The following is a 72,089-nucleotide window of genomic DNA, read 5'->3' on the forward strand; positions in this document are numbered from 1 at the left end:
ACTAGAGTTCTCCTCGTCACTAGATGTTGCATATTTAGTGGAGGCTCTAGATTTTACCTTCTTTTTGCCGTCCTTTGCCATGAGGCACTTGTGGCCGACGTTGGGAAAGAGGAGACCCTTGTTGACGGCGATGTTTGCGGCGTCCTCATCGGAGGAGGAGTCGGTGGAGCTCTCGTCGGAGTCCCACTCCCGGCAAACATGGGCATCGCCGCCCTTCTTCTTGTAGTACATCTTCTTCTCCTTCTTCTTCCCTCTCTTGTCGTCACCCCTGTCACTGTCACTAGAAATAGGACATTTTGCTATAATGTGACCGGGCTTACCACACTTGTAGCAAACCTTCTTGGAACGGGGCTTGTAGTCTCTCCCCTTCCTTTGCTTGAGGATTTGGCGAAAGCTTTTGATGATTAAAGCCATCTCCTCATTGTCGAGCTTGGAGGCGTCGATGGGGAGCCTACTTGACGTAGACTCTTCTTTCTTCTCTTCCGTCGCTTTGAATGCGATGGCTTGCACCTCGGGTGTGGAGGTGGCGCCTCGGTCGATGATTTGTTTGGAGCCTTTGATCATTAGCTTAAAGCTCACAAACTTCCCTATCACTTCCTCGGGAGACATTAGTTTATATCTAGGATCACCACGAATTAATTGAACTTGAGTAGGGTTAAGAAAAACGAGTGATCTAAGAATAACCTTGACCATTTCATGGTCATCTCATTTGGTGCTCCCGAGGTTGCGCACTTGGTTCACCAAGGTTTTGAGCCGGTTGTACATGGCTTGTGGCTCCTCTCCTTGGTTGAGCATAAATCGACCGAGCTCCCCCTCGATCGTCTCGCGCTTGGTGATCTTGGTCAACTCATCTCCTTCGTGCGCGGTCTTGAGTATGTCCCAAATCTCTTTGGCACTCTTCAATCCTTGCACCTTATTATACTCCTCTCGACTTAGAGAGGCGAGGAGTATAGTAGTGGCTTGGGAGTTGAAGTGCCGGATTTGGGCTACCTCGTCCGAGTCATAACCTTCATCCCCCACAGATGGTTCCTGTGCTCCAAATTCAACAATGTCCCAAATGCTAGCGTGGAGTGAGGATAGATGGTGCCTCATTTTATCACTCCACATACAATAATCTTCACCGTCAAAAACCGGTGGTTTGCCTAGTGGGACGGAAAGTAAAGGAGTGCGTTTGGAAATGCGAGGATAGCGTAAGGGGAGCTTACTAAACTTCTTGCGCTCATGGCGCTTAGAAGTGACGGACAGCGTGTCAGAGCTGGAGGTGGAAGGCGACGAAGAATTGGTCTCGTAGTAGACCACTTTCTTCATTTTATTCTTCTTGTCGCCACTTCGGTGCGACTTGACGCGGGGAGGTGATTCCTCCCTCTTCTTGGTGCCGAACTCTCCCGATGGAGCCTTCCTGTGGCTTGTGGCGGGCTTCTCGCCGGTCACCATCTCCTTCTTGGCGTGAGCTCCCGACATAACTTCGAGCGGTTAGGCTCTAATGAAGTACCGGGCTTTGATACCAATTGAAAGTCGCCTAGAGGGGGGGGGGTGAATAGGCAAATCTAAAATTTATAAAGTTTAAGCACAACTACAAGACGGGGTTAGTGTTAGAAATATAATCAAGTCCAAAAGAGAGGGCAAAAACAAATCACAAGCAAATGAAAGCGGGTGACACGGTGATTTGTTTTACCGAGGTTCGGTTCTTGCAAACCTACTCCCCGTTGAGGTGGTCACAAAGACTGGGTCTCTTTCAACCCTTTCCCTCTCTCAAACGGTCACTTAGATCGAGTGAGCTTCTCTTCTCAATCAATTGGGACACTTAGTCCCCACAAGGACCACCACACAATTGCTGTCTCTTGCTATGATTACAAAGATCTTAGGAACAAGAAATGGGGAAGAAGAAAAGCGATCCAAGCGCAAGAGCTCAAAAGAACACGACAAAACTCTCTCTTCTAGTCTCTATTGCCTTGAGTGGAATTAGGACTTGGAGAGATTTTGATTCACTCTAATTGTGTCTTGTATTGAATGCACTAGCTCTTGTATTGAATGTGTTGGCTGAAAACTTGGATGCCTTGAAGTGTGGTGGTTGGGGGGTATTTATAGCCCCAACCACCAAAGTGGCCGTTGGGGAAGGCTGCTGTCGAAGGGCGCACCGGACAGTCCGGTGTGCCACCAGACACTGTCCAGTGCGCTAGCCACGTCACCCAACCGTTAGGATTCGACTGTTGGAGCCCTGACATGTGGGGCCACCGGACAGTCTGGTGGTGCACCGGACAGTCACTGTTCACTGTCTGGTGCGCCATCTGCGCCTGCTCTGACTTCTGCGCGCGCAGTCCGCGCACTGTAGCTCACTGTTCACCTTTTGCAGACTACCGTTAGCGCTATAGCCGTTACTCCGCTTGGCACACCGGACAGTCCGGTGCTACACCGAACAGTCCGGTGAATTATAGCAGAGAGCTATTTCCAGAAACCCGAAGCTGAGCAGTTCGAGTGGATTCACCCTGGTGCACCGGACACTGTCCGGTGCGCCAGACCAGGGCAGCCTTCGGTTTTCATTGCTCCTTTTATTTGAACCCTTTCTTATAACTTTGTATTGGTTTGTTGTGAACCTTTGGCACCTGTGGAACATATATTCTAGAGCAAACTAGTTAGTTCAATAATTTGTGTTGGGCAATTCAACCACCAAAATCAATTAGGAAAAGGTTTTAGCCTATTTCCCTTTCAAACTCGCAAGGCATGGACTAGTAGATCCTAGAGGAATATCTTCACAAGTCCAGAAAGAACAAGGAAGAACAAGGGTAGAGTAAGCACTCAGCATCCCGGTTGCGCTAATCACTTGGATTATCAAATCATCAAAGGTTAGCCAAAGTTGTGTTACATCATAGAAATAGGATGGTATTTATACTAGCTACAACTATCCTTAGATAGGTATAAACACAAAAAAGTATTTAATGTGCAAATGTGAAGGGGCCTCTTCGGGAAATCACCAGAGCTGATTTTCGTGTGGCTGTTTGAATTCTGCGCAATCTTCGGTATTTTGATAATAACTTCTCCTAGGAGTCTCCAAATGGCATGGGGCTGGATGCGTTGGAAAGCTGACTTGATAAACGTTCTCACCATGTATAGCATGCCTAATGAAACTTCGTAGAATGATACAATTTAATACTGAAACTTGGTCATCAAGAAGACCGTTGACCTTCTGACCAGTTAGAACTAAATAGGTCGGCCGCCTTTCTAGGAGATCCGATTAAGTCGGCCTTCAAAGCATTGGAAACTAGACTCTAAGAGCTTTCCAGAAAGTACTTATGGACCTCCATAGCCTTTGGGAATCAAAATATATGATTGTTCCTTCTGGACGATTCTGTCGCGCTGGACTGACTCGAACATAGCTCTTCTCTTTTGTTCGCCCTTGATATGTTATGTCCTTCCTCTTTGGTGAACCTAACCAATATCAACTTACACGACTTAGGTAGCATTGAAAGTCGCCTAGAGGGGGGTGAATAGGCAAAACTTGGAATTTATAAACTTAAACACACTCTAAGGCCAGGTTTAGTGTTAGAATTAAACTCAATTCCGAAAGATTGTTTCTCTTGCTAAGAGTTGCTCAAAGGGTGTGGATGACGTATGGGAGCCAATTCAAATCAATACTAGCAAGGAAACGTTAGAGAGAGGAAAGAGGGCAAACAAATCAAGTGAGAATCAGAGAGAGTAGACACGGTGATTTGTTTTACCGAGGTTTGGTTCCAAAGAACCTTGTCCCCGTTGAGGAGGCCACAAAGGTCGGGTCTATTTCAACCCTTTCCCTCTCTCTCAAACGGTCACTTAGATCGAGTGAGCCTCCCCTTAATCACACGGGTCACTAAGACCCCGCAAGGACCACCACACACTTGGTGTCTCTTGCTTAGCTTTACAAACCACTTGAGAAATGGAATGAGAAAAGATGAAGGCAATCCAAGCGACAAGAGCAACAAAAAGAACACAAGTGATCCTCTCACAGGCCCTTAAGCACTAGAGTTGATTTCGGGAATTTGGAGTGGATTGATTGCTTTGATTGTGTCTTTGATTGTTGGACTTTGCTCTTGGAATGAATGAATATTTCAGAAGGCTTGGATGGCTTTGAATGAGGTGATTGGGGGTATTTATAGCCCCCAACCACTTCCTAGTCGTTGTTGGCGATGGACGCACCGGACAGTCCGGTGGCGCACCAGACAGTCATTGTTCACTGTCCGGTGTGCACCACATCAGCGCATCCTTTAGGGTTTGGAGCAGTTGACCGTTGGAGCGCCTTGTCGTCTTGCTGCACCGGACAGTCCGGTGGCACACCGGACAGTCTGGTGATCTCTGACTTTTGCGCTCTGACTTCTGTCGCGACACTGTTCAGCACTGTAGCATTTTGCAGACAACCGTTGGCGCACAGGGAGCCATTGCTCTGCGGCTCACCGGACAGTCCGGTGAATTATAGCGGAGGGCGCCACTGAATTTCCGAGAGTGGCTGGTTTGAGTCTGTAGGGCCTGGTGCACCGGATAGTGCCCGATGCGCCAAAAAATCAGCACACTCAAGTCCTTTGCTCTATTTTTGATTGTGTCCCTAACTGTATTTTTTTCTTAATTTGTGTTGAACCTTATGCACCTGTAATAGATTATTTCTAGACAAACTAGTTAGTCCACGTGGTTTGTGTTGGATATCAACCACTAAAATCGATTATAGGAAATGGTTAAGTCCATCTCCCTTTCAATCTCCCCCTTTTTGGTGATTGATGCCAACACTAACCAGAGCAAATATGAAGTGTAGAAATGTAACTAGTTTGCAATTGAGATAATTGTACATAGGTTACTTGGAATTAAACCAATGAAAGGCTTTATGCATATGAATGGATTGCTTTTCTCTTATTCAACATTTTGGACCACATTTGCACCACTTATTTGTTTTTGCAAATCTTTTGGAAAAATCCTTTCAAAATATTTTGCAAATAGTCAAAGGTATAGGAATATGATTGCAAGAAGCATTTTTAAGATTTGAAATTCCTCCCCCTATTTCAAATGCTTTTCCTTTGACAAAATAAAAGCTCCCCCTGAATGAATTCTCCCCTTAGCTTTCAAGAGGGTTTTGAAATAGATACCAATTTGAAAAACAATTTTGAAGTACCAAATGAGATACCAATTGAAATTTCACTTGTATATACCAATTGAAAGTTAGATACCATTTGAAAATTCATTTTGAGGCTAACTCAAATACCAATTGAAATAAGCATTTGTGAAAATTTTAAAATTTTGAAATGGTGGTGCGGTCCTTTTGCTTTGGGCTTAATACAGTCTCCCCTTTGGCATTAATCGCCAAAAATGGAGAACGTGAGAGCCCTTTATACTTTCTCCTAATACTTTCTCCCCATTGGTAAGGGAAATATGAGTGAAGGGTCATACCAATTGAGAGATACATGAGTAACGGCAAAGGGTAAGTGATACCACCAGAGTTGGAGTGGAAGCCTTGTCTTTGCCGAATACTCCATTTCCCTTTCAATTTAAAACTAATCATAGAGATATACTCGAAAACACATTAGTCTTAGCCTTGGCACAAGAAGAATAAGAAATATGTATTTGCACCAAATAAAGAGACATGATCAAAGGTATGTACATGAGCGATGCGTGCAATGTTTCAATCAAAGTTTCGAGAATCAAGTATATTTAGCTCATTCCTAAGTTTGCTAAAGGTTTTCTCATCTAGTGGCTTGGTAACGATATCGGCTAATTGGTTGTGGGTGCTTACATAAGCTATTTTGATATCCCCCTTTTGTTGGTGATCTCTTAGAAAGTGATACTGGATGTTTATGTGCTTAGTGCGGTTGTGTTCAATGGGATTATCCGCCATGTAGATTGCACTCTCATTATCGCATAGGAGAGGGACTTTGATCAACTTGTAGCCATAGTCCCTAAGGGTTTGCCTCATCCAAAGTAATTGCGCACAACAATGTCATACAGCAATGTACTCGGCTTCGGTGGTGGAAAGAGCTACGGAGTTTTGTTTCTTTGAAGCCCATGACACCAAGGATCTTCCTAGAAACTGACAAGTCCCTGAAGTGCTCTTTCGATCAATTTTACATCCGGCATAATCGACATCAGAATACCCAATTAAATCAAAGGTAGATCCCTTGGGGTACCAAAGCCCAAACTTAGGAGTGTAAACTAAATATCGCATGATTCTTTTTACGGCCCTAAGGTGAGCTTCCTTAGGATTTGCCTGGAACCTTCTACACATGCATACAGATAGCATAATATCCGGTCGAGATGCACATAAGTAGAGTAAAGAACCTATCATCGACTGGTATACCTTTTGATCCATGGACTTACCTCTCGTGTCGAGGTCGAGATGCCCATTGGTTCCCATGGGTGTCTTGATGGGTTTGCCATTCTTCATTCCAATTTCTTAAGTATGTGTTGAATGTACTTAGTTTGGCTGATGAAGGTGCCCTCTTGGAGTTGCTTGATTTGAAATCCAAGAAAATACTTCAACTCCCCCATCATAGACATCTCAAATTTTTGTATCATAATCCTACTAAACTCTTCACAAGATGACTTGTTAGTAGACCCAAATATAATATCATCAACATAAATTTGGCATATAAACAAGTCTTTTGCAATAGTTTTAGTGAAGAGAGTAGGATCGGCCTTTCCGACTTTGAAGCCATTAGTGATAATAAAGTCTCGCAGGCATTCATACCATGCTCTATGGGCTTGCTTGAGCCCATAAAGCGCCTTTGAGAGCTTATATACATGGTTAGGTACTCACTATCTTTAAAGCCGGGAGGTTGCTCAACATAGACCTCTTCCTTGACAGGGCCATTGAGGAAGGCACTCTTCACGTCCATTTGATAAAGCTTGAAGCCGTGGTATGTAGCATAGGCAAGTAATATACGAATTGACTCAAGCCTAGCTACGGGTGCATAAGTTTCATCAAAGTCCAAACCTTCGACTTGTGAATATCCCTTTGCCACAAGTTGGGCTTCGTTCCTTGTCACCACAGCATGCTCATCTTGCTTGTTGCAGAATACCTACTTGGTACCTACAACATTTTGGTTAGGACGTGGAACTAAATGCCATACCTCATTCCTCGTGAAGTAGTTGAGCTCCTCTTGCATAGACACCACCCAATCTGGATCTCTTAATGCATCCTCTATCCTGTATGACTCAATAGAAGACACAAAAGAGTAATGTTCACAAAAATGTGCAACTCGAGATCTAGTGGTTACTCCCTTGTGAATATCACCAAGAATTGAGTTGACGGGGTGATCTCTTTGAATTGTGTGGTGAACTCTTGGGTGTGGCGGTCTTTGATCCCTAATTTCTTGATCATCTTCCTTGTCTTCATTATCTTCATCTCCCCCTTGATCAATGTCCTCTTCTTGGGGTGGCTCATCTTCTTGATCTTCATCTTCATCAATTTGAGTCTGATCCTCATCTTGGGTGGGTGGAGATGCTTGCATGGAAGATGATGGTTGATCTTGTGCTTGTGTGGGCTCCTCGGATTCTTTTGGACACACGACACCGATGGACATGTTCCTTAGCGTGATGCTTGGAGCATCTTCATCACCTAATTCATCAAGATCAACTTGCTCCACTTGGGAGCCATTAGTCTCATCAAACACAATGTCACAAGAAACTTCAACTAATCCAGTGTATTTGTTGAAGACTCTATATGACCTTGTGTTTGAGTCATAACCTAATAAAAAGCCTTCTACTGCTTTAGGAGAAAATTTAGAACTTCTACCTGTTTTAATAAGAATAAAGCATTTGCTCCCAAAGACTCTAAAATATGAAACATTGGGCTTTTTACCATTGAGGAGCTCATACGATGTCTTCTTGAGGATTCGGTGAAGATATATCCGGTTGATGGAGTAGAAGGTGGTGTTAATCGCCTCCACCCAGAACCGGTCCGGTGTCTTGTATTCATCAAGCATGGTTCTTGCCATGTCCAATAGAGTTCTATTCTTCCTCTCCACTACACCATTTTGTTGAGGTGTGTAGGGCGAAGAGAATTCATGCTTGATGCCCTCCTCCTCAAGAAATCCTTCAATTTGAGAGTTCTTGAACTCCGTCCCATTATCGCTTCTAATCTTTTTTATTCTCAATCCGAACTCATTTTGAGCCTGTCTCAAGAATCCCTTTAAGTTCTCTTGGGTTTGAGATATTTCCTGCAAAAAGAATACACAAGTGAAGCGAGAATAATCGTCCACAATTACTAGACAGTACTTACTCCCGCCGATGCTTATGTAAGCGATCAAGTCGAATAGGTCCATGTGGAGCAGGTCAAGTGGCATGTCCGTCGTCATGATGTTCTTGTGTGGATGATGGACTCCAACTTGCTTTCCTGCTTGACATGCGCTACAAATCCTGTCTTTCTCAAAATGAATATATGTTACTCCTAAAATGTGCTCTCCCTTTGGAAGCTTGTGAAGATTCTTCATTCCAACATGGGCAAGTTGGCGATGCTAGAGCCAACCCATATTAGTCTTAGCAATTAAGCAAGTGTCTAGTTCAGCTTTGTTATCATTAAAATCAACTAAATATAGCTGACCATCTAACACTCCCATAAATGCTATTGAATCATCACTTCTTCTCAAGACAGTAACACCTATATCAGTAAATAGATAGTTGTAGCCCATCTTGCATAATTTAGAAATAGAAAGCAAATTGTAATCTAGAGAATCTACTAGAAAAACATTAGAAATAGAATGGTCAGGAATATAGCTATTTTACCCAAAACTTTGACCAAACCTTGATTTCCATCCCCGAATGTGATAGCTCTTTGGGGATCTTCGTTTTTTCATATGAGGAGAACATCCTTTTCTCCCATGTCATGTGGTTTGTGCACCTGCTATCGATTATCCAACTTGATCCACCGGATGCATAAACCTACAAAACAAGTTTAAGCCTTGTTCTTAGGTACCCAAATGGTCTTGGGTCCTTTGACATTAGAAACAAGTATCTTGGGTACCCAAACACAAGTCTTTGGACTCTTGTGTTTGCCCCCAACATATTTGGCAACTACTTTGCCTGATTTGTTAGTTAGCACATAGGAAGCATCAAAAGTCTTAAATGAAATATCATGCTCATTTGATGCATTAGGAATTTTCTTTTTAGGCATTTTAACATGAGTGGAATGCCTAGAATTAGAAGCCTCATGTTTATACATAAATGCATGGTGAGAAACAGAATGAGGTTTCCTAGCATGAATTTTCCTAATCTTATGCTCAGGATAGTTTGCAGGATATAAAATGTAACCCTCTCTATCCTGAACCATGGGAGCCTTGCCCTTTACAAAATTAGACAATTTCTTAGGGGCATTAAGCTTGACATTGCTTTGGTTCCCTTGTTGGAACCCAATGCCATCTTTAATGCATGTGCATCTCCCATTATAGAGCATGCTTCTAGCAAATTTAAACTTTCATTTTCATTTTCATGCTCGGCAATTTTAGCACTTAATGTAGCTATGTGATCATTTTGTTGTTTAATCATGGCAAGGTGATCATCAATAGCTTCTACATTAACATCTCTACATCTAGTACAAATGGAAACATGCTCGATGGTAGATGTAGATGGTTTGCAAACATTCAATTCATCAATCTTAGAAATTAACATGGCATTTTCATCTCTAAGACATGAAATTGAATCGTTGCAAACGCTAAGCTCTCTAGTTAAGTTTTCACATTTTTCTACTTCTAGTGCATAAGCATTTTTCAACTTAACAAATTTTTTGTTCTCCTTATTGAGCAAGTCTTCTTGGCATTCCAAGAGATCATCCTTCTCGTTAATGGTCTCTATTAGTTCATTAAATTTTTTCTTTTGGTCCATGTTAAGGTTGGCAAAGAGAGAAATTAAATCATCTTTATTATCATTAGAACTACCCTCATCACTAGATGTAGTATATTTGGGGGTACTTCTAGAATGTACCTTCTTCTTTTTGCCATCCTTTGCCATGAGACATTTGTGGCCGACGTTGGGAAAGAGAAGTCACTTGTTGACAGTGATGTTGGCGGCGTACTCGTCGGAGGACGAGTCGGTGGAGCTCTCGTTGGAGTCTCATTCCTGCCCCATGTGCGCCTCGCCGCCCTCTTCTTGTAGTATCTCTTCTTCTCCTTCTTCTTCCCCTTCTTGTCTTCGTCCCTGTCACTTTCACTAGAATATGGACATTTAGGGATAAAGTGACCGGACTTACCACACCGGTAGCACACCCTTTTGGAGTGGGGCTTGTAGTCCTTCCCCATCCTTTGCTTGAGGATTTGGCGAAAGCTCTTGATGATGAGCGTCATCTCCTTGTTGTCGAGCTTGGAGGCATCGATTGGAAGCCTACTTGTTGTAGACTCCTCCTTCTTTTCTTCTGTTGCTTTGAATGCAACGGGTTGCACCTCGGGTGTAGAGGTGGCGCCTTGCTCCAAGTTGATAATATGTTTGGAGTCTTTGATCATAAGTTCAAAGCTCACAAACTTGCCAATCACATCCTCGGGAGACATCTATTTATATCTAGGGTCTCCATGGATTAGTAGCAATTGAGTGGGATTACGAAAAACAAGTGATCTAAGAATAACCTTGACCATCTCATGGTCATCCCACTTGGTGCTCCCAAGGTTGCGCACTTGGTTCACCATTGTCTTGAGCCGGTTGTACATGGCTTGCGACTCTTCTCCTTTGTTGAGGACAAATCGACCGAGTTCTCCCTCGATCGTCTCGCGCTTGGTGATCTTGGTCACTTCGTCCCCTTTGTGCGCGGTTTTGAGGACGTCCCAAATTTCTTTGGCATTCTTCAATCCTTGCACCTTATTATACTCCTCTCGACACAAGGAAGCGAGGTGTATAGAAGTTTCTTGGGAGTTGAAGTGCTTAATTTGGGCAGCCTCGTCCGAGTCGTAGTCCTCGTCTCCCACTTGAGGTGCCTACGCTCCAAACTCAACAATATCCCAAATACTTTCGTGGAGTGAGGTTAGGTGATGCCTCATTTTATCACTCCACATGCAATAATCTTCACCATCAAAATATGGTGGTTTGCCTAGGGGTACGGAAAGTAATGGAGCGCGCTTTGAAATATGGGTATAATGTAGGGGCATGTTACTATACTTCTTGCGCTCATGGCGCTTAGAAGTAGTGGACGACTCGATGCCGGACGTGGAGGGTGATGAAGAGTCGGTCTCGTAGTAGACCACCTTCTTCATTTTCTTCAACTTCTTGTCACCCTCCAATGTGACTTGATGGAGGAACAGGATTCTTCTTCTTGAGAGAGTCTTCCCTGATCCTGTGGGCTTGTCGCCGGTCACGATCTCCCTCTTGGCGTGATCTCCAGACATCACTTCGAGCTGGTTAGACTCTTAATGAAGCACTGGCTCTGATACCAATTGAAAGTCGCCTAGAGGGGGGGGAGAATAAGCGAAACCTGAAATTTATAAACTTAAACACACTCTAAGGCCGGGTTTAGTGTTAGAATTAAACTCAAGTCCGAAAGATCGTTTCTCTTGCTAAGAGTTGCTCAAAGGGTGCGAATGACGTATTGGAGCCAACTCAAATCAATACTAGCAAGGAAACATTAGAGAGAGGAAAGAGGGCAAACAAATCAAGCGAGAATCAGAGCAAGTAGACACGGTGATTTGTTTTACCGAGGTTCGGTTCCAAAGAACCTAGTCCTCGTTGAGGAGGCCACAAAGGCCGGGTCTATTTCAACCCTTTCCGTCTCTCTCAAATGGTCACTTAGACCGAGTGACCCTTCCCTTAATCACATGGGTCACTAAGACCCCGCAAGGACCACCACACATTTGGTGTCTCTTGCTTAGCTTTACAAACCACTTGAGAAATGGAATGAGAAAGGAAGAAGGCAATCCAAGCGACAAGAGCAACAAAAAGAACACAAGTGATCCTCTCACAGGCCCTTGAGCACTAGAGTTGATTTTGAGAACTTGGAGTGGATTGGTTGCTCTAATTATGTCTTTGAGTGCTGGACTTTGATCTTGCAATGAATGAATATTTTAGAAGGCTTGGATGGCTTTGAATGAGGTGGTTGGGGGTATTTATAGCCCCCAACCACTTCCTAGCCGTTGCTGGCGATGGACGCACCGGACAGTCACTGTTCACTGTCCGGTGCGCGCCACGTGAGCACGTCAGTTAGGGTTTGGAGTAGTTGACTGTTGGAGCGCCTTGTCGTCTTGCTGCATCGGATAGTCCGGTGATCTCTGACTTCTATGCTCTAACTTTTGTCGCGGCACTGTTCAGCACTGTAGCATTTTGCAGACGACTGTTGGCGCGCAGGGAGACGTTGCTTCACTGGCTCACCGGACAGTCCGGTGGCACATCGGATAATCCGGTGAATTATAGCAGAGGGCGCCACTGAATTCTCGAGAGTGGTTGTTTTGAGTCTGTACGGGCCTGGTGCACCGGACAGTGTCCGGTGCGCCAAAAAATCAGCTCACTCAAGTCCTTTGCTCCATTTTTGATTGTCCCTAACTCGATTTTTTTCTTGGTTTGTGTGGAACCTTATGCACATGTAATAGATGATTTCTTGACAAACTAGTTAGTCCAAATGGTTTGTGTTGGATATCAACCACCAAAATTGATTATAGGAAATGGTTATGTCCATCTCCCTTTCAAGCATAAAGTTCTCATTATTGTTTAATTGAAATTCATAAAATAGCGTGTCCACCTCTTGTTGTATCTTTTTCGCTTGGCTTCGAGTGATAGGTCTAGTAGGAATGGTTAGCAAGGTTGACGATGCTGGTATGGTCACATCATCCTCCCCCCTTGAAAAAGAGTCATCCTCGACTCTTCCAATCCAAAGAAAGGAGAGAGGTCGGCCACATTAAAACTGGAACTCATACCATAAGTATCTGGCAGATCAATTTCATAAGCATTGTCGTTGATCTTGCGAAGCACTTTGAATGGACCATCAGCTCGTGGTTGTAATTTGCTTTTACGTTGTTCAGGAAATCTTTCTTTGCGTAGATGTACCCAAACCATGTCTCCTGGTTCGAACAAAATCTTTCTTCGACCCTTGTTGGCACACTTTTCATATTTCTTGGTCATCTTCTCAATGTTTGCTCGAGCTTTTTCATGAAGCTTTTTGATTAGCTCGTCTCGCTTGCTAGCGTCAAAGTTTATCCATTCCTACACAGGCAATGACAAAAGATCTATGGGAGCAGTGGGTTTGAAGCCATATACAATTTCAAATGGACAAAATTTAGTTGTCGAGTGTACGGTTGAAAGGAAAATGGGCCCTTGAGCCATTTCTATATTGTTTTGGTGATTAGATGCTCAACAAATGTTTTTTAAACTAACATAAGAAATGAGAACAGTTATATGAAGCAAAGTGAGCTTGGAAGAGGACATAATGCAAATCAATATGGACCAAGCAAAAAGATAAGCTCTGGACACTTAGTAAATTGTTTTGTGTACTAATCATATTTATCTAAGTGCCAGAGACTTTATGAAGTCAAGTCTAAAGGTGCAAAAGATAACAAAGAAAGAAAAAAAAGCATGCTGGACTAAAGAGCACCGGACGGTCCGGCGCCACTCATCGGACAGTTCGGCCAACTTCCTGCTCTCGGGAATTCTAGCATACGTCGGCTATAATTCACCGTACCGTCCGTGCAAGGCACCAGATAGTCCGGTGTGCCAGCCGCCAACGGCTAGCTGCCACGTTGGTCGAGGGCCAACAGTCAACAGGAGCACCGGACAGTCCGGTGCCCCCCACTGGTTGGTCCGGTGCCCCCACCAGAACAGGAAACCAGCCAATCACGTGATTCTTTGCCCGTGCACTGTTCACTGTCTAGTGTGCACCGAACAGTCCTGTGCATCTGTGGATAGAAGGCAACTAGGTTTTTCCAAATGGAGCTCCAACGACTCCTAGGTCCCTTGGGGCTATAAAAGGGGCCCCTAGGAGCATGGAGCTCTACACCAAGCACCCATTAAACATTCTACAATGTCGAGACTTCACAAGCACACAATTGTTTCATTGTGATAGAGATTTGAGTACTTCTTTGAGCCGTGACTCCACTATGTTGTTTTGTGTGCTCTTTTCTTGACTTGTGTGCATGTTGTTGCTGCAACTCTAGTTCTTGCGTGTATTTTTACTCCCTCTTACTCTTGTGTTCATTTGAGATCATTTGTGTAAGGCGTGAGAGACTCCAAATTGTGGAGATTCCTCACAATGGGATATTGTTGAGTTAAAGAGAGAACTGTGGTATTCAAGTTGATTTTTGGATCACTTGAAAGGGGTTGAGTGCAACCCTCATCCATTAGGACAGTACAACGTGGAGTAAGCAAGTATATTATACTTGACCGAACCACGGGATAAAAATTGTCGTGTCTTTTGTCTCTATATTATCGTGATTCCTCTCTCTCTCACTTCACTTATATAATTGCTACAAGTTTAATACTCACTATGTGAAAGCAATTAAGTAAAGAAGTCTTCTCCTTGCTCTCCCTTCGTTCGGACTGGGCTATTATTATATCTAATCATATATTAGACCAAGTTTGTTTTGTTGAGCTATTTTTTATAGGATCACCTATTCACCCCCCTCTAGGCACTCCTAATGTAACACCCCATTGACCCAAACACAATGGATGTCACCAAAACACTTTCCCCAAATGGTTATGTATAATAAAGATGAAGATAGAAAGGAAAAATTCAGCAGCACCTCCCTTGAAAGTTGCATAACGAGGAAACCACAGTGTTTAAACATGATGCAAGAGAAAGGTAATCCACAATGTATAATTATGATGCAAGAGAAAAATAAACATTCAGGACAAAATTAATTCAGCTAACCAAAAATATGACCACCATAAAGACTAGAATATAATAGACCACTCGCACACACTATTTCAAAATAACCAACATCCTAGACCCGAAGCCCCTAGTTAGAATCATTACTAAACAGTGGTATAATTGTTTAGAGGTGTAGTGATCGTTCTGCTACTTCCCTCATTTCCCCAAGCAAGGTTCAAGTGCCTGCATCAAACAATGCAAGAGTGAGATGACATATCTCAGCAAGTAAAATGATCAAGCAACAATTGGACAACGTAAATGAACTATGTTTTACCAACCACGAAGTTCACAACTCCCTTCTTAAATATTAAAGTGCAGCAAGTATACAAAGTACCAAATACCCAGTTCCAAAATCACAAAGAGGAGATTCACAATATCAACATAACCGTGACAGGTTCCACATTTTACCCATGAGTGCACATGGCTACAAATGCAATAATGACTTATGCCTTCATACCTCTAAGGATATGAAGCTGCATCATACCCCTCCTCAGGCAATGTATGATTCTTATTGTACCGGTACGGTCGGACCATATGATCGCGATGAAACTTCAATACAAAGAATGATGGATGCACTATGCATGACAACCCAACATAGGTCCACCCCATTGACATGGGTTAAATAAATACTTCCACTTCCTCAAAATAAGAATCAACACATATAACATGCTCGAACAATGCCCTCACATATGTAAATGGTAGAACATGAATAACTTCAAACAATAATTTTTATAATAGAATTCGATGATAAACATACTCAATACTTATATGAATCAAGAACAGGACACATAATTCAACCAAATGGTATAAACCATCACTATTTTTACTTGCCTTCACCGGGGATTTGGGAAAGACACTAAGTACGATCTGGAAGTCCACCATCTGTTTTTGACACACATCTTAGTGCACAAATTCACATAACAAACGCTAATAAACAACGCCGCACCTATGCACAAATCCAACCCGTCGCGAGCGATAACTCTCCCCATCACCCACCAAACTGCAGCGGCACTGCTTGATAATTTCATAACTTTAAAATTATAACAGCAGTGATATCAAACAAAAACTCCAGGAGCATCTATGTAAAATTCCCCACAAGTTTTGTATTCAAAAGATAATTAAATCCCAAAATCTAGATGACCACAAACAGCCGACAAGGTACACCCTGCGTTCAGTTTTTGGACAGCAACCTAGCTGAGCTCAAAATGTGATATCTCCTAGAATATAGCTCCGAATCGAACGCATAAGTACTCTATGGAAAGATATGACAAAGATCTACATGATTTTAATAGTGATTACAGCTAATTACCCCTGAAAAAACCCCCAGAAACTACCAATACTACTGCTGTTCGTCTGCCACCAAAAATCTGGACAACACTTCTACCAATTCGTCTAGGTGAACGGATAACCAAATGAATTGCAGCATAATAAAAAAATAACCACAAGATCACCTTGAGTTCTTCCTTCTTCCTCCCACCAAAACTCCAATTGAAGGCTTGCACCAACACGAAGGAGATCCAAGCGGGAAGGGGCTACTCCTTGGAGAGGAGGAGATGGTGGGATGCTAGGGTTAGGTGTGATGGGGGGCGGCTGCAAGAACTTGGAGAGGAGGAGAGGGGTCGGCTACAAGAGTGGAAGAGAGGAATAGAGGGAGGGGGAGGCGGCCAAAGGGGTGGAAAAGGGGGGAGGGATGGCTGCAAAGATTGACGGACGAGGAGAGGGGGTCGGCTAGGGTTGGGGGAGAGGGGGGGGGCTCCCATCCATCGGATCAAGATCAATGGCCCAAATTCGCTCCCTCATATGAGCTCCCGACCCTAGAGGAAAAAGTCAAAAATGTTCTATAGTTTCACTGAGGTATGCCTCCTAAAACTCTAAACCCCAATGACACAGAACACGAAAGAAAAGAGAAAAAGAAATTTAACTTCTTTTCAGAAAATTGGGTATTACACTCTACCCCCCTTAAAAAGAATTCGACCTCGAATTCCAACGCTTCTATCGGAACGACAAAAGAAAGATCAGCGAAAACAAAAAAACTCACCCCTAACAAAAAGCTCGGGGTACTTCTATCGCATCAGCTCCTCAAGTTCCCAAGTAGCCTCGCGCTCAGACTGATTAGTGCACAAGACCTTAACATACTTAATTAATCTCCTTCTTATGACACGCTCCGAGGAGTCCAAGATACGCACCGGGTGACACTCTAGAGTCAGATCCTGCTGCACATCAATCGGTTCCAACTCGATTTGATGGTCCGGATCTCGCAAAAACTTCCTCAACATAGAGACATGAAATACCAGGTGTAACTCTGCCATGGATTCTGGCAATTGCAAGCGATAAGCCAAGCTGCCAACCCGGGCCAAGATAGAGAACGGTCCAATGTATCTCGGGCTAAGCTTCTCGGAGACACCGAACCGAACAACTCCTCTAGTAGGTGATACCCTGAGAAGGACTTGATCACCCACTGCAAATTCCAAGTCCCGCCTCCTCACATCAGCATAACTCTTCTGACAGCTCTGAGCGGCCAAAATATTCTGACAAATTTCCCGAACCTTTTCAGATGTCTGCTGAACCCAATCAGGACCAACCAGAGATCTCTCTCCCAAAGTCTCCCAGCACAAAGGGGAGATACATCGCCTGCCATATAAGGCTTCATATGGTGCCATCTTGATGCTAGCCTGATAGTTGTTGTTATAAGCGAACTCAGCCAAGGCGAGATGTTCCTCCTAGCTACCCTTCCAAGATAGAACACAAGCACACAACATGTCTTCCAAGGTTTGGGTAGTTCACTCCGACTGAACATCAGTCTGAGGTTGAAAAGCAACACTAAGAGAAAGCTTGGTACCCAAAGCACTATGAAGACTCTCCCAGAATTTGGATACAAATTTGGAGTCTCGATCTGAAACAATGGACTTAGGCACCCCGTGAAGCCTGATTACTTCTTTCATATACAAGGGAACCAACTCTGAAGCTGAATTTGTGGTCTTCATGGGAATAAAGTGCATAGACTTAGTTAAGCGATCCACTACTACCCATATAGCATCCCTGCCTTGAGGAAAACGAGGTAAGCCAACCACGAAATCCATGGTGATATGCTCCCACTTCCACTCTAGAATTTCCAACGGCTTCAATAAACCTACAGGCCTCTTATGCTCGGCCTTCACGCGCTGACACACCTCACAGGCTGCCACATACTTAGAAACGTCAACCTTCATTCTCTTCCACCAAAAGTTTTGCTTCAAATCCTTGTACATTTTGGTTTCGCCAGGGTGGACGGTGTAAGGCGTTTAAGCACATAGACATTCGGCATCACTTTTTGAGAGACCACCAGCAAAGGGGAGATATCGATGTTTGCCACATTAGCATCGAGAACTAGCTAGCCGATATCTTCACCAAGCCTTTAGATTAGAAAAGGTTTTACAAGCTACGTAGTGAGCTAAATGTCTTAGATTCGCGAAACTTGGATTGATCTATAGCATACATGTGTTTTATGCCTTTGATCATATTCTTTTAAGCATTTCTGTCTTTACTTATTTTGGTGCTCAAGTTGTACAAGTCATCCCCGGACCTCACAAGTCTGTACGCAAATGATGCACATGTTTAGGGGGAGGATGTACTACAACTTGACCCTTTGAGACTAATGTGTTTGCTTGAGTGATATTGATATAGTCTCAAAGATGGATTGAACGGGAAAAGGGTGGACTTGGACAAAGAAGAGGCCTCCACTCCATTCCAGTATCAATGTATCTTGTTCCAAGTCACTATCCATATTTTTCTCATTGCCCTTGGTTTTACTTGCAATTTTTGTGAGGCAATGGGGTTAAAAGGCCAAATAGTTCTTCTATTTTGGTTCTTAATGCCAAAGGGGGATAAATTAAGGCCAAAGCAACTGGATCAACTATCACTTGCAATTTTTCAAAAATTTAGTGTAAGTACACTCGATTTTTTATCAAAACCATTTTATTGCAATAACTGCTCTCTTGTGGGGGAGAAATTTGATTATGGGAAAAAAGGGGAGTTACTGACTCTTGATCAAAACTAGTCTTGAAAGATATTCTGATTTGCCAAAAGAAAGTGTTTTTGACATAGAGATAGGAAAATGAATCTGTTTTGCGAAAACAAACCAAGTGGTGGCAAAAATGATCCAAATATGCCACATCCTATGACAACTTTATTGGTCTTCAATTTAACCTCAATTTGGACTTTTTAGCTCATTTGGATATGTTAGTTCAATATGAGTTGCTTTTTTTATGTGTTGGCATAAATCACCAAAAAGGGGAAGATTGAAAGAGAAATGGACCCTTGGGCCATTTCTATACTGTTTTGCTGATTAGATGCTCAACACATGTTGTTTAAACTAACATAAGAAATGAGCATAGGTATATGAAGCAAAGGGAGCTTGGAAGAGGACATAGTGCAAATCTATATGGACCAAATAAAAAGGTAAGCTCTGGACACTTAGTAAATTGTTTTGTGTGCTAATCATATTTGTGTAAGTGCCAAGGACTTTATGAAGTCAAGTCTAAAGGTGCAAAAGAGAATAAAGAAAGAAAAAGAAAAAGCGTGCTAGATTGAAGAGCACTGGACGGTCCGGCGCCAGTCACCGGATAGTCCGATGCACGGTCCGGCCAAATGCATGCTCTCAGGAATTCAAGCCTGTGTCGGCTATAATTCACCGGACTGTTCGTGTGAGGCGCCGGGGCAGTCCAATGTGCCAGCCGCCAATGGCTAGCTGCCACGTCGGCCGAGGGCCAACGGTCAATAGGAGCACCGGACAGTTCGGTGCACCTCACCAGACGGTCCGGTGCCCCCCAGAACAGGAAACCAGCCAATAATGCGATTCTGTGCCCGCAAATTGTTAATTGTCTTGTGGGCACCGGACAGTGTGGTGCACCCGCGAACAGAAGGCAACCAGGGCCTTCCAAATGGAGCTCCAACGGCTCCTAGGTCCCTTGGGGCTATAAAAGGGACCCTAGGCGCATGGAGCTCTACACCAAGAACCCATTGAACATTATACAACACCGAGACTTTGCAAGCACGCAATTGTTTCATTGTGATAGAGATTTGAGCACTTCTTTGAGTTGTGACTCCATTGTGTTGTTTCGTGTGCTCTTTTCTTGACTTGTGTGCGTGTTGTTGCTGCAACTCTAGTTCGTGTGTGTGTTTTTACTCCCTGTTACTCTTGTGTTCATTTGAGATCATTTGTGTAAGGTGTCAGAGACTCAAAATTGTGGAGATTCCTCACAACGGGATATTGTTGAGATAAAGAGAGAACTGTGGTATTCAAGTTGATCTTTGGATCACTTGAAAGGGGTTGAGTGCAACCCTCGTCCATTGGGACACCACAACATGGAGTAGGCAAGTATATTATACTTGACCGAACCACGGGATAAAAATCACCATGTCTTTTCTCTCTATATTATTGTGATTCCTCTCTCTCTCACTTATATAATTGCTATAAGTTTAATACTCACTTTGTGAAAGCAATTAAGTGAAGAAGTCTTCTCCTCGCTCTCCCTTCATTAGGACTTGGCTCTTATTATATCTAATTCAATATTAAACTGTTGGGGGCCTTCTTCTCCACCAAAGGTCCTCTGAGCAAAAACACCTTCGGCAAGGTGATATGCAACCATGCATAACATGAAGGTATATGCCGAAGCTACAATCGAGGAAGCTTCAGCATGATGACACACTTGAGACGAAGGGCAGCACCGACTTAAAGAGGCAATGACCGCTTAGTCCTAGATAATTTGTGTCAAGGTTATAATTAGTTATCAAGGACATGGATGTAATTTTGTCTGGGCTGCGTCCCGTGCCTATAAATAGATGAATAGTACCCCTGTACTGTTCACGCTGACTTGTATTCACTCGCACGTCACTCTTGGATTCTTACCTTCTGTCAAGCCGAAGGTATAAATGTAATTCAATATTGTTAATGTTTATTCATGATTATATAATTAGAATATAGATAATCTAATGATTTGATATGATTATTCATATTCTTGATATGTGTCACATGTTCCTGCTTTTCATTATATATTGAGATGATGAAGGTATGTCCTTCATAACCTTCGTCTAAAGATCATTATATCCTAAGGGAGATAATGCTTAGAAGGACGAAGGTCTTTAACCATTAACATTTGTGTTGACTTGTTCTTAAGCCGAAGCATTTAAGAACAAGTGATCAACATTGGCGCCCACCTCCGGTGAACTCACTTCCAATGTTGTGCCAATGGCTTCATACAACGACCAAGCTGTAGCACCTTCGGTCACAAAGCTGGTGCTCCCAATCATAGGCACTTCAAGCTCAGAGCCAGCTACCAAGAAGCAGAAGAAGGAAGCACAGAGAAGAGTGCAACATGTTGGGGTGCAAGGACCCTTCATCAGATCCAAGTGGTCTCATATCCCAATCACCTTCTCCCAGGAGGATCTTCAGTTTAAAGACTATGCTCACAATGATGGCATGGTTATATCTTGTGTCATCAAGGGATTTCTGGTCCACAATGTTCTGGTTGACACAGGCAGCACAGCGGACATCATATTTGCAAAGGCTTTCAGATAGATGCAAGAACCAGAGGACAAGATTCATGATGCAACACATCCTCTTTGTGGCTTCGGGGGGAGACAGATTGTGGCACTTGGTAAAGTGACAATGTCAGTTACTTTCGATTATGTCCACAACACATGGTCTGAACAAGTTGTCTTTGACATCGTTGACATGGAATACCCATACAATGCAATCATTGGTCGAGAGACGCTTAATGCCTTCAAAGCCATACTCCACCCAGCGTACTTGTGCATGAAGATACCTTCGGAACAAGGGCCCATCACTATTCATGGGAGTCAAGAAGCTGCCAGGAGAGCTGAAGGGAGTTGGACGGATTCGAAGGCGAACCATAATATAGATGGAGTCGAAGCTTGTCAACAATATAAGCACAAAAGAGAGAAGGCTGCTTCAGCAGATCAGCCGAAGCCTATGCTCCTGTGTGAAGATATAGCAGATCAAAGGGTACTGCTGGGATCTCAGTTATCTAATGAACAAGAAAAGACTTTGCTAAGATTTTTGTTCAACAACAAAGATGTCTTCGCTTGGACAGCTAATGATCTCTGTGGTGTTAACAGAGATATCATTGAACATTCACTCAATGTGGATCCATCATTCAGGCCAAGGAAGCAAAGACTTCGGAAAATGTCTGAGGATAAAGCCGAAGGTGCTCGGAATGAAGTAAAGAGACTTCTTAGTGCTGGTGTTATCAGAGAAGTAACATACCCAGAGTGGCTAGCCAACACTGTTATGGTGAAGAAGGCTAATGGGAAATGGAGAATGTGTATTGATTTCACAGATCTCAACAAGGCATGTCCAAAGGACGAGTTACCTTTACCAAGAATAGACTCCCTTGTCGATGCAGCAGCTTCTTTGGAACTTATGAGCCTATTGGACTGCTACTCGGGCTATCACCAAATTTGGATGAAGAAAGAAGTTGAGCAAAAAAACAAGCTTCATAACTCCCAGCGGTACTTATTGTTACCTTCCTTGGCTGTCTGGTATCAACAAAGGGAATCAAAGCTAACCCAAGTAAGATCGAAGCTATCCTTCGGATGGAGCCGCCAAATTCAAAGAAGGGGCTCAACAATTGGCAGGAAGGCTGACATCATTAAATAGATTTATATCAAGATCAGTAGAAAGGAACCTGCCATTCTTTGAAATACTGAAGTCAGCCGAAGTTTTTCAATGGGGTCCGGCTCAACAAAAGGCTTTCGAAGAGTTAAAGCAATACTTGATAGACTTGACAACTCTAACACAACCTTCATCAGAGACTCCATTACTCCTTTATGTGGCAGCCTCTCATTCTGCAGTCAGTGTGGCACTTGTACAGGAGAAGCAAGATGGCAAAGTCAAAAGACAAGCACCAGTATACTTCGTCTCTGAAGTACTCAGTTTATCAAAGCAAAATTACACAGAATTGGAGAAGGTGTTGTATGCTGTGCTAATGGCCTCCAGAAAGCTTCGGCATTATTTTCATGCCTATCATATAATTGTACCTTCATCACAACCTCTGAAGGACATCATGAGAAACAGAGAAGGTACAGGAAGAATTGGAAAATGGGCTACGGAACTCAATGAATTCACTATTGATTATGTACATAGATCATCAATTCAGTCTTAGGCGTTAGCAGATTTCATTGTTGATTGGACGTCAGAGGCTCAGGGAGAAGAAGCAATAAAAGATGTCGAAGCCTGGACAGTATTCTGTGACGGTTCTTGGGGAACCTTCGGCGCAGGAGCGGCTGCTGTTCTAGTAGCGCCCTCTAAAGTTAGGACATGCTACGCAGCAATACTGGACTTTAGTTGTACAAATAACATTGCTGAATACGAAGCCCTTCTGTTGGGGCTTCGGAAGCTAAAGGCAATGGGAATAAGAAGGGCAGTCCTTAAAACTGATTCTCAGGTTATTTCTGGCCATGTAGACAAAAGCAGCAAGGCAAGGGATCCGAAGCTTGAAAAATACTTGGATACAGTCCGAAGATTGGAGGCTTCTTTCGAAGGATTTTCTGTAAAAAAATATTCCAAGAGGGGAAAATGAGCATGCAAAATCTGCTAGCTAAGTCAGCGGCACAGGGGCTCCCTCTACCTTCGGAAGTATTCTTTGAGACAATAAAAGCCCCTTCGATTGAACTTATGGAGAGAGCAGTCCTTGCGATATCACCAGTACACAGTGAAGATTGGAGGACTGAAATTATATCTTTCCTCCAAGGTAACTGTCTTTTGGATGACGAAGTTTATAATAAAAGAATGGAAGCAAGGACAAGACCATATGTGATAATAGAAGGGGAGTTATACAAACATGGAGTCTGCTCTCCACTACTCAAGTGTTTATCCAGAACCGAAGGTCAAGAGCTGATGAAGGAAATACATGCAGGTTTATGTGGATCTCATATTAGGTCTAGGCATTTGCTAGGAAAGTTTTTCAGACAAGGATTTTATTGGCTGAAGGCAGCTTCGGATGCAGCAGATCTAGTTCAAAAGTGTGAAAATTGTCAAAAATGTGCAAGAGGCCAGAAATAACCTTCATCTCTAACCTAGTTAATACAGCCTACTTGGCCACTGCAAAGGTGGGGTCTAGATTTGTTAGGTCCACTTCCACCTGCACAAGGAAATTTGAAATATGTCATTGTAGCAGTGGAATATTTCTCTAAGTGGATCGAAGCAAAACCTTTAGCCACAATAACTTCGGCCACAGTACAGAAATTCTTTTGGCAAAACATTGTTTGCCGCTTCGGTGTGCTGAAGGCAATAACTGTGGACAATGGAACACAATTTGATGCCGAAACATTCAAAGATTTCTGTGATCGAATTGGTACAAAGATTCATTTTGCATCAGTAAGGCATCCAGAGTCGAATGGGCTAGTAGAAAGAGCAAATGACATTATAATGATAGGAATAATGAAGTTAATCCTCAATCAGCCCAGAGGAAAGTGGCCAGACGAGTTGATTAAAGTGGTGTGGAGCCACAACACAACTGTGTCAAGGTCAACAGGATTTACACCCTTCAAGCTCTTGTTCGGTGACGAAGCAATAACACCAAAAGAAGCAAAGACAGGGTCAATAAGAACAACAGCTTCGGCGGAAGATGAAGCTGATTATCAAACAACAAAAGATAATATAGAAGGGACTAGACTTCAGGCTATAGAACACATCAATAAATATCAGGCCGAAACAATAAGGTGGCATGATAGGAAAGTCCGATTGAAAAACATCAAGCAATGGCATTTGGTGCTTCGTAGAGTGGCTAACCTAGATACACTGAGCAAGTTACAACTGAAGTGGGAAGGTCCTTTTCTAGTAGTATCTTCATCAAGACCCGGTTCTTACAGATTAAAGGATATGGATGACAACGACATACCCAGATCTTGGAATGCGGATGAGCTTCGACGATACTATAAGTAATTTGATGTAATCTTTTTCATTTTTTCTATGGCACCATTTTCCTTTCAGGAGGGGAGAAAGGTTTTTAATGGGGCCATAGGTTGTAATTTTTCATTCTTATTTATCCCTACACAATACAAGGGCCAAAATCCCCCAAAGATGTAATATGTAAAATCAGAGCTTGCACCAACGAGTACAAAAAGAAAATAGGAAAAAGCTCAAAAGACGTCCCTAAGGGGATGCTAATCATGACGAAGCTGCAAAAAGTCGTTACTAAGGGAGCGCAGAGTAAGTTTTCTGCTCAGAAGTCGTTCCTAAGGGAATGCACAGCCAAATATCACCGAAATAGAAGGTGACGAAGCTTCAAAAAGTCATTCCTAAGGGAGCACAGAGTAAGTTTTCTGCTCAGAAGTCGTTCCTAGGGGAATGCAGATCCAAATACCACCGAAATATAAGGTGAAGAAGCTCCAAAGTCGTTCCTAATGGGATGCAGAGCTTAAAGACTCCAAAGTCATTCCTAAGGGGATGCAGAGTCTGGGTGTGGCTTCGTGTGTGTGTTCGGGACATTCATTTGCACATTACATTATATCATTCATTGCATTCATACAAACATTCATTTAGACATTTGTAGAATCATCATCATCATAACATGAAGCACGAACAGAAATACTCCATCTTCGACTACAGTGCTTCGATGAATACAAAGAAGCTTCGTTTCAAACGAATACATGTGACGCAACAGCATGCTTCGTCGTGTACGAAAAGAAGGGAAGGTGTTTTTCACCTTCGGCTCAAAAAATACAAGTTTCGTCCACAGCAAAGCAACTTGTATATGCATGAAAAGGTAAAAATATATTACAAGGTATGGACACTTATACATAGCATTGTTCAATCCTCGATTACAGTTTTTTCTACAAAGTTAATACAAATGTTCTGTAGCATCCCAAAAATTCAAATCCGAAATTTTCTCAATCTCGCTCTAAATTCAAAATGAATTTCAAATTTCATTTCAAAATGTTTGTTTGCGAGTTGATATCAGCAAATAAAATATAGTGGTCTATATTCTCTCCAAAATCCTCCTCAAAATATCCTACAAATATTTCCCCAGTGATCACCCTCAATTTCTTTCCAGAAATACCGCCCAAATATTTCCCCAGTAATCCCCCTCAAGTTCTTTCCAGAAATATTGCCCAAATATTCCACCAATATATCTCCAGGTATTTTCCTCTTGAGAAATACCTTCAGAATCATTTTTCAAGTCCCTACAAATATTTTCTTCATAACTTTCCTCATGCTCATACGTATATGTATGCCTCCAGTGTCATACGGTGAGCTCTACAAGCAAATCTCACTTGTACAAGACAAATACATGCTAACCTCCCACTAATCATCTCATCCTCCCACTAATCCTCTCATCCCTCCCCCTAACCCCCCCACCATGGCTATAAATAGAGGGGCAAGGGCCTCCTCTCATCCCACCCCAAGCCATTTCATGGCAACTCTCTCCCCCCCACACACACACCCACTCCATGTTCCACACAAGCACACACTAGCACAAGGATCGTTCGATCGTTCTTCGATCGTTCGTCCCCTGTTCTTAGTTTGTTCGTTTGTTCGTCCGATCGTTCGATCGTTCGTCCGATCGTTCATGGTTCGTTCGTCCGTTCGTCCGATCGTTCGATCGTTCGTTCGTCCAAATAATCTTTTTCCTACCGTTATGCTGCCGAAATTCCGATCGTTCGTTCGTTCGATCATTCGATCGTTCGTTCATAGTTCCTATTCATTGTTCATCGTTCGTTCATAGTCCCTATTCATCGTTCTTCTAGATAATCTTTGTCCTGCCGTTATGCTGCCGAAATTCCGGTCGTTCGATCGTCCGATCATTCGATCGTTCGTCCGTTCGTTCATCCAAATAATCTTTGTCCTGCCGTTATGCTACCGAAATTCCGATCGTTCGTTCGTTCGATCATTCGATCGTTCATCGTTCGTTCATAGTTCCTATTCATCGTTCATCGTTCGTTCATGGTCCCTATTCATCATTCTTCCAGATAATCTTTGTCCTGCCGTTATGCTGCCGAAATTCCGATCGTTCGTTCGTCCGATCATTCGATTGTTCGTCCGTTCGTTCATAGTTCCTATTCATCGTTCATCGTTCGTTCATAGTTCCTATTCATCGTTCATCGTTCGTTCATACGACTATTCACCATCACTATTCACCGTTACTATTCATCATTACTATTCACTGCCAATATTCACCATGGTTACTATTCAGTGTTACTATTCATCATTGTTACTATTCATCATCGTTACTACTCATCGATGATATCAAGTAACTTTTTCGTCGTCACTATTCATTGTTTCTATTCATCGTTACTATTCATCGATTAGCCGATCACCCCGAATTTCAACTACTCATACATCATGCTGTCCAGTCCACCTAAGACCAGCCAGACCCATATTCCAGTCATACGAACTCCGGTGACTGTGATTTTCCTTCCAGTGGGAACTTCCCATCTGGTCACCCATCTCAGGTTTCTCCAAGTTGAACACGCTTAACTTTGAGATTCCTTCGAACCAGGCTTCCAAACTCTGATTCCAATAATTGTTGTTTCTAAATTCTTATCAAACTATTCCCTATCCAACCATGTCATCCCTTAAGCATGGTCCATATTCCAGAAAACTCCCAAAATACTCTTGTCCCATATTCTGCCTATAACTCTCCTGTTCATACTAAGTCAGACGATTCATTCGTCACTATTCTCACCAACAGTGAACTTCACTGTGCTACACCACATACACCCAGCTATAAATACATCTAGCTACCCTCTCCCTCTCCACACACACTCAACACCCTCAGCCAAGGCAAACACCCCACCCACTCAGTTACTCCGCTCTGCCGGCTACACGCATAGTGTCGCTTCGCCTCCAGTCCACCCTCCTGGTAAGCACCTCCGCTCCACCACCAGTAATATCACAACACCACATGACACAGATTCTACTCAAGACTCTACCCATCCATATATCGCTATTCTGACCACTATACTAAATATTTGTTGGTATACTTGCTGGTTTGTATGTTTGCTTGTTCATGTTGCATAGTTATCGGAGCGTTCGTGCCGTCTCGTGGAGGCCAGATCCACGAGTCTACGCTAGGCGGTGGAGCCAGAAGCCAGTTCCGCGAGCTCCCCTTCCCCCTTCGCCGAATAAGCACGGCAAGCTCACTGGATCCCTTTGATGCATAAATTACCTATGATTTTTCAACCACAACCCTCAGCCTGTTATTTTATGCATGATATGATTTTGAGACAAGTTATTATGGCCACCCAGCCGCTTGCCGCAATCAATCCCTGATATATATGTTCCAAATGATTTGAGAACAGGTGTGAGTTTTCAAAAGAAAATGCTTTTCAAAATGTGTGTGATGAAGGGTTTTCACCCTTATCACCTTGTGAGTGGGATAATCAGGGACTCCCTGGTTTAGGGGAGGGCCTAAGGTGTTGGCTCAGCTGGTTTAGGCGTGAGCAGAAGGATTGTCCCCTCGTATAAGGACCGGTTTGTCATCTTCACTACCTGTACTCTTTAATAGTACAACCACTCGAGACTGTGTGGGCAGTCACTCAATTTGAACTCGTACGGTCCAACCCCAGGGTTATGAAGGCTGGGGAGCACTGGGAGGATAAGGAGGGGGAAAGTTTTGTCCGGTTTGGACATGGTGGTGGCCTGACTCCTTCCGGATAACCGTTAAGGTTAGGACGTGCGGGGAAAGAAAGAGAGTCGGATTCGGGTCTCATTGGCCATGGGATCGCAGAGCCAAACTAGTGGGTAAAGTGTACACCTCTGCGCAGAGTTTGAAAACCTATTCGAATAGTCTGTGTCCACAGGAATGGACGAGTCTGGTATGGTATGACAATTAATGTTTTGTTTTCAAAAAAAAGAGATGGTTTTGAGAAAAGTGGTTTTTAAAAGGTTCGGCGGTTGAGCCGTGAGCTATGGTGGACGGGAAGTCGAGTAGCTGTTTTTGAAAATGAAAACCAGTGGGAACTGCTGAGATACCTGGATGGTTTAGTCCAGGGGATTTTGTTATAATACTGAAAAACTTCTTGCTCCTTTTGGAGAGGATGCGCTTTGCAAAAATACAAAATGTTTTTCAAAACAACTCTGCATAAAATATTGCTGTTTCTGCAAAATATCCTGAGCTCCACATATTCCATGCATTATATCTGATTTCCCCATTCCGCGGGTGAAGGTGGGCTGCTGAGTACGTTTGTACTCACCCTTGCTTATTTGTTGTTTTTCAGAAAAAGGAGATCGGGTAAGAGTTACGACTGTTCCCAACCTTGCCTGTGGCTGTTGGACCGCTGATTTGCTTCGCTGCGTATATCGGGCTGCTTCAGTCCCACTCTGATGATATGTCCCGAGTTGTGGACCAACTCTTAAAGTTGTTCGCCACCTTTATAGGTTTGTCTCGTTTAAGCAAATCTGGAATCATTTGATGTATAAATGTGTTTACTAGCCTCCTGGGACTAGTAATTGTATCACATTTGAGTCCCAGAGGATTGGGGACGCTTCAGGTGGTATCAGAGCTGTTAGGTTGGCCGCAGCACGTAACCCTTAGCCTGATCAAAAGTTTTTGAGTCAAAACTATTTTCTTAAAAAAAATTCTTGCTCTCATCCCTTCATTTCAAAAATGTTTTCCCCTTTCCTTCTCTCAGAAGTCAGATGGAGGTTCAGTGCCAAACCAGCTTCTGCCAGAATGAAGATGGTTTCCCCAAGTTGCTGAGAGCATGCACAGTCCGCCTCGGAATCAGGAGCCAGCCAGAGTATGATGGTCGTGAATTCATCGAGCATGGCACAGAGAAGTGTGTCGTGACTGTATACATTGGATCCAGTCCGCACCATGTGGAATAGAGTGTCACTGCTGCTGGGCACAGATTCAAAGACACCTGCCAAGTCGTCGCCCGCAAGGCATTGATGACCCTGTGTCAGATTTATGAAGAAGAAGTGGCCGACACACCGCTCAGATTCTTTCCGCCCTTTCAGAGAGACCGTCCCGTTTGGATGGCCAGGATGCGTGCATTGGAAGAGCAGCAGCTGCTTGAGGACGACCCCACAGTTGTGTACCTCACTGCATACCTGCTCACCCTGGATGCCCAGTATGATTTCTTGGCCCGGCACCACCGTCAGATGATTGCCCGAGCAGAAGATGCAGAGAAGCTCAACCGTAAGCTCCATGTGGATCTCACCACAGCTCAAGCCCGTGTAGCTGCCTTAGAAAGTCGTGAAGTCATTGCTGTTGAAGCCCTGAAGCAAGCCAAGGATGAGCATGTCCAGAAGCTGATGGAGGCCTACTTGGTAACCCATAACCAACGTAGAGCCCTACGGATCCAAGAGCCCGCTCCATCCAACCCAGTTCAACCCAGGAGAGCTGAAGACCCCCAGATTCTTGGAGGTCACCCGGTCTCTATTAGAGGAGAGAAGAAGGCCTAGGAACTCCCGGAAGGAGCCATAGTCTTGGAAGGAATTCCAGTCTCCCCTAAGGCTATGGATAAGCAAGAGCACCCTGAATATTCCCAAGATCCCCCGCCAGAGTTGTTTGAGCCCCTCGCCATGAAGCAGATTCTAGCACCATCCCTTGAAGTCAAGGAAGAAGCTGCAAGCACCCCGCCAGCACTACCGCCCTCTGAGGAGCTACAAGAGCCAGCCCCGCTTGAAGAAGAGTTCGACCCTGTCTTGCCATCTCAATCACCGCCAGAAGAAGTCATCAACATCAGCTCCCTCTTGACCCATCCAGGAGATGTCTCATATTGAAGTTGTGTGCAAGCCTCGCTAGAAGAGAAGCTGCCAGATCTGAGTTAGTTATGCCCAGTCCTCTGCATGCATTGGGTAGTGAAGTTTTTCTTCACTTTGGCCAGAGCCCTGCATGTATGAGAGGTAATCGTGTAGACTCGTGTTTTGAAAAACTCTAATTGTGTTGCCCCCTAGGGCATTTCAAAATGAATTTCGCTTGATGTTTTCCTCCCTTTTGAGTGCATATGTGATGCTTTAACGTTAGTGCTCATAAGTCCTAGTTAACATAGTCCTCAATTCAGGAGCTGAGCAGTAGTAGTTATGCTTAGCCCCCGAATCTGAGTAGTCCGTGCTTTGTAAAAACTCTATTCTTCCCTTATTCAAAACATTTGATTTGTTTGTGCTTATCATTGCTGAGCTTGTGTGTTTTCTTTTCATTTTTCTAAAAAAGGTTTTCTCTAAAAACATAGATCACAAATTAGAGCTAATCCTTACCTTATGCTTCCATTCTCATCTTAACCCATCTGAAGAGAAAAGTGCCTTACCCAAGAAGATACCGGGAAGCTTACCCTTGAAGCCTGGAACAAGCTACAGAAGAAACCAGTCCAGCCGCTCAGTCAAAAGGACCGACCGTGAGGATCAAAGCACTACCCCGAGTCAAAGTAAACAGGAAAAGAGGACAGAAGGAGTTATTACCATACAGAGAGGCAGAGATTCTTGGAACCAGAGACCACAAACATCAGGGTCATTGACCCCACCACTCACCCGTGCCCCTCGCACGCGTGCCCGCCTCCATGCGCACTACCACCGCCCCACGCCCCCTTTGCAGCGCACTACCGCCGCCCACCCCCCTTTGCAGCGCACCCACCGCCGCCATCATCGCTGGCAACACCAGGCCCCCTCCCCTTGTCGCACCTGCTGCCTCGTGTCACCTGCTCCATCACTACCACTCCACACCCCCCCCCGAGCACCCCCACTCGCCTATAAACCCCCCCCCCCCCCCCACCAGCTCCCTCAACTCCCAACTCGCTCAAAGCACACTCCAGATAAATCCCCTCTGCCAAATCGCAAGCAACTCCATTTTCCACTCCCTCACCCCTAAGATCACAATGCTTGGTGATTCTTGGGTTGAAGACTGTTGCACATGGTTCATAGTCTTTGGTTTCCTCCTCTGTATGATGGTAATACTCATCGATAGAATTCTCCAGTGGGAAGAGCAAAGAGAAAGAAAGAGGCAGTGAAAAGTGAAAAGTGAGAAGAGAAAAGAAGATAGTGAAGAGAAGATAAGAAGAAGGTTCTCCCAGAATCAACCCTGTGCCAGTCATCCCTTCGCAGCCTGCTCGAGCAGCAACAGCAGAAGAAGGCCCCGTAACACCCTTGTTATGAGGTACTTCAAGAAGTTTAAATCCCCAAGATTCAAGAGTTCTACCCTCATTCATTTTAAGTGGGGTAGTGTTCCAGTAAGGTTCCTGCTATGGAGAAAAAGAAGAAGGCCTGTAGCAAGCTTGTGGAGGACCAGATCATCGAAGCATATAAGTTTCTGGATGAGAAGTGGTCACCCAAGTTTTGTTGATGAAGCACCAGAAGACCAATCAAGGAAGGAATCCATGTGGGAGTTCGCAAGAGAAAGGTTTGCGTGTTGGCATCGTTGCTTCTTCAGTAAGCTAGCCGCCAAGCGAAACCTAGAAGCCTAAAGATGATCTTTGAGTAGCTAGAATCAGCGTTTGCAATCGGCAACCAGATGCTCCGCAAAGGCCAGATTTTGTTGAAGTTCCATCTCCTCGAAGAGTCTGCAAAGTGAAGATATGTAGCTGAAGTAAAGCTATACCCATAACCCTTCTAAGCCAAATCTCGAGGACAAGATTCCTTTTAAGTTGGGTAGATTTGTAGCATCCCAAAAATTCAAATCCTGAAATTTTCTCAATCTCGCTCTAAATTCAAAATGAATTTCAAATTTCATTTCAAAATGTTTGTTTGCGAGTTGATATCAGCAAATAAAATATAGTGGTCTATATTCTCTCCAAAATCCTCCTCAAAATATCATACAAATATTTCCCCAGTGATCACCCTCAATTTCTTTCCAGAAATACCGCTCAGATATTTCCCCAGTAATCCCCCTCAAGTTCTTTCCAGAAATATTGCCCAAATATTCCACCGATATATCTCCAGGTATTTTCCTCTTGAGAAATACCTTCAGAATCATTTTTCAAGTCCCTACAAATATTTTCTTCATAACTTTCCTCATGCTCATACGTATACGTATGCCTCCAGTGTCATACGGTGAGCTCTACAAGCAAATCTCACTTGTACAAGACAAATACATGCTAACCTCCCACTAATCATCTCATCCTCCCACTAATCCTCTCATCCCTCCCCCTAATCCCCCACCATGGCTATAAATAGAGGGGCAAGGGCCTCCTCTCATCCCACCCCAAGCCATTTAATGGCAACTCTCTCCCCCCCACACACACACCCACTCCATGTTCCACACAAGCACACACTAGCACAAGGATCGTTCGATCGTTCTTCGATCGTTCGTCCCCTGTTCTTAGTTTGTTCGTTCGTTCGTCCGATCGTTCGATCGTTCGTCCGATCGTTCATGGTTCGTTCGTCCATTCGTCCGATCGTTCGATCGTTCGTCCGTTCGTTCGTCCAAATAATCTTTTTCCTACCGTTATGCTGCCGAAATTCTGATCGTTCGTTCGTTCGATCATTCGATCGTTTGTTTATAGTTCCTATTCATTGTTCATCGTTCGTTCATAGTCCCTATTCATCGTTCTTCTAGATAATCTTTGTCCTGCCGTTATGCTGCCGAAATTCCGATCGTTCGTTCGTCCGATCATTCGATCGTTCGTCCGTTCGTTCATCCAAATAATCTTTGTCCTGCCGTTATGCTGCCGAAATTCCGATCGTTCGTTTGTTCGATCGTTCATCGTTCGTTCATAGTTCCTATTCATCGTTCATCGTTCGTTCATGGTCCCTATTCATCTTTCTTCCAGATAATCTTTGTCCTGCCGTTATGCTGCCGAAATTCCGATCGTTCGTTCGTCCGATCATTCGATTGTTCGTCCGTTCGTTCATAGTTCCTATTCATCGTTCATCGTTCGTTCATAGTTCCTATTCATCGTTCATCGTTCGTTCATACGACTATTCACCATCACTATTCACCGTTACTATTCATCATTACTATTCACTGACAATATTCACCATAGTTACTATTCAGTGTTACTATTCATCATTGTTACTATTCATCATCGTTACTACTCATCGATTTTATCTAGTAACGTTTTCGTCGTCACTATTCATTGTTACTATTCATTGTTACTATTCATCGATTAGCCGATCACCCCGAATTTCAACTACTCATACATCATGCTGTTCAGTCCACCTAAGACCAGCCAGACCCATATTCCAGTCATACGAACTTCGGTGACTGTGATTTTCCTTCCAGTGGGAACCTCCCATCTGGTCACCCATCTCAGGTTTCTCCAAGTTGAACACGCTTAACTTTGAGATTCCTTCGAACCAGGCTTCCAAACTCCGATTCCAATAATTGTCGTTTCTAAATTCTTATCAAACTATTCCCTATCCAACCATGTCATCCCTTAAGCATGGTCCATATTCCAGAAAACTCCCAAAATACTCTTGTCCCATATTCTGCCTATAACTCTCCTGTTCATACTAAGTCAGACGATTCATTCGTCACTATTCTCACCAACAGTGAACTTCACTGTGCTACACCACATACACCCAGCTATAAATACATCCAGCTACCCTCTCCCTCTCCACACACACTCAACACCCTCAGCCAAGGCAAACACCCCACCCACTCAGTTACTCCGCTCTGCCGGCTACACGCATAGTGTCGCTTCGCCTCCAGTCCACCCTCCTGGTAAGCACCTCCGCTCCACCACCAGTAATATCACAACACCACATGACACAGATTCTACTCAAGACTCTACCCATCCATATATCGCTATTCTGACCACTATACTAAATATTTGTTGGTATACTTGCTGGTTTGTATGTTTGCTTGTTCATGTTGCATAGTTATTGGAGCGTTCGTGCCGTCTCGTGGAGGCCAGATCCACGAGTCTACGCTAGGCGGTGGAGCCAGAAGCCAGTTCCGCGAGCTCCCCTTCCCCCTTCGCCGAATAAGCACGGCAAGCTCACTGGATCCCTTTGATGCATAAATTACCTATGATTTTTCAACAACAACCCTCAGCCTGTTATTTTATGCATGATATGATTTTGAGACAAGTTATTATGGCCACCCAGCCGCTTGCCGCAATCAATCCCTGATATATATGTTCCAAATGATTTGAGAACAGGTGTGAGTTTTCAAAAGAAAATGCTTTTCAAAATGTGTGTGATGAAGGGTTTTCACCCTTATCACCTTGTGAGTGGGATAATCAGGGACTCCCTGGTTTAGGGGAGGGCCTAAGGTGTTGGCTCAGCTGGTTTAGGCGTGAGCAGAAGGATTGTCCCCTCGTATAAGGACCGGTTTGTCATCTTCACTACCTGTACTCTTTAATAGTACAACCACTCGAGACTGTGTGGGTAGTCACTCAATCTGAACTCGTACGGTCCAACCCCAGGGTTATGAAGGCTGGGGAGCACCGGGAGGATAAGGAGGGGGAAAGTTTTGTCCGGTTTGGACATGGTGGTGGCCTGACTCCTTCCGGATAACCGTTAAGGTTAGGACGTGCGGGGAAAGAAAGAGAGTCGGATTCGGGTCTCATTGGCCATGGGATCGCAGAGCCGAACTAGTGGGTAAAGTGTACACCTCTGCGCAGAGTTTGAAAACCTATTCGAATAGTCTGTGTCCACAGGAATGGACGAGTCTGGTATGGTATGGCAATTAATGTTTTGTTTTAAAAAAAAGAGATGGTTTTGAGAAAAGTGGTTTTTAAAAGGTTCGGCGGTTGAGCCGTGAGCTATGGTGGACGGGAAGTCGAGTAGCTGTTTTTGAAAATGAAAACCAGTGGGAACTGCTGAGATACCTGGATGGTTTAGTCCAGGGGATTTTGTTATAATACTGAAAAACTTCTTGCTCCTTTTGGAGAGGATGCGCTTTGCAAAAATACAAAATGTTTTTCAAAACAACTCTGCATAAAATATTGCTGTTTCTGCAAAATATCCTGAGCTCCACATATTCCATGCATTATATCTGATTTCCCCATTCCGCGGGTGAAGGTGGGCTGCTGAGTACGTTTGTACTCACACTTGCTTATTTGTTGTTTTTCAGAAAAAGGAGATCGGGTAAGAGTTACGACTGTTCCCAACCTTGCCTGTGGCTGTTGGACCGCTGATTTGCTTCGCTGCGTATATCGGGCTGCTTCAGTCCCACTCTGATGATATGTCCCGAGTTGTGGACCAACTCTTAAAGTTGTTCGCCACCTTTATAGGTTTGTCTCGTTTAAGCAAATCTGGAATCATCTGATGTATAAATGTGTTTACTAGCCTCCTGGGACTAGTAATTGTATCACATTTGAGTCCCAGAGGATTGGGGACGCTTCAGGTGGTACCAGAGCTGTTAGGTTGGCCGCAGCACGTAACCCTTAGCCTGATCAAAAGTTTTTGAGTCAAAACTATTTTCTTAAAAAAAATTCTTGCTCTCATCCCTTCATTTCAAAAATGTTTTCCCCTTTCCTTCTCTCAGAAGTCATATGGAGGTTCAGTGCCAAACCAGCTTCTGCCAGAATGAAGATGGTTTCCCCAAGTTGCTGAGAGCATGCACAGTCCGCCTCGGAATCAGGAGCCAGCCAGAGTATGATGGTCGTGAATTCATCGAGCATGGCACAGAGAAGTGTGTCGTGACTGTATACATTGGATCCAGTCCGCACCATGTGGAATAGAGTGTCACTGCTGCTGGGCACAGATTCAAAGACACCTGCCAAGTCGTCGCCCGCAAGGCATTGACGACCCTGTGTCAGATTTATGAAGAAGAAGTGGCCGACACACCGCTCAGATTCTTTCCGCCCTTTCAGAGAGACCGTCCCGTTTGGATGGCCAGGATGCGTGCATTGGAAGAGCAGCAGCTGCTTGAGGACGACCCCACAGTTGTGTACCTCACTGCATACCTGCTCACCCTGGATGCCCAGTATGATTTCTTGGCCCGGCACCACCGTCAGATGATTGCCCGAGCAGAAGATGCAGAGAAGCTCAACCGTAAGCTCCATGTGGATCTCACCACAGCTCAAGCCCGTGTAGCTGCCTTAGAAAGTCGTGAAGTCATTGCTGTTGAAGCCCTGAAGCAAGCCAAGGATGAGCATGTCCAGAAGCTGATGGAGGCCTACTTGGTAACCCATAACCAACGTAGAGCCCTACGGATCCAAGAGCCCGCTCCATCCAACCCAGTTCAACCCAGGAGAGCTGAAGACCCCCAGATTCTTGGAGGTCACCCGGTCTCTATCAGAGGAGAGAAGAAGGCCTAGGAACTCCCGGAAGGAGCCATAGTCTTGGAAGGAATTCCAGTCTCCCCTAAGGCTATGGATAAGCAAGAGCACCCTGAATATTCCCAAGATCCCCCGCCAGAGTTGTTTGAGCCCCTCGCCATGAAGCAGATTCTAGCACCATCCCTTGAAGTCAAGGAAGAAGCTGCAAGCACCCCGCCAGCACTACCGCCCTCTGAGGAGCTACAAGAGCCAGCCCCGCTTGAAGAAGAGTTCGACCCTGTCTTGCCATCTCAATCACCGCCAGAAGAAGTCATCAACATCAGCTCCCTCTTGACCCATCCAGGAGATGTCTCATATTGAAGTTGTGTGCAAGCCTCGCTAGAAGAGAAGCTGCCAGATCTGAATTAGTTATGCCCAGTCCTCTGCATGCATTGGGTAGTGAAGTTTTTCTTCACTTTGGCCAGAGCCCTGCATGTATGAGAGGTAATCGTGTAGACTCGTGTTTTGAAAAACTCTAATTGTGTTGCCCCCTAGGGCATTTCAAAATGAATTTCGCTTGATGTTTTCCTCCCTTTTGAGTGCATATGTGATGCTTTAACGTTAGTGCTCATAAGTCCTAGTTAACATAGTCCTTAATTCAGGAGCTGAGCAGTAGTAGTTATGCTTAGCCCCCGAATCTGAGTAGTCCGTGCTTTGTAAAAACTCTATTCTTCCCTTATTCAAAACATTTGATTTGTTTGTGCTTATCATTGCTGAGCTTGTGTGTTTTCTTTTCATTTTTCTAAAAAAGGTTTTCTCTAAAAACATAGATCACAAATTAGAGCTAATCCTTACCTTATGCTTCCATTCTCATCTTAACCCATCTGAAGAGAAAAGTGCCTTACCCAAGAAGATACCGGGAAGCTTACCCTTGAAGCCTAGAACAAGCTACAGAAGAAACCAGTCCAGCCGCTCAGTCAAAAGGACCGACCGTGAGGATCAAAGCACTACCCCGAGTCAAAGTAAACAGGAAAAGAGGACAGAAGGAGTTATTACCATACAGAGAGGCAAAGATTCTTGGAACCAGAGACCACAAACATCAGGGTCATTGACCCCACCACTCACCCGTGCCCCTCGCACGCGTGCCCGCCTCCATGCGCACTACCACCGCCCCACGCCCCCTTTGCAGCGCACTACCGCCGCCCACCCCCCTTTGCAGCGCACCCACCGCCGCCATCATCGCCGGCAACACCAGCCCCCTCCCCTTGTCGCACCTGCTGCCTCGTGTCACCTGCTCCATCACTACCACTCCACACCCCCCCCCCCCCCCGAGCACCCCCACTCGCCTATAAACCCCCCCCACCAGCTCCCTCAACTCCCAACTCGCTCAAAGCACACTCCAGATAAATCCCCTCTGCCAAATCGCAAGCAACTCCATTTTCCACTCCCTCACCCCTAAGATCACAATGCTTGGTGATTCTTGGGTTGAAGACTGTTGCACATGGTTCATAGTCTTTGGTTTCCTCCTCTGTATGATGGTAATACTCATCGATAGAATCCTCCAGTGGGAAGAGCAAAGAGAAAGAAAGAGGCAGTGAAAAGTGAAAAGTGAGAAGAGAAAAGAAGATAGTGAAGAGAAGATAAGAAGAAGGTTCTCCCAGAATCAACCCTGTGCCAGTCATCCCTCCGCAGCCTGCTCGAGCAGCAACAGCAGAAGAAGGCCCCGTAACACCCTTGTTATGAGGTACTTCAAGAAGTTTAAATCCCCAAGATTCAAGAGTTCTACCCTCATTCATTTTAAGTGGGGTAGTGTTCCAGTAAGGTTCCTGCTATGGAGAAAAAGAAGAAGGCCTGTAGCAAGCTTGTGGAGGACCAGATCATCGAAGCATATAAGTTTCTGGATGAGAAGTGGTCACCCAAGTTTTGTTGATGAAGCACCAGAAGACCAATCAAGGAAGGAATCCATGTGGGAGTTCGCAAGAGAAAGGTTTGCGTGTTGGCATCGTTGCTTCTTCAGTAAGCTAGCCGCCAAGCGAAACCTAGAAGCCTAAAGATGATCTTTGAGTAGCCAGAATCAGCGTTTGCAATCGGCAACCAGATGCTCCGCAAAGGCCAGATTTTGTTGAAGTTCCATCTCCTCGAAGAGTCTGCAAAGTGAAGATATGTAGCTGAAGTAAAGCTATACCCATAACCCTTCTAAGCCGAATCTCGAGGACAAGATTCCTTTTAAGTTGGGTAGATTTGTAGCATCCCAAAAATTCAAATCCTGAAATTTTCTCAATCTCGCTCTAAATTCAAAATGAATTTCAAATTTCATTTCAAAATGTTTGTTTGCGAGTTGATATCAGCAAATAAAATATAGTGGTCTATATTCTCTCCAAAATCCTCCTCAAAATATCCTACAAATATTTCCCCAGTGATCACCCTCAATTTCTTTCCAGAAATACCGCTCAGATATTTCCCCAGTAATCCCCCTCAAGTTCTTTCCAGAAATATTGCCCAAATATTCCACCGATATATCTCCAGGTATTTTCCTCTTGAGAAATACCTTCAGAATCATTTTTCAAGTCCCTACAAATATTTTCTTCATAACTTTCCTCATGCTCATACGTATACGTATGCCTCCAGTGTCATACGGTGAGCTCTACAAGCAAATCTCACTTGTACAAGACAAATACATGCTAACCTCCCACTAATCATCTCATCCTCCCACTAATCCTCTCATCCCTCCCCCTAATCCCCCACCATGGCTATAAATAGAGGGGCAAGGGCCTCCTCTCATCCCACCCCAAGCCATTTCATGGCAACTCTCTCCCCCCCACACACACACCCACTCCATGTTCCACACAAGCACACACTAGCACAAGGATCGTTCGATCGTTCTTCGATCGTTCGTCCCCTGTTCTTAGTTTGTTCGTTCGTTCGTCCGATCGTTCGATCGTTCGTCCGATCGTTCATGGTTCGTTCGTCCATTCGTCCGATCGTCCGATCGTTCGTCCGTTCGTTCGTCCAAATAATCTTTTTCCTACCGTTATGCTGCCGAAATTCCGATCGTTCGTTCGTTCGATCATTCGATCGTTCGTTCATAGTTCCTATTCATTGTTCATCATTCGTTCATAGTCCCTATTCATCGTTCTTCCAGATAATCTTTGTCTTGCCGTTATGCTGCCGAAATTCCGATCGTTCGTTCGTCATATCATTCGATCGTTCGTCCGTTCGTTCATCCAAATAATCTTTGTCCTGCCGTTATGCTGCCGAAATTCCGATCGTTCGTTCATTCGATCATTCGATCGTTCATCGTTCGTTCATAGTTCCTATTCATCGTTCATCGTTCGTTCATGGTCCCTATTCATCTTTCTTCCAGATAATCTTTGTCCTGCCGTTATGCTGCCGAAATTCCGTTCGTTCGTTCGTCCGATCATTCGATTGTTCGTCCGTTCGTTCATAGTTCCTATTCATCGTTCATCGTTCGTTCATAGTTCCTATTCATCGTTCATCGTTCGTTCATACGACTATTCACCATCACTATTCACCGTTACTATTCATCATTACTATTCACTGACAATATTCACCATAGTTACTATTCAGTGTTACTATTCATCATTGTTACTATTCATCATCGTTACTACTCATCGATGATATCTGGTAACTTTTTCGTCATCACTATTCATTGTTACTATTCATTGTTACTATTCATCGATTAGCCGATCACCCCGAATTTCAACTACTCATACATCATGCTGTTCAGTCCACCTAAGACCAGCCAGACCCATATTCCAGTCATACGAACTCCGGTGACTGTGATTTTCCTTCCAGTGGGAACTTCCCATCTGGTCACCCATCTCAGGTTTCTCCAAGTTGAACACGCTTAACTTTGAGATTCCTTCGAACCAGGCTTCCAAACTCCGAATCCAATAATTGTCGTTTCTAAATTCTTATCAAACTATTCCCTATCCAACCATGTCATCCCTTAAGCATGGTCCATATTCCAGAAAACTCCCGAAATACTCTTGTCCCATATTCTGCCTATAACTCTCCTGTTCATACTAAGTCAGACGATTCATTCGTCACTATTCTCACCAAAAGTGAACTTCACTGTGCTACACCACATACACCCAGCTATAAATACATCCAGCTACCCTCTCCCTCTCCACACACACTCAACACCCTCAGCCAAGGCAAACACCCCACCCACTCAGTTACTCCGCTCTGCCGGCTACACGCATAGTGTCGCTTCGCCTCCAGTCCACCCTCCTGGTAAGCACCTCCGCTCCACCACCAGTAATATCACAACACCACATGACACAGATTCTACTCAAGACTCTAGCCATCCATATATCGCTATTCTGACCACTATACTAAATATTTGTTGGTATACTTGCTGGTTTGTATGTTTGCTTGTTCATGTTGCATAGTTATCGGAGCGTTCGTGACGTCTCGTGGAGGCCAGATCCGCGAGTCTACGCTAGGCGGTGGAGCCAGAAGCCAGTTCCGCGAGCTCCCCTTCCCCTTCGCCGAATAAGCACGGCAAGCTCACTGGATCCCTTTGATGCATAAATTACCTATGATTTTTCAACCACAACTCTCAGCCTGTTATTTTATGCATGATATGATTTTGAGACAAGTTATTATGGCCACCCAGCCGCTTGCCGCAATCAATCCCTGATATATATGTTCCAAATGATTTGAGAACAGGTGTGAGTTTTCAAAAGAAAATGCTTTTCAAAATGTGTGTGATGAAGGGTTTTCACCCTTATCACCTTGTGAGTGGGATAATTAGGGACTCCCTGGTTTAGGGGAGGGCCTAAGGTGTTGGCTCAGCTGGTTTAGGCGTGAGCAGAAGGATTGTCCCCTCGTATAAGGACCGGTTTGTCATCTTCACTACATGTACTCTTTAATAGTACAACCACTCGAGACTGTGTGGGCAGTCACTCAATCTGAACTCGTACGGTCCAACCCCAGGGTTATGAAGGCTGGGGAGCATCGGGAGGATAAGGAGGGGGAAAGTTTTGTCCGGCTTGGACATGGTGGTGGCCTGACTCCTTCCAGATAACCGTTAAGGTTAGGACGTGCGGGGAAAGAAAGAGAGTCGGATTCGGGTCTCATTGGCCATGGGATCGCAGAGCCGAACTAGTGGGTAAAGTGTACACCTCTGCGCAGAGTTTGAAAACCTATTCGAATAGTTTGTGTCCAGAGGAATGGACGAGTCTGGTATGGTATGGCAATTAATGTTTTGTTTTCAAAAAAAGAGATGGTTTTGAGAAAAGTGGTTTTTAAAAGGTTCGGCGGTTGAGCCGTGAGCTATGGTGGACGGGAAGTCCAGTAGCTGTTTTTGAAAATGAAAACCAGTGGGAACTGCTGAGATACCTGGATGGTTTAGTCCAGGGGATTTTGTTATAATACTGAAAAACTTCTTGCTCCTTTTGGAGAGGATGCGCTTTGCAAAAATACAAAATGTTTTTCAAAACAACTTTGCATAAAATATTGTTGTTTCTGCAAAATATCCTGAGCTCCACATATTCCATGCATTATATCTGATTTCCCCATTCCGCGGGTGAAGGTGGGCTGCTGAGTACGTTTGTACTCACCCTTGCTTATTTGTTGTTTTTCAGAAAAAGGAGATCGGGTAAGAGTTACGACTGTTCTCAACCTTGCCTGTGGCTGTTGGACCGCTGATTTGCTTCGCTGCGTATATCGGGCTGCTTCAGCCCCACTCTGATGATATGTCCCGAGTTGTGGACCAACTCTTAAAGTTGTTCGCCACCTTTATAGGTTTGTCTCGTTTAAGCAAATCTAGAATCATCTGATGTATAAATGTGTTTACTAGCCTCCTGGGACTAGTAATTGTATCACATTTGAGTCCCAGAGGATTGGGGATGCTTCATGTTCCTAAGCTCTTTACAGGCACGCTTAAAGAGAAGCTTCAGCAGCCTTCGGAACGTGCTTCGGATTATCAATCTTCGGCACCACCATCCTGCAAACAAACAAATGGTATAAGGTAAAAAAGTAGTTACAAGAGAAGGTAAGCAACAGGAATAAGTTCCATACCGATTTGAGTAAGTTTCGGGCTTCGTCACCAGCCAGCTCTCGCCCACCCTTAGCCCAAATCCGTGTTATAAATCTGCTCCCTATGCTCCAGTCTTCATTAGGGATATCAACCAAAACTGTTGGAGACAGGCTGAAGGTTGGTCTATTCACAGTTTTTGCGTGCGTGCAGCCAGCCTTCATAAATGTTGCAGATGTGCCGCGAGAAGCTAGCAAGGCACAGAAGTCACCGTGCCCGGCTATCACTTCATCAAGAGCATCAACTTCATTTTCAATATGATCGAAGGTGTTTGGTATGTCTTCAGCCGAAGGGGTAATATCTTCGAAGCTGGCCCCAACAGAGTTGAAGACCTTTTTCAACCGCTGCACGCAACTGTTACCAAAATCCAGACACTTGTTCCGAAGATCTTTCAAAGACTCTTGCAGCTTCGTATTATTGTCAGCTTTGGCTTTGCATTTTGCTTGCAGTTCTTGTTTCTCTTGCTCGAAGCGGTCTGAATTTTTCTTTAAGGTTTCTTGAGCCTGGAGAAGCTCCTCGTTTAATCTGGCATTTTCAGTCTGAAGCTCTATGAGGGAACCCTCTGTCGCCTGAAGCAGGAAGTCTTTCTTCTCAAGAGTGGCTTCGTAATCTTTAATCTATGAGGGAGCCCTCGATTATGATTTCATTCTTCTTGTCTTTGAGGTCTTGTTGCATTCTCAATGCCTTACTCAGCAGCATACTCTGTAGAGATAAGCCTTCATCAGAAAACCTTGCTTCATCACAAAAATAAAAGAAATTCAGACAGCAGAATTTTACCTTGAAGTTGGAGTAAAACAAACTGCCAACGATATGTTGTCGTCGGTAGCCGCTGATATCAGCTTCGAGCTTTGGGAAACCGACACTCTTCGACAGAGTGCCGATTATGTTTGCCCCGACACGGTCTCGAATACATCCCAAGGCCCCTTCGTCGATTCCACCAAAGAGCATAGCCCCTGGCTGGTAGCCACAGGATATACCATATTTCAGTAGCTCCTTCTTTTCAGCCTCAGATAATTCTTGACCAACCAGGTTCCGAAGGTCGAAGTCCTTTTCTTCCGGAGCGGCATCGACAATCTTTTTCCCTTTGTCAGGCGTTGTGGCCATGACCTTCTCTGCAGCCGCAGCCGTCTCTTCCACAACCATATTAGAGAGCATTTTATCGATCCCAGATAGTGTACTCTCAAGGTTGGCAGCTTCAGCAGCAGCTGCAGCTTCGGCAGAGGCATCGGCTTCAGCATTGACCTCGGCACTTGCAATAGGTGTTATTTTCGATGCCGAGGCCGACGGTGGCGTCCGTTCAATGGCTTGCATGACTGTAACGATTCTTCATTTTTTCTGCCCAATAGCCTTCTTTGTAGCCGAAGGATCTTCCTTCTTCTGTAAAATTTTTGTCAGTTCTGGCCCCAGAGGACTTAGCAGCTTGATAGGTAAAGATTCAGTCATTACCTTTAAAATTTTACTACTTCGGCAGCTGGAGGCGTCGAAGGAGTATCCTCTGCTGCCTCGGTTATCTTCGACTCTGGACTTTCAGCCTTTCTTTTCTTTGAAGCAGCAGCCTTCAGCTCAGGAGTGGATTTTCTTTTCTTTAAAACTTTTTCATCCTCCTTTACCATTCTAGCAGCTTGCCTGCTCAGAATACTGACAATTCTCTTTCTTTTCACACCTTCGGCACCTTTATCAAGCCTTTCATAATCAGGATATTCAAATTTCAAGGCATCCATCACTCGGTTCAACCTTCGTTTGGGTCGGGTGCCGAAAGCTGCGGCCATCAGTTGATCTTCTTTCTTGGTAAAATTCCCAAGTATTTCATTACACATGGTTTCAATCATTTCCAGCCATTCTTGGCAAGACTCTTTAAACTGTTTTTCAAATTTGAAACGATAAGCTAGTCGAACAAGTTTGTGCTTCTTCGTTTCTTTCATCTTCGGTATTCCCCAGCCGCTTGACATTGGATATGTACTGTTGGCTAGATATTCCTGTACCAGGTCTCTGGTACTGATTTTCTCAGCTACCACTCTGAATTCCACTTCAGCCAGCTGGCATGGCGACCCTAGTTGCATGTTGCATAGGGGCCTGGTCATTCCGAAGTTTAAAGATAGGGGACTCATGACCATGGTCATCAACTTCTCTCTGTTTTTCTCATCAGCCTCATATAAAACCATTCATTTTCCAGCCGGTTGGCCACTTCGTGCGGTAGCTGAGGACTGGTGCCTTCGAATCCTCGCGATACACAAAATTGTAAGAACCAAAATTTTCGTGAAGACCATCTGCCGTGGCCTTTGTCTGATAGTGCAACTCATGCACGCGGCAGAAAGCTTCGGCATCAGGGCTCATTCCTTGGCTTCGAAGGGCCCAGAAAAATATGCCAAGCCTAACAATGGCGTTAGGGGTCAGCTGATGAAGATATATTTCGAAATTTTTTAGGACTTCCCCAATCATCTCGTTCAGAGGAAATCGCAGTCCTGCTCTGAAGAAGCTCTTAAAAACCACTACTTCATCATTCTTCGGTGCTGGGGTAGTCTCTTCTCCGGTAAATCGGACAAGTTTGCTTTCACCTTCCCCAAAGTAGCCCAATTTCATCTTCAGGGGCATGTCATCTTCGGAAACAGTAGATTTCTCAAAATCTAAATGACTGGTCTTTGTTGGGATCAAAATATTGTAATCTTCTTCACTTTCATCAACATTTTCTTCTTCAACAATAGTCTGTTCAGTTTCGGCATCAGGAGCACCTTCGTCAATAGCTCCCACTGTCACAACTAGACCTAATCGTTCCATGACTTCTGAAATTGGTGCTATCCCAGTGACCTCGGTTTCTTCTCCCTCACGAGACACCCTTGCAGTTGATCACACTCTAGCCATTTCGATGGGCTTTTACAGTATGACGAAGGTAACTCGTCTGATGAAGCTAACTTAAAATGATGAAGTGCTCGCTTGAGAGCGCAGTGCAGAAAGCTTTGGCTATGGTTTAATTTTTTAACAGCACAATAGTGCAATGGCAATGAATGCTGTGGTAACTCCTCACCAACCGGTCTGTTTATATAGTGCTGCAGGTGGGAAGACGAACCGCCAGATCGCCCGCACTCGCTGAACGTTGGACCACTCAGCGCTCGGAATATTATAATTGTTTCTCGACAACAAGCTCAGGGAAGGTGTTTTTCGGACCTTCGGCATTCCGAAGCCTTCGAGTTTTTTCGCGGATCGAGCTCGTTACAAAAAATGATCTATCACCGCGAAGGGGCTACTGTTGGGGGCCTTCTTCTCCGCCAAAGGTCCTCTGAGCAAAAACACCTTCGGCAAGGTGATATGCAAGCAGGCATAACATGAAGGTATATGCCAAAGCTACAATTGAGAAAGCTTCGGCATGATGACACGCTTGAGACGAAGGGCAGCACCGACTTAAAGAGGAAAAGATCGCTTAGTCCTAGATAATTTGTGTCATGGTTATAATTAGTTATCAAGGACACAGATGTAATTTTGTCCGGGCTGCGTCCCGTGCCTATAAATAGATGAACATTACCCCTGTACTGTTCACACTGACTTGTATTCACTCGCACGTCACTCTTGGATTCTTACCTTCTGTCAAGCCGAAGGTATAAATGTAATTCAATATCGTTAATGTTTATTCATGATTATATAATGATAATATAGATAATCTAATGATTTGATATAATTATTCATATTCTTGATATGTGTCACATGTTCCTGCTTTTCATTATATATTGAGATGATGAAGGTATGTCCTTCATAACCTTCGTCTAAAGATCATTATATCCTAAGAGAGATAATGCTTCGAAGCATGAAGGTCTTTAACTATTAACGTTTGTGTTGCCTTGTTCTTAAGATGAAGCATTTAAGAACAAGTGACCAACATAAACCAAATTTGTTTTGTTGAGCTATTTTTTACAGGATCACCTATTCACCCCTCTCTAGGTACTCTCAATGGCTCTGTTGTATGCAAACTCGACATGTGGTAGATTTTTTTCCAAAGTTTCAATTTTTTCTTGAGGATAGCTCACAGTAGCATTGATAATGTTCGGTTTACAACTTCAGTATGTCCATCTGTTTGTGGATGACACGTTGTAGAGAATAGTAGTCGTGTCCCAAGTTTTCCCCATAAAGTTTTCCAAAAGTAACTCAAAAATTTAGTGTCACGATCAGAAACAATGGTTCATGGAATCCCATGTAAATTAACAACTTCTTTGAAAAAAATTCAGCAATATGTGAAGCATCATCACTTTTGTGGCATGGAACAAAATGTGCCATTTTGCTAAATCGATCAACCACAATAAAAATTGAATCCCTTCCCGGCTTGGTTCGTGGTAAACCAAGAACAAAATCCATGGATATGTCTTCCCAAGGCACACTAGGAATAGGTAGTAGAGTGTATAAGCCATGAGGGTTTAAACGCTACTTAGCTTCATGACATGATTCGCATCGAAGGACATGTCGCTCCACATCCCTTCTCATTTTAGGCTAAACGAAATGATTGGCAAGCACTTGCTCCTTATTCTTGGTGCCAAAATGAACCATAAGTCCTCCTGCATGAGCTTCCTGCAAAAGTAAAATTTGAACAGAACATTCTAGAATGCAAAGTTTGTTAGCTCGGAACAAAAAATCATCATTAACATTGGCAATATTGACTGGGTGTGGTTAGAGGTGATGAATTAGTACCGAGTCCGAGGGAGGGCGAAGTTGTCATGTTTCTATGCTTTCTGAAGGCTGGTCTTAAGTTTCCTTTACATAAGATGGTAGTTGCAATGCTAAAGAGGTTTAACATCTATCTTCATCATCTTACCCCAAACGCTATTGTGCGTTTAGGAATTTTTATCTAGGTTGTTCGAAGTCAAGGAATCAAACTCGATGCCGAAGCTTTTTATGAGGTCTTCAGTCATGTTAATGAAGTACATTTTCAGATGAAGGCAACAAGAGGTTTGCATAATAATTTTGGTTGTTATAACTTTGTGTATCGAAGAGGTTCAATGTTCCCAGCGCTAGCTTATCGAAGCAAGTGGCCAAATAAGTGGGCGAAGGAATGGTTTTGTACGAAGAATGACTTGACCTCGCGGGCTGACATATCAGGCATCATTCAATCTCCCATTGTCACAAGTTTTGCTTTTAAGAAGCCAACATGCTATGTTAACTTTGAAGCCCAGGATGCTATAGTTGCCTTCAATGCTGTTAGTACCTATATTGAGACGAGGGATCTTGTTCAAGAGTTCCTAGCCTTTAAAACATGCTCGTTGGCAGTTGAGTGGGATATGCTAAAGGTGTCTAAAGGGGATGCCTTAGATGTTGAGCTTGGGCTGGTTAGGCTTCAGTATAAATATAGATTCAAAGATGAGTTCGGAGAACCCAGTGATGGTTTGCTAGATTATGTTGAAGCGAGGTGTAATGCGATTCTTGGTAATTTTAGCAAATCTGAAGCTGAGGCTCTGCAACAGGCCTTTGGGGCCTGAAAGAGGCGTCGACTAAATTGTGTCTTCGATGCCATCGGGTTCTTCTATCCTGACTATCCTTTCATGGTTCAGGATTCGAAGAAAATAAATAAGAAAGTGACTACGAGACGAAGCAAGATTCCAAATATCCACGCCAGATCAACTCCTCAGGCTTCGGAGGAAATACTAGTAAATAAGTTGTTATGAATTTATTTTATTAATTCTCTGCTTCTAATTTTCTCAGGCTGCACCCAAAGCCAAGGTAGAAATTTGAGATTGAAGAGCTCCCTCCCATGGGGGCTGAAGAAGCGAAAATTGAAGAAGCTATCGACACGATAGCGCAGAAGGTTAAACCTTCGGTGATGCTTCTAGAGTACGATGACGGGGAGCGAATAGCTCGAGTAATGAGTTCATTATTTGATATTTTCGAAGAAGAGACTGAGAAAGATACTGTCAGCACGAGAATGTTGCCAAAGACCCCCACACCACCCGCTGAAGAAAAGACTAGTCTGAATAGGTAGAACTTGAATAGACTGCTGCAGTGGTGACTCCTTGGGTAGCCATAGAAGCCAAAGACAAGGGTTTCTCGAAGCCTGCCCTAGAGGAGTTGAAAGGGAAAGGGCCAATTGAAGTTGAGGAAGCCAAAAAGGCTATCGAAGATGACACACCGCTTGGTGAAGGGCGCTTTGACCAAGTCCTGGGTGGCCGAAGGTATCGAGTTCACCACATCGCGGGGAAGGTAATGGGCACAAAGCAGCTGGTCGAAGCCGTTGGCTTCGCCAAACTACTAGGATACCCTTCGGGGTCCACTATTTTTGGGGGTGCACAGGATGATTATATGTACTGCTGCCCTGACAACATGGAGAGAGATGTGTGCTGCTATATGGCCAAAAATGTTGGCTTTCTGAAGCTGGAAGCGATGCTATCAGCTATGTCTGATGAAGACTTTTATGGTGGTCTAGATTATACTCATATCAAGGTAATTTTTTTAATATTTATGTTTAGCTTCGGGTTGCTTGGACGAAAAAACTTATCCTTTATATCTTCGTAGGCCTATTTCTAGGCAAAGCCTTGAAGAATAAGAGAAATGCTGAGAATGAAGCTGCCTAGAAAGAAATTTTAAAGCTTAGATTTGAAGAGTCTGGACTTCGGTTTGATTGTGAAGAAAAGGAGTGTTGGAACTTGCTCTCGGTCGCAAGGAGGCCAACATTTGGCGCCCACCGTTCGTGCTACGACAAAACCACCCGCGATGGCACCCAAGAGAGCTAACCCGAAGGCTGACGAGGCTGCGAAGGCAGCACTGCTCGCCGCAAGAAAGGGCAAGGCCCTCGCCCTCACCCAATCCACCCACCAAGAGCCCACTGAAGACAATGTTCCCCGCACCTGCGAAGATGACACCTTCCACACCTGCGAACCCGAAGGACAATCGCAGCCGCCCCCAGGCTTCGCCCCACTGGAAGGCGCGGACCTCACCGAGGACGGTGAAGTCCTCGGCATCTCAGCGGAAGAACAGCTACAGCTGCGCGCCCTGCGCCTCAAGAACCGCAATCTCCAGAGGCAGAAAGAGATACTGGAGGCCAAGCGCCAGCGTGTGTCCGCACTAGCCAAAGTGCGGCAAATGATACGCGACGAGGAGCAGAAGGCCCAAGACCTCGAGCGCGAGATCGCGCTGATGCAGCGCGAAGGCCACCTTGGCCTGCAGCAAGGGCCACCCCTCCAGCAGCGCGCACAACCGGAAGACACGCGCGAAGGCCACCTCGGCCTGCAGCATGGGCCACCCCTCCAGCACCGAGCATAGCCGGAAGACCCACGTTTCCCCCAGCGTGACTACACCTTCCAACACGCCGCGCCATTCCAAGGGGTCAACTACCTCGACGAGTGAAGTCCCCTGGCGCCACACCTGCAAGTGACGCCTTGGCCAGCTAACTTCCGAGCAGGGACCTATCCCAAGTACAACGGCAGCACCGACCCGGCGCAATACATAATGAGTTATCAGGTCGCCGTTGCATCGGCCGGAGGGGACGGCATTCCACAATGGCGAAGTCTTTCATCATCGCCCTAGAGGGCCCAGCTCTCACCTGGTTCACCAGATTGCCTCCGCTGTCCATTGATTCATGGAGAAGTCTCAGGGACAAGTTCCTGCTCAACTTCCAAGGGTACCACCCAGAAACCGACGCCTTGGCCGAGCTCTCGCTTTGCAAGCAGCTGGAAAAGGAGACTCTGCGGGAGTATTACCGCAAATTCTTAACACTCAAGTCACAGCTGCCCTCTGTCGACGATCAGATCGCTATACACTACGCCATCAGTGGCCTTCGTGCCGGCGTCCTCTACAGCCACTGTATCAGAGATCCACCCAAGAACCTCCAGGAGCTATATCAGCTCTTTGAAAAATATGCCAAATCCGAAGAGCTCCACCAGCGCAAGGTTGAGTCACAGCGGAAACCCAAAGATGCCCCGCAGACCAGCCGCACGTGGACGAGGACTCCGCAGCCAGACTCTGGTCGAGACGGCCGCAGTCAGCAGCAAGTGCACAACATCGCCAACCAGCATCCCGCTGCTGACCCCCCTCATCGCCAGGAATATCCCCCCCAGGGCCGCGGAAATGGAACTCGTGGCAGGGGCCGAGGGCGCGCACAGCCGCCGCGCCGATTCTACTGCCTTTTCCACGGCGAAGACTGCGCCCACCAAACCAAAGACTGCCCCGAAACGAAGGCCATTAGAGACAGAATGGCGCGGGCGCAGCCAGCCGACAACCCCAAAATTGTCGCGCACAATTACCAGCCACCCCCTCCACCATATATCCACGCTCCCGCCCCGCATCCACCGCACCACGCTTACCAACACCATCAGGAAGTACAAATCGTACCTCCTCCACCCCCACCACCACACCAGCAACATCAAAACATCCCCCATGCCCCAAAGCAGGAAGACTTCGCCGATCAACCATATCGCGGAGTCATTCACATGATAACGGGGGGGTCCAGCACTGACTTCGACACCAAGCGGCAGAAGCGGGACCACTACCGCATCATCAACCATGTCGCCGTCACCAGCCTAGTCGTGCAGACAAAGTGGTCCCACATACCGCTAACCTTCGACGCACGAGATGTCGACCTGCGCAGCGCCCCCCACATCGACGCTATGGTCATCAATTGCAGCGTGGCAGGCTAGGACTTACACAAAGTCCTAGTCGACAACGGCAGTCAGGCGGACATCATCTTCCTCCACGCCTTCGACCGCATGGGTATAAGCCACAGCCTGCTCAAGCCTTCGGACAACCCGCTGTATGGCTTCGGCGGCAAGGGCACCTTTCCCGTTGGCAAAATAGAGTTGCCCCTCTCCTTCGGTGTAGCACCCAATGCCCGAAGTGAGCAAGTAACCTTCGATATCGTGGATATGGTATATCCATACAACGCCATCATGGGCCGGGGCTCCATCAATAAGTTCGAAGCCGCCATCCACGGACTGTACCTATGTATGAAGATACCAGGTCCGCTAGGCGCCATTACGGTCTACGGCAACCAGCAGACGGCGCGCAACATAGAGCGGGACTTCGTGCCCGGTCAGAGGAACGTGCACTGTCTCACGACCCAGCGCGAGGTCCCTGCGCCCGCCAGCCCAACCGATAAACAGCACGACAAGGCACAGCTGCAGAGCCAAGGCGGGACCAAGACTGTCCTCCTCGATCAGGCCACGCCCAAGCAGACAGTCACTATCAGCGAAGACCTTACCTCGCATGAAGAAGAGAAGCTCCTCTGTTGCCTGTCCAAGAATAAAGATGTCTTCGCCTGGTCCGCCCTCGACCTGGTCGGAGTCAGCCGATCCATAATTGAGCACGGCTTGGGAATTGACCCTTCGGTGCGACCAAAAAAGCAGAGGCTTCACAAAATGTCCGACGAAAAGACAGAGGCCGCCAAGGCGGAGGTGCACCGCCTCCTAGAGGCTAAATTCATCGAGCCAGTGGCTTACCCCACGTGGCTCTCCAATGTTGTAATGGTGCAGAAAAAAAGCGGGAAATGGCGAATGTGCATAGACTTCACCAGTCTCAATAAGGCCTGCCCAAAAGACAATTTCCCGTTGCCGCGGATCGACAAAATAGTCGATAGCGCGGCCAGATGCGAGGTCATGTCACTCCTCGATTGCTTCTCCAGCTACCACCAGATATACATGAAGGAAGAAGACAAGGCTAGCACCAGCTTTATAACACCCTTCGGCACATATTGCTTCATCAGAATGCCGGAGGGACTCAAGAATGCCGGGTCCACCTTCTCCAGACTCACCAAAACAGTACTCGAAGGGCAGGTTGGCAGAAATATATTTACATATGTGGACGACATCGTCGTCGCCAGCAAGAATAAGGAGGACCATCTCGCCGACCTCGCCGAGACATTCACGAACATGCGAGATGCACGACTCCGTCTAAACCCGGAAAAGTGCGTCTTCGGTGTTCGCCAGGGCAAGATATTGGGATACCTAGTATCACACCGCGGCATCGAGGCCAACCCAACCAAGATCCAGGCCATCGTAGACATGTCGCCTCCCCAGTCCGCCAGGGACGTCCAGCGTCTGACAGGCAGATTGGCCGCTCTCAACAGATTCATCTCCAGGTCCGCCGAGCGAAGTCTCCCCTTCCTCAAAACACTCCGCGGTGCAAAGGACTTCGCCTGGGGACCGGAGCAAGCAGCGGCCTTCGCCTCACTAAAATAGTACCTGTCGGAGCTGGCCATCATCACAAGCCCCGACCCCTCGCTCCCCCTATTGCTCTACGTCGCGGCCTCGCCGCATGCTGTCAGCGCGGCACTAGTGCAGGAGCAGACTGTCGAGGGCGTGGTCAGGCAGTGCCCTGTTTACTATGTCTCTGAGGTACTGACACCATCCAAGTGCAACATGACAGAGCTGGAGAAGATTGCCTACGCAGTCGTTATGTCTTCGCGCAAACCGCGCCACTACTTCGAAGCATTCAAGGTCCGAGTCACCTCAGACAGGGGACTCGGTGAATTATTCAGGAACCCGGAGGCATCGGTGAGGATCGCCAAGTGGGCAGCCGAACTATCCGGCTACCACATCAGCTTCGAGCCCAGGACAGCCATCAAGTCACAAGTCCTGGCAGACTTCGTCGTCGACTGGACTGGGCCAATAACACAGCCGGACCCGTCCACAGAGAAGGTTTGGACCATCCATTGCGACGGCGCATGGTGCCATGCGGGGGCAGGCGCCACTGCAGTCGTCATCTCACCAGCCGGAGTCAAGCACAGATATGCAGCACGCCTCAGCTTCGCTCTGGAATCCGACAGATGCACAAACAATATAGCAGAATATGAAGCAGTTATTCTCGGCCTCCGCAAGCTAAGGGCCCTCGGAGTCACCACATGTATCATCAAAACAGACTCCAAGATAGTTGCCGGCCAGGTCGAGAAAGACTACGCAGCAAAAGACCCCGCCCTTATGCAATACCTCGCGGCCATCCGAAGTCTCGAGAGGCAATTCAAGGGATTCACCCTGCAGCATGTGGACAGGGCCAAGAACGAGGAGGCCGACGCATTGGCCAAGGCCGCCGCCAGGGGCGAGTCCTTGCCCCCCGATGTGTTTTTTCATATCATCGGCACGCCAGCCGTCCGGAGCCCCGAAGGGCTCCAAATAACTAATGACAGCGAAGGCCACCGCATAGTCAACCTAATCATGACCGAGGATTGGCGGGCACCAATAACCCTGTTCCTACAGGGGTATTATCATCCAACCGACGTCAGCGAGGCCAAGCGCCTCAAACATCGAAGCCGGGACTTCACACTGATTGAGGGCCAACTCTACAAAAAAGGGGTCAGTCAGCCAATGCTTAAGTGCGTCACCGAAACCGAAGGCATGCAGATCCTACGTGAAGTCCACAGTGGCATGTGCGGCTCACACGCAGGGCCAAGGGCCCTAGCTGCCAAGGTGATCCGCTAAGGGTTTTACTGGCCCGCAATTATCTGCGCCGCAAATCGGGTCACAAGGTCCTGCGAAGCCTGCCAGAAGTTTTCTCCTCGGTCAGGCAGCCCCTCGCAGTATACAAAGCTGATCGCCCATACATGGCCTCTCCAGCGCTGGGGCCTGGATATTGTCGGGCCCCTGCCCACCGCTCAAGGGAACCTTAAGTTCGCCTTCGTCGCCATCGAGTACTTCACCAAATGTATCGAGGCGAGGGCTGTTTCCACAATAACATCAAAGACTGCCCAGAAATTCTTCTGGCAAAATATTGTTTGCCGCTTCGGAGTACCGTCCGAACTAACAGTTGACAACGGCAAGCAGTTTGACAACCAAGATTTCAAGGATTTTTGTTTTTCCATCGGCACCAAGCTTGCCTTCGCTTCAGTTTATCATCCGCAGTCCAACGGGGTCGTGGAACGCGCCAATGGGAAAATCTTCACAGCTGTCAAGAAGATGCTCCTTGATGAAAAAAGGGCAGATGGACCGATTTATTACCTGAGGCAGTCTGGGCACTGAACACGACTGAGTGCAAGGCGACTGGGTTTACTCCCTTCCGCCTTCTATACGGATCGGAGGCCATGACCCCGCAAGAAATAAAGCACGGGTCCCCGCGAACAGTTCCGTCAGCCGTCCCCGACGTGGACGAGCCAACTTCAAAGGACCTCATTGACGGAGACCGAGTCTTCGCCCTACAGGCCCTAAACAAATACCAAGCCCAGACCAAAGCATGGCGCGACCACACAGTCATCCCGAGGGAGTTCAGCGAAGGGGACCTCGTACTCGTCCGGACAGCTCGGACGGAGTCCAGGGGCAAGCTGGAGCCCAAGTGGGAAGGCCCCTTTATATTCAAGACAAAAGCTTCCCCCAGCGCTTACAGGCTCACAACGCCAAACGGCGAGGACCTGGAGCACTCCTGGAACATCGACAACCTCCGCAAATTTTTTGTTTGACTCGTCAGGGCTGATTTCGCCCTTGTAATTCGCCAAAAACAATCTTGTACCAGCCCGCACTCTTTTCCTCCCGAGGGGTGAGGTTTTTAACGAGGCGGAGCCATGTAATATATGAGAGAAAAATCCCCCGCAAAAACATGCGTCGAAAAAAGACCGTGACGATGGTCTTCGACATTCGACCAATTCGAGGTCACCGCGAGGCTAGGCGCTAGCCACCCTCGCGTGCGACAAATCCGCGCAGAAGTCGCCTAAGGGTGCAGCCGGACTAGCACAACAAGTGCGAAAAAACCGAAGTCTACCGTGAAGACTATCCGCGCAGAAGTCGCCTAAGGGTGCAGCCGGACTAGCACAACAAGTGCGAAAAAACCGAAGTCTACCGCGAAGACTATCCGCGCAGAAGTCGCCTAAGGGTGCAGCCGGACTAGCACAATAAGTGCGAAAAAAACCGAAGTCTACCGCGAAGACTATCCGCGCAGAAGTCGCCTAAGGGTGCAGCCGGACTAGCACAACAAGTGCGAAAAAAACTGAAGTCTACCGCGAAGACTATCCGCGCAGAAGTCGCCTAAGGGTGCAGCCGGACTAGCACAACAAGTGCGAAAAAAACCGAAGTCTACCGCGAAGACTATCCGCGCAGAAGTCGCCTAAGGGTGCAGCCGGACTAGCACAACAAGTGCGAAAAAACCGAAGTCTACCGCGAAGACTATCCGCGCAAAAGTCGCCTAAGGGCGCAGCCGGACCAGCACAACAAAAGCAGAAACGACAACATCAAACCGTCCGCGCCAAATCGCACCAGCACAGCATAACAAAACACACTAGACAAAGTACACAACGCCTTCACAGGCACAGACAAGCGACAACACACGACTTCATCATACAAACCTTTACACATATACAAGCGAGGGCGCCACACTCTACATCGGCTCAACTTTAGGAATAATTCCCATCTCCCTATAATTAAATAACATTATCCTAAGCTCCTCACCCGCAAAAAGACTTCGCAGCTCCCCTTCCCCTGTACTCGCGGCGACCGACAAAGACAACAGTTCCTGCCGACCAGCCCTACTCACACGAAACCGAGCCCTCTCCTCCCCACTAACCCTACGCTTTGCAACCGCCCTTCGTCGTCGGCGCCCGGTGCTAGGACCTGGCACATCTTGTGCGCCCGCGGTGTCTGGCAAGGCCTCCGCCGCAGCCACATCCAAGGCCGCAAAATAATCCAAGTCCTCCTCCGACGACTCCTCAGTCCACTCAACCGAGCTCTCAGAGTCAGTAAAATCAAAAAACTCAGATGCAGACCCACCACATTCATTACCACCTTCCGCGGTCGAAGCCTCCAAAAATTCAGCAGTAGCGGTTGCGTGCGCAGGCCCAAAATCTTTACCTGCGCAGCAACCAAAATTCAGCAACATACCCAAAATTCTCCAACCCTATACACCCACTACGCCACCTGCTAAGGCCCTGACGTTGCGGGAGCCTCCGCCGTTGGCCCCGCCGTCGCTTCCGCTGTTGTTTCCGCCGCCACCGCCGCGGGATCTTCAGCACTCGGCACAGCAGCTGCGGGGGCATCAGGCGCGCCTTCGGCCACCCTTGGGGGCAGGTCTTCGCCGGCCGCGGCGGATGTGGGAGCATCCGGCGCAGTCTCCAGGGTTGGCTCCGGGGCGACCCCAGACACGGCCTCCGCCGGGGTCGGCTCCGGGTCAGGCAGCGCGCTGTTCAACGCCCCGAAGTCGTCCACCCGCTCGCCACGCGCCGCCTAAGATAAAACACACAAAATTCAGCAAACACACGCACAGCCCACATCCAACAAACGCCAAACAAACGAAGACATTACCTGAGCCCTCGTGTCTCGGCCCGCTCCCTGACCACCTCGCGACCGTGCGGACCCCACATCCGGTCATAGATGGCCCCGGCGGACTCCTTCACTACGGGATCTTCGACCTTATAGATATCTCGATCAAAATCTTCATCAGCCTGGTCGAAGACCTCGAAGTGCCGACACCCTTCGCGAGAGAGCGCGTTCATCGCCCCCTCGCAGGTGACCAGGGAGGCGTACGACATAAACCCCCCCACGACAGTGGGGAGTTCCTGCAGCTCCTCCTGCACCCATTCCAGACAGCGAAGCCCGGGCTCTCGGTCCGGTACTTCGAAGTCGCCGGTCCGCGCACCCAGCTCACGATATGTATCCATAAGCTGTGTGCGCGTCCGTTCGGCCTCCGCGCGCATCGCGGCTTCGGCCCGCTCCACGCGGCTCTCCAGGGCGATGAGCCGCTCCTGCAGCTGCTCGGCGTGCTCCCTGGCAAGATTGCCCTCCGCCCGGGCCAGCTTGGCCTCCGCCTGCGCAGCCTGCGCCTGGACGAGGGCCTCGTTGGTCTCCCTCCTCTTCCCCGCCAATTGGCGCCGGAGGTCACCCTTCTCTCCCTCCAGCGCGGCCACCCTGTCCGCCAGCTTGTGGCACTTGCTGTCGGCGGCCGACTTCTCTCGGACGGCGTCAGCATGTTGTGTCCGAAGTCTCTCGAATTCGGCAGACACAACTGCCGTGAGGGCCCCCGACGCCGTGCGGTTGGCGAAGTCAGCCACCTGCACAACACACATAAGAGCACGTAAAAAAACGAAGTCTGGCTCAGTGGACCTGACTCAGCGACTCCACCACCTCTTTCAGCCGGCGGGACGCAGCGCCCGCCTCATCCCTCACAGCCGCGAGGACCGCCACCTCGCCTCCGGCGATAAGAGCCCCGCCCTTCGCCTTCGGCGGTACGGCAGCCATCGTCGTCACCGCGGCAGGCGCAACTATAGCAAGTTGGCCTTCGTCCGACCCTGCGACGTAACGACGAATAAGTAACAATAATAATAATTATAATAAAAAAAGAGAGAGAGAGAAGAGCCAACAACTTACCACCGAGATAGTCCTCCACACTAATATCGGTGGCGAAGTCGGCGACACGCTTGACCGCCGACGGCAACGCTCGGGCCGCCTTCGCGACCTCCGCCACCCCGCTGGGCGGCGGCACCACCTTCGTCGATTTGGAGCCTCCGGCACCTGCCGTCGCCTCCGGCGCCTTGCTAGATGCAGGGGCGCCCGACTTTGCCGCCAGCGGCGGCTTGCCTCTGCCGGAGGCCGTAGCCTTCGCAGACCCCCGCTGCCTCTTCGGCCTAGCTTCATGAAGCCGGACAGCCGCCTGGCGCTTTTGTGCCGCTCCCTGGCGGTCCTTGTCCATCACTGCCGACACAACAGCAGCAATATTCCGCCCGTAAGGAAAAACTCTCCATTCGTGAACCATGCGAGATGTAAAAAAGTCCTCGCCAGCCGCGCGGGGGATAGGAACATTCCTAGGCCAGCAACCCCGGTAACCCTCAGCATCCGAGCCGAAGACTCCCGGAGCTCGGGCGAAGACATCCTTCCCCCCGGGGCCGCGCACGTTCTCATCAACTCTCTAGCAAAACTATCAGAAACCCCAATTCCTCCCATAGCAGTACCTAATTTTCTCTTTTTGAAGGATGGGGCGGCCGCCGGCGCAGGGTCGTCTCCAGTCTCCACCACTGGCTTCTTCCCATGGCGGTCCGCGTCGTCTTGACCAGGATAGCCGTCATACGGCAATTGATTCAATTCAAAAACCCTGTTCAAACGGTCATTCGACCCGCGGATATCAAAGCTGCGCTGGCCCTCTGTCCTCGGCACATAACGTCCAACGAGCCGCACCGCCCCATCCTCCGCCTCGCGCATAAAGGCGGCCGGGTCGCGGTTTCGCAGATTCAGTGCGAAGGCAGGACTTCGCACCTCCCTTCCACCGTGAAAAGGCATCTGGCGAGGGCATACTTCGCCCAACGCCCAGCCATGCGCCAAGGGCCACACCCCGTACGCGACAAACTCTTCGACCAAATCGCGCCCACTGCTGAGGCCGGCGGCGCACCGAAGGGCCCCTTCGTCCACATCATCCTCTGCCACTTCAAAAGGCGGGTACGCTGGGTAAAAATGAGAACACATCTCGGACACGGGGAGTCCCTCATGGCCTTCGACGGTACCCTCAGCAACGTAAAACCAAAATTCATTCCAGTTGCCCCACTTGTTGCGGGCGCAAGGCACCAGCTCCACCACATGCATCGTGGTCTTGCCGGTCTTCGGCGTGAATGTGCAGGACCCAAACTGAGCGACTTCGTCCCCAATCATCCTCTTCTGCCAGTGCAAACAATAATACTTCGCAAAAACCTCAACCGATGGCTGTCCGCCGTACGAAGTCGTCGCCCAGACATACTTCGACAGAGCCACCACGGCATTCGGTGTCAGCTGATGTATTTGAACGTTGAACCTGCGCAGGACTTCGCCAACAAACCGGTGCGCAGGCAAGCGGAGACCGGCGGCGAAGAACGCCTCGAAAACAACCAACTCACCCTCCGGCTCGGGGACTTCCTCCGTCCCCGGGGCACGAGCGACTCCGCCGCCGAAGTAACCCAACCGCTGCATATCTTGCACGTGGACCGACGACATCCGCGATACGCCAAAATCAACAGAATCGCCGGCGCGCAACTCTTCCGCCATCGAACTACTCAGCGTCTCCTCCGACGAGGCGGCGACCGGCGGCGAGGAATCGGCCGGCGGTGTAGCGGCAGCGGAAGAAGAAGAGGACGGCATCGCTACGTACCGTCGACGGCGGCGGGCGGTCTGCTTCACTCGAGCCAGATCTCCGGCAGACGAGCAGCAAGGCGGCGGGCAGACGAGCAGCAAGGCGGCGGGCGGCTAGGGTTTTCACGGAGCGCAGAAAATGAAGTTCAAAAAGCGCCGGCCCCCGCCCCCCTTTTATAGGCAGGGCGCGGCTCTTCGGGAAACCCGCAATCCAACAGGGCGCGGCGCTTCGGGAAACCCGCAATCCAACAGTACGCCGTCAATCAACGGTCACATCAAAAACCCCCGCGGAACCACTTCGAGTGAGGGCAGCGTCTCCGCCATCTAGCGACGTCTTCGGCACCAGGTGACTTTGTCGAACTGGTCCCTCGGAGGGCAAATGTTGGGGCGAAGGCAAAGACGCCACCTTTCGCTCGAAGCCTTCGCTGACAGCCGCTGCTCTGACAGAGACAAAACAGGCAGGGACACACTTCGCTTGATCGGCACCAGACGAAGACCAGCGACGTAGTCATCCCTCAGCGCGTCCTCGTCCGGCTCAGAGGCCCACGTGCGATCTGGCCCATTGTAACGGGCCCTGCGTGGCCGCCGCGCGTTACGGGCCTAATTTGTAAAGGCATCCCTGTAATTACAGTCTGTAACCCCACTTTATGGGAATATCCTGGGGATAACCTAGGTAGCTGAGGGCACATGCGTCCTTAGCACAAGGCGCTGGGCGCTCAGGTACCTATAAATACCCCTGCACAGTGCCCGTGGGAGGCCAGATTAAGAGAGCTATTGCCTTCTAGCACGTAACCCTGTTGTCACCACTGTTCACCCTTGTTGGCCTCCTTGCGACCGAGAGCAAGTTCCAACAAGGAGAAATCTTTCAAGGTATTAGGAAAGAATTTTATGGACAGCCAGATCGAAGTCCAGAGGCTCGAAGCTTCAAATGCTGAACAGAAAAACGCATTGCATCGCTCGAAGCTGAGCTAGGGCAGATGAGAAAGGAGTATGAACTTGAAATGACAAAGCTAAGGCAATCGTCTGCTGAAGTGGCTGTCAATCTTAGCAGTGCTCAAGTAAAGATCAATGACGTGAAGGTTGAAATAAACCATGTAAGGGGCTTGAATGAAAATTACTTAATCTTATTGGCCAGCTATCACACTCTAGGCAACAGATGCCACAAAGAGATGTTGAAGACCTTCTCTGCTGCCAGAGCTCTTTCCAAAGAAAGGATTTTTTTCATATTTTGACTTAGAAAGTTTAATGCGGTGGGTACTCAGCGAGACTCGTGCATTCAAAGGTGTCCTCTCGGCTCGAGAGGACTATTGTGCTTGGATAGGCGCCCGAAGCACTGCTTTGGTTTTGCTGAAACCGGGTGCAAACACGTGAAAGCCGGCACGAACCCTGACTTCAATGTCTCTGCTGACAATGTCCAAAGGTCAATTGTAGAAGCTTTAGAATGGTCGAAAAAATTGTATCTAAGATTTGGACAAGGGATGGAAAAGAGTTAAGTATTGAGGAATCCATAAAGAACAGAAAAAGGTACATGCTTTGTCACCTCCATCTTTTACCTTCGTGTGTTATGTTCATGCTAACTGCAAAATTTTTATAGGCAAGGCAAGCAGCCAAAAAGGTTGTGGATATTAGAAAAAGCTTCAGAGCAAAAAATCTGAAGGCATTTGACTTTCCACTTTTTCCCTTAATTTCAATAAACTTGTATCGAATAACTGCTTTACTAACCCTTGTTGAACATTTTCCACTTCACAGGTCGTGATTGAGGTAAAACATACCGAAGCTGAAGCTAAGGATGCTGCTACCGAAGCCAAGGGCATTTCTTCCAGAGCTATAGAGTGAAGGATTATGGGGAGGCTACACTAGCGCAAAACAAAAATTTTGACCCCATAAAACCAGGAACTACTGCGGTTATAGATCATGGAATTATCACTAGACACGCAGGGTAGCGGAAGACGTCTCGATGTAGAAGAACGCGTCGAGTAGTGTTGTGCAGACGCCGGCGACCTTCACGTCCTCGCGCAGTTCGTCCTAGTGCTCCAGATGCAGCATTTTCGAGGTATCCACATGTACTGGGTGGAAGCGCCGCGTTACGAACTGCTATGTTCCCGACGGCGGCTAGGCGAGGGGCAGGCGACTGCTCGTTTATTGGTGGCCAATTAGGGTTCTCTTAACTGCGCCCCTGCCCCTCATTATATAGGTGTTCTGGTGGGCTTCTAACTCCGAGGCCCATCAGTAACCCCAAATCCCTGTCTAATTTTGGATCTAATCCATGTTAGGCTTCCATTCCCTTAAGTGTGTGACCCTATAGGTTCACGTACCTATAAATATGGCCCAAGTACTCTTACTTGGCCCAATAATTGACAACAACCTCTAGCAAGACATGTCAACTCCTATGCGCACATGAAGATCATATTAGATGAACCATTGCAGCAACGCGTACATGTTGTTCCCTTTGTCCCACGGCCATACATTTCTTAATCCAATCACTCGAGGGGCTTAGACATATCTCTCTCAAGAAGAGAGGGACAAAGTGACCATGTCTCATAGCATGCTTCCTGACAAACCCAAAACTACATTTATAACTACCCAGTTACAGAGTAGCATTTGATAGTCCCTAAGTAAGTCAATTCACATCTTGAGAACATGCAACAATCTTAGGTCTAAGGATACAGTATACATGTTGCAAGAAGAGAACTATATTACAATATCTCACGTTTGGTCGGTCCAGCCTCATGTCATACATGCGCCCACATTATTAGTTTAACATCTCCATGTCCATGACTTGTGAAATGTAGTCATCAACTAATACATGTGCTAGTCATTGACTCTTACTAGGGACATCATTTAGAATAACCATACATGTAAAGGATCTCACAAACAATTCACATAATTGCTAAAAATACAAGGTGCATTTCATGAATATTCAATTAAGCAATATATATATCATGGATACAAAGAAATATGCTCATCTCTATTATTATCTCTAGGGCATATTTCTAACATACAGAAGGTTGAAGATGATGTGATCTTGAAGATCTGTGAACAGATTTATGACGAAGCAATGCGAAGTGACCCAGGAAATTGATTTGTGTAAAAATGATGTTTTATTGTAATAGTCTGAAGTTTAAAACTCCTTCTGAAGTTTCTTCGGCTGGTTTGTAATATATTTACAGCTTTGGTGTAGCTTGCAGCTTTGGTGTCAGTGGGGAAGCTTCATTGTAGAGGAAATCTTGGGCATTGTACACCACGTGACGAAGATTGTCATGATCACATCCATCATAATCTTGATCCCAAAAGTTGTTATAATTTTCGTGCGCTTCTATATTGCGCATCTCTTCAGTTGGTTCATCAATCTTTCTTTGGAGCTCTGAAAGATGAAACATCTTCTCCCTATGCTCCTTCACTTGTTGGTGGATAGCTTCAATGTTGCTGATTTCCTCATCAAGATTTTCTTCACGAGTGGGCGAACTAATGGCCTTCTTCTGGTTCCTTGCCTCTCTAATGAAAGCTTCATTCCCTTGATTGGGACCGATCGGTGCAAGGATGAAGCTAGTTGTCGTTGCTTTCTTTGGCGGCATAGTGTATGTTGATGTGGTCGTGAAATCACCGGACGTGGGCGCCAATGTTGGTCACTTGTTTTCAATTGCTATATGGAATCAAAAATAAGGCAACACAAAGTTAAGAAGCAGAAACCTTCATCCTTGAGTTGTTATCCCTTTGGAGTGACAACTCAAGGACGAAGGTAATAATCAAATGGAATATACAGCGTACGATGAAATAATATATGGATATTCATCTCATATGTCTTAGCATTTTATTCCTTTTCTCTTCATACAATACAAATTTACAGGCATACCTTCGGCTCCTTGACACAAGATAACACAAAGGTGTTTCGATGGCTAAGCGGTACAAAGTTGTAGCACCTAGCAAAAGGTACTTTATGCAAGGTATTATTCATCTATTTATAGGGGAGACGAACCGACTCTATACAGATTTATAATAATGCCCATCTATTTTTGCATAAGTCATTTACAAATGATACCAGGGCAGTAATGTACTTTTCTTCATTATTGGCTCCACGAGTTCCAGCCTCCGTCAATCAGCCACTTCTTCCTTTTGTATTGTGGGTGAAGTCACCGCCTTCGACCATTATTTTTGTTGCTTGCGTATAGAAGAAGTGCTTTTGTGCGCTGCTTTTTGTCGAAGTTTAGCTTCGTCCGTTAGTGAGGACATTCATGTAATACATTTGTTAACGACGAAGCCAGATGTTAAACAAGTGATCTTCCCTAAAGCTTTTTCTTATGCCCTTAAGACAATCATGTGACATAACTAATCAAAGGGCCTTCGACAATATAGACCCCAACACCAAACACCCTTAAGTCCCCAATTTGATGACCGAAAAGCCCATATCTTTTCTCGGTCTCTGTTAACTTTCTCTCAGACTCTTTTGGCCCATCAGCTGTCCCATTTTGAAACTCTCCTCATTGCTCTGTTCCTTCGCGTTCCTAAACAAAGCAAGCTTGATTTCTTCCACAACTTTTTGACACACCAGCTCAATTCCCCACCCACCATGGATTGGCACGCTCCTCGAAAGATTCTCTCTCTTACCTAGGTCCTTGACCAGCGATGTTTTCACCTTTTAGTTAAGACTAAATCCCATGTCTGCTCCTTTCCCACTTTGGACTGGTTTGGTGGACAGAAAAACAGAAGAGATCCCTCCTTCATAGAATTTTGAATAGCAAGAAAATCCCACCCCATGGATCCCTATAACACCCTAAAATCTATCAATTAAAAGCAACTCAGTTTGAATTATTAGTTTCCAATAGATAGGAAAAATATTTACATTTTAAATAATGAATATGGTGATAGAAATATATTAAACAATTTTTTGATTAAATAAAAATTTATCACGTTTTTGATGCATTCATGCCGAAGAATAAATTTTATTTGATATGAATTTTAAATCCAATTTTTGAATTTAATTGTGTGAGAATGATCTCGTTTTATAAAACAATAATGAATTGTTAAAATATTATTTTTAAAATTATTATGATTTTTGAAATATTTAAAATATAATTATTAATGAATAACCTATTCTAAAATATTAAAAGAAATGAATTTCGAAATTAAGAAAAAAAAAGAAAACTCAACGCACTCACGCACACATAAAAATAACAAAAAAAACCCAACGTCGCTCACTAGGATGACCTGGCCCAGTTACCCTTTCTGAATAAAGACAACGACTGTTATGCAAACAGTCGTCCTGTGCAAGCGTGTAAGCAAACTATCTAATCCATTAGATTATAATCCTACGGTTTAAGTGTTATTGAGCTAGTGGTGAAAGGGTTTAAGTATTAAATGTGACCCACGGTTTGATTACGATCTAATGGATTAGATGATTTACTTGTACGCTTGTACATAAGTACCATACCCTAAAATTTGCTCTCTAAATAAGCGGCGTTCGCCGAGCCTATTACCCTTTGCTCGCTCCCTTCTTCCACTTTGCACGCTCGCCTCTCCCATCTCTAATGCTCTCCTGCCACCGACTGGAGAAGCCCCTGCTGCTCAACGTCACCACAGTTCGCTGTCACTACCCGACGTCCAGCGACCGTGTCGTCGAGATCGCCTGCTCGTACAATTCTCCACGCCAACCGCGAGCTTTCCTCCCATCGCTCACTCTCTAGCACACAACACCACTCCCTACTCGCACCGTTACTCGCCCGTCGTTGTCGTTAGGAAGATCTTCCTCTGCGTCCAGCTCGTCTCGCATCGAAGTTCGCCACCGCCTGGTCTCGCATCGAAGTTCGCCACTGCGATGCCAACGTACTGCACTGCACGTGCCCTCGTCGCGTTGTCACCCGCCACCGTCACCGACACCGTCGGCGGAGCTGCTTTTTCCTGCTCCTACCAAATCGAGGTAGAAGAAGATGCTAAAATTATCAGTACCCCTAGCAAATATGTTTAATAACGTATATAGCGTGTGATAAATTTTCTTGTCATAAATACACATTTACGATCTAAATGGAATAGAAATTATTTTATTATCCCCATAATAATGTGCTAGATAATTTATATTTGTATTAGCAACAATTTACATATTTTCGCAGATTAATTTGAGTTATGGTTGTTTGTATGGATCTATGGATAGTTTTCTAAACAAGAAATTAAAAGAATTATAGATTTTATATTTTTAACCAAAAATAAGAGATAGTTGTTTATAATGATATATGTAAAAAAATGCAAATTTACCAACTAAACCTTCTAATCTATCTTTATTTATGTTTAGGTCTCTATTATAGTTTTTATTATAAAATGTATATTAGGAACTCAAATGGTTTTGTTAGTTTCACACTTATGTGATAAATATTTTTAATTAGTGTTTTCAATAGTTCACGTATGTTCATTTGTATTATGGTTGTTATACAAGAAATATTAAAATGATTTTTCAATAGATATCATGCTTTTATTATTTAATGATGTCTACTATAGTTGTTTAAATATAGTTGTCTCTAAATAAAAATATAAAATAAAAAGTAATATATATGTTTTCTAATAAAAAGAAAAGATAGTTATTTGTTCAATATCTTTTGCGTGAAAAATCACTTAAAGGCCTATAACCTAGCTCTTCACAAATAGGTGTTTAATAATATGATTCACGATCTTTTCACAAAAAATGTTTAAGCTATTTATTAGTTTTTTCATAAAAGTAATGTTTAATAATATGTTTTATAATCTTTTACTCCATAGCCTTAGTTTGTATATAACTTTTCTAAAAAGATTAAATTGGTTCACCTAACAATTATAAATTTATAATTAAGATATTTTAAATATTTTAAGCATAGGTCTTGTTTTTATAAAATATGAATCAAACCTTTTGCAAAAGAGCACTTTTTGTTATAACCTTTGCTTGTAATGTTATTGAAAAACAAATTGAGAGCACCTAGAGGGGGGTGAATAGGTGATCGTGTAAAAATCAAGACTAAACAACACAAACTTGGTTTATAAAATGTTAGTGAAGTCAAAATCAAGGTGCTATGAATAGAGAGAGAATGAGTAGAGACAACTTCTTCACTTAATTGCTCTTCACAAGATGAGTATTAAACTTAGAGAAATTATGAAGTGAATAGAAGTAGAGAGAATCGCACAAGAATAAAGACAAATGACACAACGATTTTTATCTCGTGGTTCGGCCAAGTGGAACACTTGCCTAGTCCACGTTGTGGCATCCAACGGACGAGGTATGCACTCAACCCCTTTCAAGTGATCCAATGATCAACTTGAATACCACGGTTCTTTTTATCTCAAGTATTTCCCTTTGCGAGGAAACTCCACACTTTGGAGTCTCTCACACCTTACACAATAAGATCTCGAATGAGCATGGGAGTAAGGAAGGAATAGCAACACACACAAAAGCGAAAGTCACAGCACTAACACGCACACATGACGAGAATGAGCATACGAAAGCAGCATAGCGGAGTTACAACTCAGAAAAGTGCTCAAATCTCTAACACAGTGAATCAAATGCACGAATGCGAGGTCTCGGCGTCTTAGGATGTTAAAGAGGTGGTTGGTTTTCTGCTCCATGCGCCTAGGGATCCGTTTGATAGCTTAAAGGCAGCTAGGAGTCGTTGGAGCTCCATTTGGAAGGCAATAGTTGTCTTTTGTCCGTGGGCGCACCGGACAGTCTGGTGCACCACCGAACAGTGGACAGTGCGCGATTTCCTTCCTTTTCTGGCGAAGCCGACCATTGCAATGATGGTCCCCTTGGCACACCGGATAGTCCTGTGGCACACCGGACAGTCCGATGCGGTCTGGTGACCGTTGGCGTGGGCCACACATCGCCCACTGATTGCGTTGTCGATCACTGGCGCGAGCGCGCCTGGCTCACCGGACTGTCCGGTGAATTATAACCGCGACTCCTCTAACTTTTCCCGAGAGCAGCGAGTTCGTCGGGCGCACCAGCCTGGGCATCGGACACTGTCCGATGCACATCGGACAGTCCGGTGCACCGCAGGTTGGTGCAAGTCTGACTTGTTTCATCTAAACTTCTTTTGCTCCTTTTGGACTTAAGTTAAATAAGTTCCTGGCACTCAAACAAACATGTTTAGCACATAAAACAATTGACTAAGTGTCTAGAACTTACCTTCATACTTGATTCATCTATATTTGCATTAAATCCTCATCGGAGCTCAATTTGCTTCATATACCTTTGCTCAACATCATGTTAGTTCTCACATAGTGTGTTGTGCATCTAATCACCAAAACAATATAGAAATTGTCCAAGGGCACATTTCTCTTTCACAAATGCTCTTTTCACTATGTTTTCTTTTAACTTTGTGTATAGTGAATGTTGTATGTTATAGAGTGGTGTTTGTTTCTTCTTGTTTGTTTGTGTGATGTTTAGAGATTGATGCAATAATTAAGAATCAAGATCTATCCCATGGAAGAGTCTCAAGTTTTTGTTAAGCAAGGCAAGTGATCTTCTCCCCTGCATATTCTGTTCGAACCTATTCAACAAATGATAACTAAGTTTACATTAATGAATGCATAATTTGATGGGTTACCTATTCAGATACACCCAACCCTATTCCTTGTTAACCTGGGTTATGATCTCATCATGTAGCTATGCTATTTCTACAACTTTAACTTTATGCTGATACTCCTTTGATGACATTAAAATGGTAAGTTTACATTATTATTGCTAATCCAATAATTAAACAAGATCATATTATGTTAATTGAAACATGGAGTGACCACCTAGGAAAACAGTGTAACCACAAGTGCTATCATGGCTCTAGCTTTGATAATTAGCTTAATGGACTTAGTGCTTAGCAACCTTTCCTGAAATGTGGTCAAGAGGGGGGCACGACAGTCGACAGTGGTGATAGCTCACGTTAACATGGGGTTGTATTATTGGCTATGGTACCTCAGCTAGAGGGTCACCACACTAGCCTAGCAACCTTAGCAGGTTGTTTTGTACTAAGTGTATTCTATGAAAGCCTCATAGTGGATCCCTGACCATTCACCTCAGAAGTGAATACGAGACTCGCAAACCCAGGCTAAAGGGGATACACAACTTACGGGTAAAGTTGTACCACCTCTGCAGAGAGTAGAACTAATATATAAGCCGTGCTCACAGTTTAAAGCAGCTTGTACTCTCACATGATAATCGAACTTGAAGATGAAAATAAATCATGTTCTATTTCGCTCAAGTGGTTGAGCTTCATGATGATGATATTTTGGTTCAAGTGGTTATGAGCTTTATGATGCTGATTATTATTTATGCCGATGACTATTATTTATGATGTTGACTATATTACTCATGCTTAATATTGGGATGATATATACTTATACTTAGTAACCATGTGTTGATAATTAAATACTAGCCAACTAAAATGCTAACCGTATTAAACTTTAGCCTTACCTTATTAACTTTGTATGTCCACCCCACTTGATAAGCCCCCAATATAAGTGAGCTCACTGTTGCTTAATTTTGATCAGAAGGTTGCAGATGAAGATTAGGATGGTGAACTCGTTGGATGCTAGTCTAGTGATTCCCTCGGTTATCTTCCTGTGGAAAGATGTCCATGTTCTGTTGTACTTTGATGAATAATAAAGGTTAAGACATTATGTCGATTCGAAGTGTAATATGTTATTATAATCTTTATTTACGCTTTTTATGCATTGTTGTTCTGATATATTACATTGTGACGTTAACATATGTATGAAAATAAATCATAACACATATGATATGCATTCGGTTTTACTCTTAAAACCGGGTGTGACAATCACCTCTATTTTTTTGTCCACCGAATCAGTCTTTAAAGAAAAATTCAACTATTACAAAGAGAAATTAGAACCAAAGGCAGCATGGCCTAAGCATGCTGGAGCTTGATCCATGGTGCGCAGCACATCCAAAGGTTAGGGTCACCGAACAAACAGAACCGACCACCAAACCCCGGTGAAAACCTCCAAACAGCGGCAAAAACTGCGAAAACAGCGGAGAGCGTACCTGAAAGGAGTATCATCTGATTCGCCGTTCTCCAGCGACGCAGATCTACTTTCCCATCGGGAAGGCTGCAGACACGACGGAGAAAGGCACACGATCGGCTGTTGCTCGTCGTCAATATTTACATGCTCGCGCCTTTCCATTCCAGTTCAAGTTCTATTACCACATCCAGGACTTCACCAGGCAAGGAACAAGCCGGGTTAGTTCAGTGCGTGGCAACACATCCCTGAATTTTGGCCTTCACATTTTTGGGTTCTTCGTTGCTTTGCTTCCGTTTAAGAGGAGTATATCATTTTTGCCTTCACTTTTTTTTGTTCTTCGTTGCTTCCTTTCAGAGAAATATATTATATGGGGGGGGGGGGGGGGGGGGGCGTTTGGGAGAGCTTATACAGCTCCACTCCTAGTAAGAATCACTTCTACTCAGGCAAAAAAGCGAATTGCTCCATGGTAGAAGTAGATTGAATTTAGTCTTCATTTTATACTAGAGACTAGGACCAAAAAAATACTTCTCTCCGCTCCCAACCTGCTCCCCATTCTTCAACCCTTAGAAATCACTCGCACATTATTTAACAAACAGTTTTTGCCAAATAGATTCACTTCTACTAGAGAATCATTCAGAATCACTGTATCATAGATGTTAGCAGAAAAAGTAGTGTCGGTATCCAAAATCAGGGGTACCCTCTTCTACAGCATAAAGGCATCGCACCCATGCGACGACTCCTGGCCGCACGGAGGACCATGCCTAACTCCACCAGATGGGCGGGCCAAAGGGCGCCACGTGGTGAGGAAAGGCACCATGCCTCAGTAAAACCGGACCCCCATAGAGGGTCACCGGGTCCCTATATACATACAGGTCCGGAGCCCCCGGGTAGATCCGAACCCCGGCAGGGTTCCGGACCGAGAATGGCCTTGGGGTATGCAGGGTCCGGTGCTGACACGTGTACAGGCCTTGCTCTCCGCTCCCCGCGCACGCGAAGGCCCGTTGCTTGTGGCCCATGACATAAGCCATCGGGCCGAGCCAGACGTAAGGTCGTGTAGCCCCTGCATTTATTAAGGAGAGGACGCGCCGCCTGCCACTGCGCTGACGGGCGACAGGCGACGTGCCCTCTCAGCATTTAATGTGTCCCGTCCCATCCGCTGGCAGGCGGCGTCAAGGTCATCCAGCAGGCGGCGCGCCTGCTGAGTCTGCTAGCGAACAGTGCGCCCGTGCCAAGCAGCGCACTGTGTTATCCCTTCTACAAGAAGCTTCCCCTATACGCCAAAGATACATAGATCTCGGACGACAGGACACAAGAGGATTGCCCCGGCAGCAAATATTTATAGTCCCAAGTGTTATATTCTCTATGTCTCTGGGACCACGTGTCGGGGCTCAGTACCTTTGTGCATGCCCCTTCAGCTATAAAAGGGGAGGCATGCGACGTTACCAGACTCAGACCAAACTCTAGGCAGACACTCTCAAGTTCATACAAGCTCCCAAGCAATGCATCACATAGTGGAGTAGGGTATTACGCTCCGGCGGCCCGAACCACTCTAAACCCTCGCGTGCTCTCGTGTGTTGATCCACCAGTCTCATAGCAAGCAAAACGCTTAGGCCCCTCCTCTCTTTAGGATTTAGGGCGGGTACAATCCGCCACCCGGCCGGGGAGATTTACTCCCCGACATTTGGCACGCCAGGTAGGGGCCAAGCTTCAAGTTTTTGCTTGTTTCCTCGCTCAGCATGATGGTGTGGATCATCGAGCACCGCGCCGAAACTTTGGAGGATTTCGTGATGGAGCAAGAGGTTGCATCCTCTGCGCCACGAGTGCACGACCGCCCCGACTCTGGGACTGCTCCCGTGCACGCCGTGCAGCAGCACACACCAGCGCAGGCATCCCGGACTCCGTCAAGGGTAGCGTCTATGGTGCTATCTGCGGCCAGAGAGTTGCTACGCCACCCCCTAGCTCTACGGCATCACCGGGGCCATGAAGTAGTGGCGCGACGACGTCGACCGGCTGCTCGGCATGGCACATTCTACTTCGACCAGGTCGAGGCCTCGGTCATCCCGGCGCCAACACGAAGCGACGGCGTCTGTGCGCTCGCCCTCCGTAAAGGGTGCACAGACCGACGACCTCCGGGCGGAGCTCAACCATAGGCGTACGGGGGAAGAAGCCCAGGTCTCTTTGGAAAGGGCGCGTGAGCGCCGAT

Source organism: Zea mays, chromosome 4, assembly GCF_902167145.1.
Source record: "Zea mays cultivar B73 chromosome 4, Zm-B73-REFERENCE-NAM-5.0, whole genome shotgun sequence".
NCBI classification, from domain to species: domain Eukaryota; kingdom Viridiplantae; phylum Streptophyta; class Magnoliopsida; order Poales; family Poaceae; genus Zea; species Zea mays.